Genomic DNA, 72,089 nt, shown 5'->3' with positions numbered 1-72,089 from the left:
TTATAATGTTCATATGATCCACACAGTCGTTCTGCCAGACTGTAATACACTACAGGAAGTGTAGGGGGCGATATGACTTCTATTGTGTCATTTAAAAAGTGCTTTATAATGTTCATATGATGCACACAGTCATTCTGACAGACTGTAATACACTACAGGAAGTGTAGGGGGCGATATGGCTTTTATTGTGTCATTTAAAAAGTGCTCTATAATGTTCATATGATCCACACAGCCGTTCTGACAGACTGTAATACACTACAGGAAGTGTAGGGGGCGATATGACTTCTATTGTGTCATTTAAAAAGTGCTCTATAATGTTCATATGATCCACACAGTCACTCTGACAGATTGCAATACACTACAGGAAGTGTAGGGGGCGATATGACTTCTATTGTCATTTAAAAAGTGCTTTATAATGTTCATATGATCCACACAGTCGTTCTGATAGACTGTAATAGACTACAGGAAGTGTAGTTGGGCGATATGACTTCTATTGTGTCATTTAAAAAGTTAATACAAATGACAGATTCATTGATTTGATTAGTTGCAGGCCTACTTCAGCTGTTGTTGTTGCTCAGGGCTGCTGTGTGCCACCCTTGCTTTCGCTCAGGTGCCAGGCTGGCATAGATTGGCTGAGTTACTGCACACAGAGGGAGCCGAGCTAATTAAGCCATGAGATCAAATCTGTCCATCACCTTAGAGCAGGGGGCGATAAATCAGAGAGAGAGAGAGTCTGAGAGCGAGAGAGAGATGTGTGGAGAGAGAGAGGAAGAGAAAGGCAGAGTAAGAGGGTGCTGCCCCACTGAGTGATGGTGCCTTTGGTTGGCCATGGGTGAAGGGCGATCCGAGAGAGAGAGAGAGAGAGAGAGAGAGAGAGAGAGAGAGAGAGAGTTAGTGAACTAACGAATGCAGATTGGCCAGAGTTTGTGCCGACATGGCATTTTTGCAGCCGTTGGTTAATCAGTGTGCAGGGTTGGAGCAGAGATAAATATTCAGACTGGAGACGGCCAGGTTCCGGCTGCTGGACACTCACACACACACCTATCATCGCTATCGGCCAGAAGGTCATGACGGCAAGAAGTGGGATCTCATCACCTCGTCTCATTAAAATGTTGACCCCACACTTTTTGAACGGTTTAAAAAAAACACAGGTCAACTTGAAAGTTATTTGCCAGCTTTTGAGAATGAACGTGCATTTGACCAGTGATATGGATTAACACAGATACGTCATGGACTTAAGCTTAATGTTGATCTGCTGTCCTGTCTGTACTATCTGTGCTCTGGTGCAGAGCATCTCCTTCAATGGCTGCAGTAGTCCTTCTGTTTCATCTATTGGATTGAATAGATAACCTCTTCTGATGCTTTTTGATGGTGAATGTTGGTGTTTGAGGGAGAATGATGGTGTTTGTTGAAGGATGATGTTGTTTGAGGGAGAATGGTGGTGCTTGATGGAGAATAATGGTGTTTGCTGAAGAACGATGGTGTTTGAGGGAGAATCATAATATATTTTGAAGGATGATGGTGTTTGAGGGAGAGTCATGGTGTTTGTTGAAGGATGATGGAGTTTGAGGGAGAATTATGATGTTTGCTGAAGAACGATGATGTCTGAGGGAGAAACATGTTTGTTGAAGAATGATGGTGTTTGAGGGAGAATCATGGTGTTTATTCAGGAATGATGGTGTTTGAGGAAGAATCATTGTGTTTGTTGAGGAATGATGGTGTTTGAGAGAGAATCATTGTGTTTGGGGAATCATGGTGTTTGGGGAATCATGGTGTTTGAGGGAGAATCATGGTGTTTATTGAGGAATGATGGTGTTTGAGGGAGAATCATGGTGTTTTTTAAATGAAGGTGTTGAAGGGAGAATCATAATGTTTGTTGAAGGATGATATTTTTTGAGGGAGAATCATGGTAATTAATGGAGAATCATGGTGTTTTCTGAAAAACGATGGTGTTTGAGGGAGAATCATTATGTTTGTTGAGGAATATTGGTGTTTGAAGGAGAATCATGTTTGTTGAAGGATGATTTTTTTGAGGGAGAATGATAGTGATCAGAACGCCAAGGCCCACGCCTTCGGACACTTCGATCCACAACGCACCGAACCCCTACTACTGCCCCTCCCATTGGTGGTGGGTCGATGGGAGGGGGGACTCCTTCGGGCTGGGCCCGGCCGGGCACCAGACGCTCGCTGGCGAGCCCCTCCCCCAGGCCTGGCTCCAGGGTGAGGCCCCGGTAACCCTGTTCCGGGCAGGGTACACAAGTCCTGCTTTTGACTATATCGCCCTGCTGGCCTGGGAGCGCCTCGGATTCCCCCTTGGAGAGCTGGTGGAAGTGGCTGGGGAAAGGGAGGTCTGGGCTTCATTGCTTAGGATGCTGCCCCCGCGACCCGAACCCCGGAGAAGCGGAAGATAATGGATGGATGGATGGATGGATGGATGGAATGATAGTGATTAATGGAGAATCATGGTGTTTGCTGAAAAACGATGGCGTTTGAGGGAGAATCATTATGGTTGTTGAGGAATGATGGTGTTTGAGGGAGAATCATGGTGTTTATTGAGGAATGATGGTGTTTGAGGGAGAATCATGGTGTTTGAGGGAGAATCATGGTGTTTGTTGGGGAATGATGGTGTTTGAGGGAGAATCATGGTGTTTATTGAGGAATGATGGTGTTTCAGGGAGAAATATGGTGTTTATTGAGGAATGATGGTGTTTGAGGGAGAATCATGGTGTTTATTGAGGTGTTTGAGGGAGAATCATGGTGTTTGGGGAATGATGGTGTTTGAGGGAGAATCATGGTGTTTATTGAGGATTGATGGTGTTTGAGGGAGAATCATGGTGTTTTTTAAATGATGGTGTTGAAGGGAGAATCATAATGTTTGTTGAAGGATGATATTTTTTGAGGGAGAATCATGGTAATTAATGGAGAATCGTGGTGTTTTCTGAAAAACGATGGTGTTTGAGGGAGAATCATTATGGTTGTTGAGGAATGATGGTGTTTGAGGGAGAATCATGGTGTTTGTTGGAGGATGATGGTCTTTCAATGGGAATCATGGTGTTTATTGAGGAATATTGGTGTTTGAAGGAGAATCATGATGTTTGTTGAAGGATGATATTTTTTGAGGGAGAATGATAATGATTAATGGAGAATCATGGTGTTTGCTGAAAAACGATGGTGTTTGAGGGAGAATCATTATGTTGTTGAGGAATGAAGGTGTTTGAGGGGGGAATCATGGTGTTTATTGAGGAATGATGGTGTTTGAGGGAAAATTATGGTGTTTATTGAGGAAGGATGGTGTTTGAGGGAGAATCATGGTGTTTATTGAGGAATGATGGTGTTTGAGGGAGAATCATGGTGTTTGAGGGAGAATCATGGTGTTTGTTGGGGAATGATGGTGTTTGAGGGAGAATCATGGTGTTTATTGAGGAATGATGGTGTTTGAGGGAGAATTATGGTGTTTATTGAGGAATGATAGTGTTTGAGGGAGAATCATGGTGTTTATTGAGGAATGATGGTGTTTGAGGGAGAATCATGGTGTTTGGGGAATGATGGTGTTTGAGGGAGAATCATGGTGTTTATTGAGGATTGATGGTGTTTGAGGGAGAATCATGGTGTTTTTTAAATGATGGTGTTGAAGGGAGAATCATGCTGTTTGTTGAAGGATGATATTTTTTGAGGGAGAATCATGGTAATTAATGGAGAATCATGGTGTTTATTGAGGAATGATGGTGTTTGACGGAGAATTATGGTGTTTATTGAGGAATGATGGTGTTTGAGGGAGAATCATGGTGTTTGTTGAAGGATGATGGTGATGGAGGGAGAAACATGATTTTTTTGAGGAATGATGGTGTTTGAGGGACAATCATGGTGTTTGTTGAAGGATGATGGTGATGGAGGGAGAAACATGATTTTTTTGAGGAATGATGGTGTTTGAGGGAGAATCATGTTTTTTTTTGAAGGATGATGGTGTTTGAGGGAGAATGATGGTGTTTATTGAGGAATAATGGTGTTTGACGGAGAATCCTGGTGTTTGTTGAAGGATGATGGAGTTTGAAGAAGAATCGTGGTGGTTTTTCAGGAATGATGGTGTTTGAGGGAAAATCATGGCTTTTGTTGAAGAATGATGTTGTTTGAGGGAGAACCATGGTGCTTATTGAGTAATGATGTTGTTTGAGGGAGTATCATGGTGCTTATTGAGTAATGATGGTGTTTGAGGGAGAATCATGGTGTTTATTGAGGAATGATGGTGTTTGACGGAGAATCATGGTGTTTATTGAGGAATGATGGTGTTTGAGGGAGAATCATGGTGTTTTTTGAGGAATGATTATATTTGAGGGAGAGTCATTGTGTTTGTTGAAGGATGATGGTGTTTGAGGGAGAATCATGGTGTTTGTTGAAGGATTGTGGTGTTTGAGGGAGAATCATGGTGCTTGTTGAAGGATAATGGTGTTTGACGGAGGATTATGGTGTTTATTGACGAAAGATGGTGTTTGAGGGAGAATCATATTGTTTTTTGGGTAATGATTGTATTTGAGGGAGAATCATGGTGCTTGTTGAAGGATGATGGTGTTTGATGTAGAATCATTGCGTTTGTTGAAGGATTATGGTGTTTGAGGGAGAATCATGGTGTTTGTTGAAGGATGATGGTGTTTAAGGGAGAGTATTGGTGTTTGAGGAAAGATGGTGTTTGAGGGAGAATCATATTGTTTGTTGAAGCATGATGGTGTTTGAGGGAGAATCATGGTGCTTATTGAGAAAAGATTGTATTTGAGGGAGAATCATGGTGTTTATTGAGCAATGATGGTGTTTGAGGGAGAATCATAACGTCTTTTGAAGAATGATGGTGTTTGAGGGAGAATCATGTTGTTTATTGAGGAATGATGTTGTTTGAGGGATAATCATAATGTTTGTTAAAGAGTGATGGACTTTGAAGAAGAATCATGTTGATTCTTCAGGAATGTGTTTGAGGGAGAATGATGGTATCATTATGAATCATAATGTTTTTTGAAGGATGATGGTGTATGAGGGAGAATGATGGTGTTTTTTGAGGAATGATGGTGCTTGAGGGAGAAGGCTATTTTTGATGGTGAATTATCGTGTTTGGTACTGAAAATTGTGTTTGATTGTGCTTAATGCAAAACATTGTTTTTGATGGAGAATGATAGTGTTTGATGCTGAATGATGATGTTTGGTGGAGAATGTTGATTTCTGGTCAGTGTACACTGGACTTTGCTCTTACCTATTTGAACCGACCCTCGAGTAAGCTAGGTATGTCTTGTATCTTCTGATGCAAGATAACATGGAATGATCTTCTGTTATAGCATATGATAGCAGGGTGGGTGAACAGTGTGCACCATAACTGATAAATAAAAACTACAACTCAGGATCAAGGACACCTTGTACAGTTGAGTCTTACAGAGTCCAAGACTTTATAGCGCAGCAGTGATGTTAACATTACTGTAACACTGGGCTGAGAAGTGTTTCTTTTATTACACTTCATAATGTGACACTCTGTAAGATTTTGAGGAATGGCTGTTATGTGCAGTAAACCCGTAGCGAGCCCCAGACTCTCCTAGCTTGTTTGGATGCTGAAGTTCAGGAAAGTTTAAGTCCCTTTTTTGTAGAGAATAGCGGCTGAGTTAAATTTAGCACTGAGCTGAAGTACAAGGACAAGTGCTGTAGGGTGACCTTAAGTAGGTGCTGGTTTAGCAAGAGCTTCATCCTTTACAGAAGTGCAGTGCATCATGCTTTTTAAAAATGCGTGTGTGCAAACTTTCATACAGACTTTCAGGTTAAAGGTGCAGCAGGAAAGAAATGGGTCTTGCATATCGAATACTTCTATCACAATTTGGGTGTTTGCTTGATCCATTTTGTTGCGAGAGAAGGGCGAGATCAGCGGCGTCTCATAAACATCTGCAACTTGAGAAGCTGTGATAACAAATGTAAATGTGGCATAATTATTCTAGTTACATCATCATGACTCTCATTCTATTTGGACATTTTACTTTAAAATGATCACTTTTGGACAAAATATTAGGGTAGTAATTGGTAATTGTATCAACTTTTTTAACAATCTGTAAAATAAGCAAATTTATTTGTGGTGTATCTACATAATATGTAAACATGTCCAGGAATATCCTGCCAAGATATACTTTTTGTAATGTGGCTATCTCTTAGTTCCAGCTGTAAGGAGGTCTGTATTGAGGGACAACTTTCACCCCACCACTGTAAAGGTGGTAAATGCCTCCTTTTTGCGAAAAGGAATAGAACGGATTAGACAGTGTCACTTTCAAGGCCACTGTGTATTACAGTAATATGGCTTAACATGGCTTGAACTGATTTTACACCCTTAATACAAGATTAACACCTAAAAATCCCTTTATGCCTGTTCTTACATTGTTCATTCAGGCCTGGATGACCCAAAATGACCAGGAAAGGAAGGTGGTTCTAAGAATTCCCCGTGCCATTGACTGTATACCTCAACTCAAGTGGTATTGATCAGTGTAGTGTTGATTCCATCTGTGGTGATGTGAGAACATTTGTTTGTTTCCTTTCGAATACTGTAGAACAGAGTGTGGTTGGTTGGGAGAAAAGCATCCAAGCAGCTGTTGGCCTATTGATTTTAGTTATTGTTTGTTTTCCATGTATCTTGAAGGATTCAAGCTATGCAGTACATGGCCATCAAACATAGAATCTTTTTTTTTTCTATAAAGGCTTGAAAGGAGACTTTTATTAGACATAAAGCAATAATCAGTTAACTCAAAGAATAAGCACACTTTGTTTTACCTTAGTAAAGACAGTAATGAATGATATTTCTATTTCCAACGAGATATGATCTTGAAGAATGGTGATCACACAAATAAATAGGATAGATAGTTGTCAGTAACGTTTGTTAAAGAGAAGACAGATGTCAGAATGGTCTGAATTAAAGCAAGATAAAGAAAACTATTGGCACTCTCTATGCTTCACCTACAAATGTTGCAACTGTGGCAAAAGTACCATTAAAATTCCATTAGGAATTTACATTTAAAGTGAATTATTCATTTCAGGTTATATTAGTTTGTATGTGCAAAAGTTCTGATAAAGATTTGATGAAAAAAAAACTGGGTTTTAGCTCAGTAACCACATTTCTTAGTGCATGTAAACTCTTACTCTGATTTCTTTTAGATTTCTCAGTCTGTGCATGTGCGAAAACAGACGGCGGGACCAGAAATAAGCACGCAAAAAAAAGTGAGGCACAGCAAAATTTTAACTAAGTTGTTATAAAACTCAGAGCTTTTTATTATTACTATTATTAATACTTTTAACAGTTGCAATCCTAAAATCATGGGGTGCGCACCCCCTGCAGAAATTAGTGTGTTTAGGAAAGACGCTGCTACTGCGTTCTGTAAAAGCTCCCCAACCATTTTCCTGTCAACTTTCACTGGTTCTTCTGAATGATGAGGTTGTTTAGCAGAAAAAAATGTAAATACTGCCACAAATATACTTGCAAACTAATGCTCTTCTACTCTGTAATGATGTATGTCTACTATTAAACTTCAACGCAGTTATAAACCAACAACATTTCCTGAAACTGCAGCCTAAAACTGAAAGAGCCTCTAAACCCCTACATTTACTTGCTGGTTTGTGTGGTATATTTTGGTCTCTTCAGTTCAGTTCAGTGAGCGGCTGCAATATTTTGGCTCCTTAACAGCCTCGTTATTCAGAGGATCTGGCAACGGACGTAAAATGCATATCTGCAGCTGATTACAGAAGAGGGATGTGGGAATGGTCTGAATTAGGGCTGGATTAAGAAAGACCAATTGTCCTCTCCAAACATATCAGCTTTGGAACATTTTTGTTCACCACGAGACAACAGCAGCAATTCTGTGGCATTAATTTTGTCATGACACCAAATACTAAACAACGACGCAGCTTCAGAGAAGAACGCATTAGTGGGTGGAGCATGGATAGATCAGTTCAATCTACCCTTAAACCAGGACAAGAAACAGCTGCAGTCTCATTAGATACCACACAAGCTAAAGTATATCACTATATACTGGATCTGTTCTTATATTCTTGCCTGGCTGAGCAGACCTGGAGGGATACTAGGGCAGTTTGTTTAAGCTGTTGAGCTCAAGGCTGTCAATTTATAACCCTTCCCAGAACATATACCCACGTATATCCCCTCACACATACAAACAGACCGCGTAGCCCTCATCATACAGCGTAATTCCATTTGACAGGCGAATCGTGCGCTGAGTCTCCGCTCACAGTTTTAATTTTAGGGGCTTAGTAGAGCGACTTAAACGGAGATGAAGGGAAGCCCATGCTGTTTCCCCTGTGGACCGCTGCAGCAGTAGAGCTAGCAGAGACAGTGATAATAGATAATGCCCGTTAGACTGGTGTGTGATCAGTATTGCGGATTCTGTGATGTCTGCAAAAGGATAAGATTTTAGAATAGAATTCACAACCATTTGTCAGTGGTTGCACACTGTGGAATTACACCTCTGCATTTAACCCATCTGTGTAGTGAAACACCCACATACATGCACGCTAGTGAGCACACTTGCCCGGAGCAGTGGGCAGCCCTATCCACGGCACCCGGGGAGCAATTGGGGGTTAGGTGCCTTGCTCAAGGGCACTTCAGTCATGGTCTGTCAGCCAAGGGGGTCGAGCCAACAACCTTCCAGTCACAGGGCTGGTTCCCAAACCTCCAGCCCACGACTGCCCCCAAGGGGTGTTTGTCCAGGATCAGCTTTACATGGCTAATTGTGAGCATTTCAAAGTAGCAGTTTAAAATGCATTTATACATTAAAATACATTTAGATACATTGATCTGGTGGTGATGTTTCAGCTGTGTCAGTTTTAGCATGTTAGAATTGATTCTAATGTAATCCGTTATAATGCTATTCACTAAAACACATGCAAATTTCTTACCAATTAAAAATGAATCACCAATTAAAAAAGCAATAGATCAAAACACCTTTAATAATCTCTGCATTGTATTTCCACTCACTGGCCACTATATTAGAAACACCTGCCTTGTGCATCCACTAACCGGACATTTTATTAGAAACGACTACCTTGTGCATCGACTTAATGGAGACTTTATCAAAAACACCTACCTTGTACTTGCACTTATTGGCCACTTGATTAGAAACACCCTTATTTGCCCACTCACTGGACACTTAATTAGAAACACCTACCATGTACTTCCACTCACTGGTCACTTTTCTGAAAACATCTGCCTTGTACTTCCACTCACTGGCCACTTTATTAGAAACACCTACCTTGTACTTCCACTCACTGGTCACTTTTCTGAAAACATCTGCCTTGTACTTCCACTCACTGGCCACTTTATTAGAAACACCTACCTTGTACTTCCGCTCACTGGCCACTTTATTAGAAACACCTACCTTGTACTTCCACTAACTGGCCACTTTATTAGAAACACCTACCTTGTACTTCCGCTCACTGGCCACTTTATTAGAAACACCTACCTTGTACTTCCGCTCACTGGCCACTTTATTAGAAACACCTACCTTGTACTTCCACTCTCTGGCCACTTTATTAGAAACACCTACCTTGTGCTTCCACTAACTGGACACTTAATTAGAAACACCTACATTGTACTTCCACTCACTGGTCACTTTACTGAAAACACCTGCCTTGTACTTCCACTCACTGGCCACTTTATTAGAAACACCTACCTTGTACTTGCATTTATTGGCCACTTTATTACACACCCTTGTATTAAACACCCTTGTGTGCACATTCACTGGCCACTTTACTGAAAACACCTGCCTGATATTTCCATTCACTGGCCACTTTATTAGAAACACCTGCCTTGTGTGTCCACTCACTGGTCATTTTACTGGAAATTCCTACCTTGTGCATCCACTCACTGCCTACTTTATTGGAAGCTGCTATCATATAGGTCCACTGTATAGGTGTACAGTCACTGTAGCCCATCTGACCATTTTATGAGTGGTCAGTTTGTAACTACTATATGATTTGGATGGTGGGTAGCAGTGACACTGACATGGTAAGACGAGCATTACTTTGGGCATCTGTAAGCACTACCTTGTAATAAATGCTCAGTGGATCCAAACACTGTATTTTGTCATGCTCAGGGGTCATTTTGGGGTCAGGAGCTGCTGTCACATTATGGTTATCGTTAGCAAGGGAACGTTTAGCGTGAGCCGCTAAAATCCTGATTACCGTCGTTCAGCGCTACAGAGAGAGAGAAAGATAAAAGACAGAAAAAACCCCACAACCGATCAAATCCTGACATCAAGGGAGATGCTCGCTGCAGCGCGTGGCGGCTAATGGGATTAGATGGGTGCTGGCTGCGCAGAATGAGAAAGACAGAGAGATGAAAAAGAGAGAGGAATACAGAGAGAATGGAAAATGGCACAAGGAGCTTCTGTTGCCCTCCATCTATTGTGTCGAAACAGATGATAACGGCTAATCAACGCTGGCGTGTGTCAGCGAACCGTCATTAAAAATGTATTTACTGCGCGAGCAAGTGAGCCACCTGATGCGTTTATAGAGCAGAAACATTTGCTGCAGTTACGGCGCTCCGATCATTGTTATTGATCACTGAAACATTGCCTACAGTGCCTACATGAGTATTTTATCACACAAAACATCACATAAACAGAAGAAAATTGACAAAGCGTTCACAAAAAGCAAAGTTACGATGATACAAGTGAAGAAAATGTCAGTTATAGCACAAGTGATTACTTAATAAAAGACGTCTTGCCACAATTGGCAATAAAACTAGGTTGGAAATGAAGACAGCTGTAGCAGAGAGATAAAGACCATAGAGAACCATTAAAGAGAGAGTTTTATACAGTGCTGATTGAAACTGGTCTCAAATCAGCAGCACCCAGTCGGTAAGTGATCACCATTACTTACTACCATTAGCATTTAGTGGTGATAACAATGTCAAGCTGTAATTCTATACGAATTATTTTTGACTCGTAGTTCACTGGAATACGTGGAGAAATTGTGTGGTGGTTCATATTATAAACTTTTACTCCATATCATATTTATGTCTATAAGGAGAATAGGCAATATTTTATTGTGATTTATATTGAGAAAAAATAGTATTACAAATGTATTTAGAAAGAACCGTCCTTCAAACAAGTGCACTGCAGACTCGAAACCTTTTAATGTGGAATCTAAATCAAATTTCAATGAAATTTATTACATATTAATATACATGGTTTGATGTGTAATCTACTTTGAGTAATATACTTTGGAATATAAATAATAATGGCTACATTTTATTGTATTTTGGTCTTATCATATTTGTATGGCTGGATGTTCCAAACATAATCATGATTCATATTTGCATGACCATTTTTCCAACGTGTTGTTATCTCTTACAATGACACAGGCTGTTTTTGTTGCTCGGCCTTTAAATGTGCATTTTGCTCTGAAGCTAGATTGTCATATGGTGTAATATTCCGTAGTGCAGCACTCTGTTTCTCAGACTTATAGTTTTGAGAGAATTCACACTTTTGCATTCTGTTCCATCTGTGCACTTATGGAGAGACTAGTAAATACAACCACAATATCTGTTTTTATAGCAATAACGTTAGGTATCTGGCTTCCTTCTGCATTAGCCAACTGGCAGGAAACAAAAAACCCCAAAACTATAGCAGGTTTCTCCTGCCTTCAAGATGCATCATCAGAAGGGATCTGTGCCTTTAAGACTGATATGTCATTGCTGTCACACAAAAACATTGTATCCTTATTTTTGTCATATTTTTCACTTTTTATCCTTTTCATTGGGTTAAAATTTCATGATGAATGATGAATTGAAATGCTTCAAAATGTTACCAGTTTGTTTTCATACCAACAATATGTAAATGAGCACTGTTCTGATAACTTCAGCATGAATGGGCGTAGCTAAACTGCTGTAGGCTGAACAGGTGGATAGATTTAAATGAGTTGGTACTTGTGACATCACAGAAGCAGTTCAAAACAGCAGCAGAGTTTCCATATGTAGACTGTATGGACTGGGAGGGGAATAGTATGTTTTGAAACCGTGTTTATATATAACTCCTTTATTTTAAAAAAGCCAGGAAGGTTTTTCTGTGATGTGGGACCTTTAAAATGGCAAATCTCTCTAGATGCTGTTGTGGGACCACAGTAGGAGATGAGCAGGCATATTAAGTGATGGCTATATGCTTCGTTTTGTTCCATTTTATTCAGCCCCTTTAAGGCTGAAATATGTAAATGAGCTCACTGGCCACTTTATTAGAAACACCCACCTTGTAGTTCCATGTGGGCCCACCACCCGCAAGGTCCAGCATGGGGGAGCGGTGCAGTGCCATATTGGCAGTGGGAGATGGCGGGGAGGCCCTAGTTGGCCTAGGCCCCTGCAGCAGAAACTAGCTCTTGGTACATGGAACGTAACCTCACTGGGGGGGAAGGAGCCGGAACTTGTGCAGGAGGTTGAGAGGTACCAACTAGATATAGTTGGGCTCACCTCCACCCACAGTGTCGGCTCTGGAACCAAATTCCTGGATAGGGATTGGTCTCTCTCCTACTCAGGGGTTGCACAGGGTGAGAGGCGCCGGGCGGGTGTGGGGATACTCACAAGTCCCCGGCTGGTGAGCAGGCAGTTGGAGTTTGTCCCGGTGGACGAGAGGGTCGCCTCAATGCGAATTAAAATTGCAGAGAGGAAAACTTTGACTGTTGTCTGTGCGTATGCACCAAACAACAGGTCAGAGTATTCGGCCTTCCTGGAGCGAGTGGGCGGGGTTCTGGAAAGGGTCCCGCCTACAGACTCCATAGTCCTACTGGGAGACTTCAATGCTCACGTTGGCAATGACTGGGAGACCTGGAGAGGCGTGATTGGGAAGAACGGCCTGCCCGATCTAAACCCGAATGGTGAGTTGTTATTGGACTTCTGTGCCAGGCATGGATTGTCCATAACGAACACCAAGTTCGAACACAAGGATGTTCATAAGTGTACATGGTACCAGAGCTCCTTGGGTCAAAGGTCAATGATCGACTTTGTTGTCGTTTCATCTGACTTGGGACCATATGTTCTGGACACTAGGGTGAAGAGAGGTGCTGAGCTGTCAACTGATCACCATCTGGTGGTGAGTTGGATCAGATGGCAGGGAAGACTGATGGTCAGACCCGGTAGGCCCAAGCGAATAGTGAGGGTGTGCTGGGAACGACTTTCAGAGGCCCCTGTTCGGAATGATTTCAACTCCCACCTCCGGGAGAGCTTTTCTCACGTCCCGGAGGAGGTAGGGGACATGGAGTCTGAATGGACCCTGTTCAAAACCTCCATTGTGGAAGCTGCCAGGCGTAGCTGTGGCAAAAAGCTTGTGGGTGCCTGTCGGGGCGGTAACCCAAGAACCTCCTGGTGGACACCGGTGGTGAGGCAGGCCGTCAAGCTGAAGAAAGAGGCCTTTAGGGACTGGTTGGCCCGAAGGACTCCCGATTCAGCAGATAGGTACCGACAGGCAAAAAAGGTGGCAGCTGCAACTGTGGCAGAAGCAAAATCCAGGGCATGGGAGGAGTTTGGTGAGGCCTTGGAAAAAGACTTTCGTTCAGCCTCAAAGAGGTTCTGGACAACTGTCCGGCGACTCAGGAGGGGTCAGGGTGGCTGCGCCCAAGCTGTATTCGGCAAGGGTGGAGAAACTCTGACTTCAAATGAGGATATTGTCGGTCGGTGGAAGGAGCACTTTGAGGAACTTCTTAATCCGGGAGACGTGCCTCCCTCACGGGAGTCAGGGCCAGAGGCTTCTCGGGTGTCAAGTTCCATTTCCCTGGTGGAGATCACTGAGGTAGTTGGTAAGCTCCTCGGTGGTAAGGCACCGGGGGTGGATGAGATTCATCCAGAAATGCTTAAGGCTCTGGATATTGTGGGGCTGTCATGGCTAACACGCCTTTGCAATATTGCATGGACCTCGGGAACAGTACCCTTGGACTGGCAGACTGGGGTGGTGGTCCCTATTTTTAAAAAGGGGGACCAGAGGGTGTGTGCCAATTATCGGGGTATCACACTGCTCAGCCTCCCTGGGAAAGTCTATGCAAAGGTGCTGGAAAGGAGACTCCAACCGATAGTTGAACCTCAGATTGAGGAGGAACAATGTGGATTCCGTCCTGGCCGTGGAACAATGGATCAGCTTTTCACCCTCTCACAGATTGTTGAGGGGGCATGGGAGTTTGCCAACCCAGTCTAAATGTGTTTTGTGGACTTGGAGAAGGCTTATGACCGTGTTCCTCGAGATATCTTGTGGGAGGTCCTCTGGGAGTATGGGGTGCCGGGTCTACTACTCCGGGCTATCCAATCTCTGTACTCCCGGAGTGAGAGCTGTGTCCGTATACTCGGCATTAAGTCAGACTCTTTCAGGGTTAGCGTTGGACTTTGCCAGGGTTGTGCTCTGTCTCCACTCTTGTTCGTGATATTCATGGACAGAGTGTCCGGGCGTAGCCGGGGTCAGGAGGGCATTATGTGTGGAGGCCGGAGGGTGGCGTCTCTGCTATTTGCAGATGATGTTGTTCTTTTGGCGGAATCACATGGATGCCTCCAACGCTCGCTGGAGCGGTTTGCAGCTGAGTGTGAAGCGGTTGGTATGCGGATCAGCACCTCCAAGTCTGAGTCCATGGTCTTGGCCCGGAAAAGGATGGCATGCCCACTCCAGGTAAGGGGAAAGGACCTGCCTCAGGTGGAGGAGTTTAAGTATCTTGGGGTCTTGTTCACGAGTGACGGGAAGAGGGATCGTGAGATCGGCCGTAGGCTGGGACAGGCGGCAGCAGTAATGCGGTCACTGTACCAGACTGTATTGGTGAAGAGGGAGTTGAGCCAAAAGGCGAAGCTCTCTGGTTACCAGTCGATCTACTTCCCAACCCTCACCTATGGTCATGAGCTGTGGGTAATGACCGAAAGAACGAGATCACGAATACAAGCGGCGGAAATGAGCTTTCTTCGTCGGGTGGCGGGCTACACACTCTGCGATAGAGTGAGAAACTCGGTCATCCGGAAGGAGCTCAGAGTAGAGCCGCTACTCCTCCGCATTGAGAGGAGGCAGTTGAGGTGGTTCGGGCATCTGATCCGGATGCCCCCTGGACGCCACCCGGTGGGGGTGTTCCAGGCACGGCCTACCGGGACAAGACCCCGGGGCCACCCTAGGACCCGCTGGAGGGATTATGTCTCCAAGTTGGCCTGGGAGCGGCTTGGGGTCCCCGGGAATGAGCTGGAGGAAGTTGCGGGGGACAGGGTCATCTGGGATTCTCTGCTCTCCCAACTGCTACCGCGACCCTGTTTGGACTAAGCGGGCAACGACGATAATGATGATGATGACCTTGTAGTTCCACTCACTGGCCACTTTATTAGAAACATCTCCCTTGTAGTTCCACTCAAAAAAAAATGTGACATCACAAAAACAGTGAATTTGTTATGAGTTGCTGGTCAGCTGATGAGGTCAGCTTCCATATGGATGTTTCCAAACTTTGGTAATGTTTACATACTAGATGAAATGCTTTTCTTTGTAATAAAAGAGAGAAAAAGGATTTTTTTTCTTTATTATGGGCCTTCGAATAGCAGGACAGTCTGTAATAGCCAACCCTACTGGGGTGAAACTATCTTAGAGAGAGAGAGAGAAAGAAAGAAAGGAAGAAAGAGAGAGAATGACGAAGGATGGGAGCTGTTTGAGTCTTATTACATTCCTGCCCTCTTTAAAAGGTGGCTGAACTTATCGGCAGGTTTGTGCGGAAAGGAGAGAGACTGAAAGAGAGAGACGGGGAGAGAGAAAGAGAGAGAAGGAGGGAGGGAAGTGAAGGACGCCGTATTTAATAACCTGCCGCATGATATGATCTGAAGAGGCGCTATTTTCCATCTCCTGTATGAAAATGGCTGCTACTTCATAACCTCTCCTCATTTCAGCCGAGCCGCTCGGAGAGATCCTCCACTCTGTCGCCCGCTGAACGAGCTGCGAGGAGGATGAGAGGATATTGCAGCCTCTCATGGGTCATTTTCACTCCCTCTTTCTTTTTCGCTGATGGAGGGGGGCGGGGCTTTCTCTCTCTTCTCCATAACCTGCCGTAATTGGACGCAGCTGTGGGTCAGCCTCAATTAAAACCCTGATTGGCTAACGGGCGGCTGCTGATTGAGTAGGATGGAGAGGGACAGGGGACAGTGGTTGTCATGGGGATTTTTGTTGTTGTATGTTTCCCTGAGTAAAACAGCTTTTTTAAATCTCTTAAACAGCAGGCTTATTACTCAGTTACTGAGTAGTGAAAGGTTATGGATAGCAAAAAGAATATGCTTACTCGCCTCAACCCATGTGGAGATGTTCAGTAATCTCTAATACACTTGCCTGTGGTTTCTGACACTGAATAACACACTGTTACCTACAAACTTGGAGTAAAGTCTGGACAGATGGTTTAGCTGTGCAGTTTGCATTGTGTTAATTGGTTGGATAGAAGCTTCCATTATCTGTTCTTTTTTTTTTTAGAAAAAAGTTTTGAAGCTCCCGCTCAAAACTACAGAAGCAAACTGAAGACATCAAATATGTTCTGGCTGAACAATTACATTTAGGGTAAGTGTGTGTATGTCTGGGTTGGGGGGTGTATTTCTACTCAGTATCTACTATGAAATATCTACTATGAATTATTCGGTAACTGCTATTAGTTATTCACTATCTATTATTCAGTACTTACTATGAATTGTTCAGTATCTACTATGGATTATATGGTGTATATTATGGAATATTCAGTAACTTCTGTGAATTATCCAGTAACTACTATAAATTACTTAAGACCTACTATTAATTATTCAGTATCTACTGTGAACTATCCAGTAAGTTCTATAACCTTTTATTAAATACTATAAATTATTCAGTGACTTCTATGAAGTGTTTAGTACATTCTATATTATCCAATTATCCAATATCCACTGAATTATTCAGAAACTGTTACAAATAATTGAATATCTACTATGAATTGTTCAGACACTGCCATATATTATTTAGTAACTATTGTACATTATTCAGTAACTACTCTGAAATAATCAGTGTCTACTAAACATTTTTCAATATCTACTATGCATTTTTATATAACTACCAAGAATTATTCAGGATCTACTTTGAATTATTCAGTAACTGCTATAAGTTATTCAGTAATTATTATGAGTTATGCAGTAACTACTGTGAAATAATCCGTATCTGCTATTTTTCAACACCTACTATGAATTGTTCAATAACTACTGTGAATTATTCACTGACTTCTTTATATTATTTAGTACTTACAATAGATTCATTAGATGCAGCACATTATTCAGTATAATTCATTCTAATGTGGTTATTAAGTAACTACTCTAAGTTGGTCAGTAACCTCTATAGATATACAGTAACTACTATATATGTAAATCAGTAACTGCTCTTATAAGCCAGTAACTACGTTTTTCAGTACCTGTATTTTCACAAAGGAAGCACTGAGGGGAGTTGGTGGGTATTAGAACATTAGAGACTAATTTTAAAGACCCATATTAAGCCTATGCTTAGCCTAAATTAAATTTTAATGTGGAAACCCACTGACATAGCAATTCAGTTAGCTTCAACACGATCCAAATAAACCAGCCAAAACTAGTGTGTGTAATTTGGAAGCCCTGCACGTCTTCAATCGCATCCACTTTGGTTTGTTTTGTTCAGTGCAAATCAGTTCAGTTCCGATCAAATCGATTCTGGTCAGTGGAGTTGGACTTAATTTAAGGATCTCTCACTGAATCTTCTACTGAATTTCCATTACGTTTAGCATTTCTGTGACCAGTCTGCCACACCAGCCTCAAATTCACTCCTCAGTCTTAGGGAGGCAATATTATTTCTACTTCAGCATTTATTCCATCCCAGTGAAGCTTTTAATACTCTGTTTTCACTGGGCTGCAAATACATTTTGAGGCATGTTTTACTTCCTTGACTCATCGCTGTCACGATGTCACGTTTTATTTCTTTATATGATGAAATACATACACTTCCATCTAGTCCTGATTTTCATTCTGATGTTCTTTTTTCTTAGTTCTGTGTGATGATATGAATATCTAGCCGCTTCTTTCACATTTTTTCTGCTTCTTTTTTTCTTCCACTGCTCAATCTAAACGTCACACTGACACGTTTCTGACAGCCGACAGCTGACAGCCATGCAAAAAAGAGAGTTTAATGATGTGTGTGGCTTCTGTGTCATTTTCAGTCTGAAAGGCACCTATTAATAAATCCAGGGAGTGACAGACCACTAAAATTTTACCCTTTAACAGAGCCAGCAGATGCTGAGCTGTAAACAAGGCTGCTGAAGACCTGGTAAAGTTGCAGATGCTGTTTTTTCATCCAGGGTCATTTCCTAAAGCAGAATTTCCCGTAAAGCTGGATCATTTAAACCTGAAAATTGTCTAGCAGAAATGTCTGACAATCCTGCTTTATGAAATACCTCTGTGAAAAAAAAAAACGTGTGGAGCTTGAACCATAGGAGAACAATTCTAAAGTTTTAAAGGTTGTCTGAACTTTACAGCAGACCTGGAAAACTGCTGTACAGAAGATTTTTTGTACTTTTTTTCTTGAAAGGAATTTCCAGTTTTCCAAAAAGTCTGTATAAGCCAGTGGTTGAGAGTTGTCCGATATGAAAAGGTGGATGTTAGAGACGGTGGTGATAGGAACCAGAAGTCATGACATCTACAACACATTTTTTTACTGTGCAAATCCACCAGTGAACTTACACACATCTCCTGTGTTTTATATGTAATATTAATCATGGTAAAATAGTGGTAGATCTGAAAAACCCATTTAAACTGTGCCTTACAAACACTCTGCGTGTACGTCAGCACCATAAATGGAGTTTTAAAAATTGTTTTAGGCCAAAAATGATAATAAATCAGTTTATCAGATTTCAGGCAGTGATTTCATAATCATTTCAGGTAATTGCTTTCTGCGAGGGAGCTTTTAGAGGTGAATGTCTGGTTCCTATCACCACCACTGATAAACAATCCTGAATGGTGTTGTTTATTTAACAAAGACTGTTGAATATTATCAAATTCAAATTATAATAAAATATCTTGTCTTCTGCTTTCAGACACAAATGTGGTACGCATTGAATGTCTTCCACAAGTTTCTCCATTTCAATGAGCTGTGAGTAAGAAATAATTGAAGAAAATCTAAGAAGAAGTGTTTCAAGACATGTAGGCCATGAGGGACCCCAGGAGGGCTTAAAGTTCAGTCAGAGCAAGAAGTGTTGTGATTACTCCATGTTCTCAAGATGTTTCAGTATTTCTTTGACATACTCCTTGCTCATCTACATCTTTTTCCATCTCATTTTTCTTGATGTGACCTAAATATTCAGGTCTTTGCAAGGCCTCTGGCGTATGTTCGTGTTTTATGAGGATATTGGAGTTTGCCTGGCTTGTGAAATGTCTGTTTCCTGGGGAACAGAGTACAGTGAGTACAGTCTGTTTCAATTTAAGGGGACTGCTGAAACTAGGGGTGGGCAGTATGGTGATATTGTAGCATTATTGTAATAAATTATGTCAGTGTGCTTTTCTGAGCATATCATAGATATCATCAGTATTTAAAAAATGCTGATTAACTGCATGCGTCATTACAAGGAGAGCCTAATTAATCCTGTTTAATCCGGTTTAATGTAGTGCAGGATGTGGAGGTTTATTATAGCATTTATTGTGTGTTGCACTACAGGTTTCTTTGACTGTTACCACTTATCAAATCTCAGGAAAATAATATTGTGATAAATGTTGTGTATTGTGGAAATGTCTTGAAATATTATGGTATTATATTTTTGCCATATTGCCCATCCCTAACAAAGTTGGCTGTAATGGCGGTACCAGCTGCTCGCAGATGTAGCTTGAGTTAAAAGCCAGAAACCACAGTCCTAGAAAAGAAACACATAGTCAAAAATCAGAGATCCAAGATAACAAGATAACAGACATGAATAAACGCTCAGTATGCGAAACAAGGTGATGGTCCTTCGCAAAGTGTAGGTGCAAACAGTCTGGTTAAATACACAGAGAGTAGGTGATTTAGAAGTTTGGGGAAGCTGAGCATTGATGGGTGGATCTGGATGAGTCCTGAGTCATGTGATGGAGCAAGAGGTTCTGGGAATTGTAGTCTGAGGCGGCAGAGTTGGCCGTAGTTTCAGCCAGGCTGGAGGGACTTGTGACATTGGCCTGGTCTGTAGAATAAATCATGGTTTCTGGGGTCTGTAGAAACAGACATGGTCTTTTGGGATGTCTAAAATAAGCCATGGTATATTTTTGGTCTGTTATGCTCTCTGGATTAGGTTGGGGTTTCTGAGGTCTGAAAGAAGTCATGGTTTCTGGAGTCTACAGGTTAGGTTTTTAGGGTCTATAGAATAAGTCATGGTTTTTGGGGTGTTTGGAGTCTCTTGTAATATAAAAGTGTGTGGGTGCAATGGGGTTATTATGAGGGGATCTAAGTTTCTGAGGCTTGTAGAGACTGGCCTGGCTTATAGGATCCCCAGAGTAAGTCTTGGTTTCTGATGTCTGTGGAGACTGGCCTGTCTTGTGTGGTCTCAAGAACTACTCATGATTTCTGCAATCTTTGGAGACTGACCAGGCTAATGGGGTCTCCAGAATAAGTCATGGTTTCTGGGATCTATAGAGACTGGCATGGCTCATGGGGTCTCGAGAATAAGTCATGGTTTCTGGGATCTATAGAGACTGGCATGGCTCATGGGGTCTCCAGAATAAGTCATGGTTTCTGGGATCTATAGAGACTGGCTTGGCTTATGGGGTCTCCAGAATAAGTTATGGTTTCTGGGATCTGTAGAGACTGGCCTGGCTTATGGGGTTTCCAGAATAAGTCATGAATCCTGGGATCTGTAGAGACTGGCGTGGCTTATGGGGTCTCCAGAATAAGTTGTGAATTCTGGGATCTGTAGAGACTGGACTGGCTTATGGGGTCTCCAGAATTAGTCATGGTTTCTGGGATCGAAAAAGACTGGCCTGGCTTATGGGGTCTGCAGAATTAGTCATGGTTTCTGGGATCTGTAAACACTGGCCTGGCTTATGGGGTCTCCAGAATAAGTTATGATTTCAGGGGTCTGTGCAGACTGGCCTGTCTTATGGGGTCTCTGGAATATGTTAAAGTTTCTGGGGTCTGTAGAGAGAAGCTTGTTTTTAAAATTCTGCTAAAGGCACAGATGTATCTTCAGGGAAGAGGCTATTTTAGCCTATGGCATCTGTTGCATCCTAGACTGCTGTCATCAATATTTGATATTTGTGGACTTGGCCACATTAACTGTGCAGAAAGTTATAACATTCGAACAGTTGCTGAAACAAAGAACAGATGACTCAGCCAAGGCCTAGAACGACTGTCTGCTCAGATTCCTTCCATTCGGGCACCCATTGAGTCTTTTAAGGCGCATGTCAGCCCTTAGAACCTTCCGTGACGTCGTGTGAAACTTTGAGCTCTCGCAAGGTCTGGCACACAAACTCACACACCACAAACACCAGCTGTCCAAGGTTTTTTTTCCACTTAGGTGGAATATTAATACATCTCTGTGTAAAACTGTCTCTTGCACAGTTTGAAGTATTTTGCTTTTTCTTGCTCTGGCATGTCTGATCCAGCTTTTAAAGGTTTGAGCATGAAAGTCCCTCCAGGACTAAAGATGGGAGTTGTAGTCTAAATAAACATAAATCTTAACATATATAAAGACTTTTTTTTTAATGGGCGGATGTATGTGTGAGGCACAGCACAAAATGTGCTTAGATGTGGTCACAATATGTGCTCACAATGGGCCACACATATTAAGCCTTGTGTCGGTTTAATACACAAATTGGAGGCATTTTCTCAATGCGTTATGTACAAAACTGGTGGACGAGCCTTAACATGCACTTTGTGGGCTGTGTACATGGAATAAAGTTGTGTTTGCATATGCATTTGAGGGAGGACCACACAAAAAGTGGGCACACGGCTGATTACGTATTCCATCTGATTTACAAACGTTTTTTGTGGCGGCCAGGTTTGTACCTATTTTCCTCTGTGTATATATGTGCTTTAAAGTCTCTAAAGACGTGCTGTTAAGTGATGATTTTATTGAGTCGACTCTGACTCTCAACCTCTGCCACTGGAATTGATGACATTTGCCTCTATTTTAACCCCTTAATCCCTTAATCTCTAGGGTCCACCAGCAGGCCCACCAGCAGTTTGATTACACACTTGTAAAACCTAAGAATAACCCTATCGGTTTGCACTGAAGTCCCTGTATCTATTGAATAATAAGCCTTAGTATGTAGTAAGCCTGGTATTTTAAGGGGTTAACTGAGACAGAGCCAGTGGCAGTGGGATACAGTGGAGACTAAGCCATCCTAAAGGTAGTTTACCCAATTTTTGGAGAAGCTAGATATTATAGTGTAGTGATGAAAATTTGTAATTATACCAAGTGATATCAGATAGCTTGACCAATGATTGCAGCTGGCTAATGTTTCAGCATATCTTACCATCAGCTTATGTTGCCTAATGAGAGGTAAGGGGAAATGGATTGATGTACAGAGAAAACCCGTACTGTAATCGTAATTCTTTAAAAAGAAACCATTTTCAGTATTGTTTATCAATTCTTTGAAGCTTGTATTTCAAAGCAGTTGGATGTTATCTTGTTATTCTGTTCATGAGGCTGAAGTTGGCTTCGTATTCTGCAACTTTTTATTCAACTTTGCACTTTACACAACACAGCGTTTGCCTTTATGGTTTGCCGGCACCAGAATGTAACTCCACATATCAAAAAATGAGAGTTTGAGCAGCATTGGTGTTGTCGAATGCCTTGCTAGTCACGCTACTCAGTATAAAACAAATACAGTACGTCAATTCAGTGTCATCAACTTCAATATATGGTATCTTGTGTTTATAAACACTCAAGCATTGTTTTATTAGTTTGTTTTATTAGTCCTTATGTAGGCAGCCTTTAAATACAGTGTTATCAAAATTTTCCAGCATAGTACATACGCTAGTGAGTTAATGTGTCTTCAAACTCAGGCTTCAAAGCCTGTCATTGCTCTCCAGTTCGGTTTTGTCAAGCATGGAATGAGCAGGGAGGCTCGATATAAGCGCAAGCAGGCTTTAATAACCAAAACAAGCTAGCAAAATACAAAGTAACTAACTACAGGGCTTAAACAAACAAAGACGAAGAGCAAATAAAACACAAGGCAGGGCAAGAACAACTATATCAGACAGAGTGACGAGTAGACCAAACACTGACTGAAACAAAGGGCTAGATAATGCCTACAATGAATAGGGAACACCTGGGAGAGGGAGGAGACAGAGACTCCAGACAGGTGAGGATGCTAATAGGGAATCTAAACAAATTAGGGAACCTAAACAAAAACACAAGTACGTGTTAGAAAGCACATGACTACAACACAGGGCAAGAAACAAACACAGGAACAAGGGAAGCCGTGACAGGTTTTACCCTCTCTCTTTTAACCCTCTCTCTTTTCCAGTTGGACACGACGAGCTGAGCGATTCCGCTGAAGTGACATCTCAGACGAGTCTGTTTGGTTGAAGCATTAGTGCATGTAGCAACACAGCATTTATTCCAGGCAGTAGTTTCTGCCATTGTTTATATCACACCTGGAAGACACGGAGTTGGCAAAGGCGAAGAATCGACCCCAAGCATTTTGACTCACACACAAGAGTCAATATCGACTCCCAGACAGTTGGAGTCAGAGATTCTTTGGGAACCAACTTCCCATCACTAGAAACTTTATTTAACAACTACAGCAGGTATATTGGCTAGTTGGAGGCATAAACCTTCACCATCAGAATAACACTATTTAAACTCTGAGGATCAGAGAGAAATGTGGGAGAGGTTGTGGCGCAGCTTATGCTGTGGCTTCAATATGTGCCTGCAGTTGGTTTTATCGTTTAACTGTTTTCTCAGCCAGAGTAACATATTGCACTGTAGAATGTTTTGTGTAAAGAACTTCATTTAGTAGCCCTGCTATCTCTCCACCACTGAACTTGAATTTTGTCTGGAGCTTGTTGACATTGCCATCATTCTAATGTACCTTTCAACCCCTGTGCCTCACAAACGAGCTTTTTTTTGCAATTGCAAAAATAGTGGTAATAATAAAACATTCTGAATTTTATAATAATTCAAGCATATTGAAGACCACTGCACCTTGTTTTAGAGTTTGTAATTCATATTTTATGTTTATTTTTTCAAATCCTGTAGTAGCCTGTAGGCACATAGCTAAAGCACAAGCAGATTGAGGTGCAAAGGGTGAAAGTCTAAGCAGAGTTATAGGCCAGGTTTGCACCCCAAAGCAGAATAATATTGTAAAAAAAAATCTAAAGTAATAATAATGTTTTATCAACCATTATATCGCCTGCTCTGTATATGTTCCGTTGTTGGGGTCTTACCTTGTGGGTGTGTGATATAATTAGTTACTGCACCACACATCAACAATCTGATTGGTTACTGCTCTATTAATTTACATGAAGCTCATCCAGCATGAGGGCTAATGTGCATCAGCAGTTTGATGTGCCAGTTTTATGTGTATATTCTTGTCTCTTGCATCATTGTAGCACTAGTAGCACACATTCTGATGTGAATTAGTATAAAACTTCAAATGAAAAAAGCCAAAGATTTTGCATGATGTCATCACTCTCATCACATAAACACTACTTCAAATTTCAGCACCTCCAACTTAAAAAAAAAAAAAAACCCTTCCTACGAACCTGACGTTTTCATCATTTCCTGACCTCAATACAGACAAAGAAAGAAGTTCAGACCCAGAGCAGATAAATGAATGTAAATGTAATTCATTGAGTAACTCGTTATAGTGTTAAATAAGAGAAAAATACCATCCTCTACAGAGAAAACACACACAGTTTATTTGCTGAATATAACATATTGGAAGAAAATAAATAATTAGTTATGGCACATTTTACATTGCACACTTTATCTTTTATAACATGCTAAAGTCTGCAAATAAATATGGTAACACTTTATTTGAAGTGGTTCTTTGAAGATGATTAGTAAACTCTTAATAGATTATCAGGAACATGTCAACAACATATCAGTGAAGTAGCAGCAGTGAAGCATCTGAAGGCCTCAACTCTAAACCTAATCCTAATCCTCACCCTGGCCCTAATCCTAACACTAACCTTAACCCAAAACCTAATCCTAACACTAACCTTAACCCAAAACCTAATCCTAATCCTCACCATGGCCCTAATCCTAACACTAACCTTAAAGCAAAACCTAATCCTAATCCTCACCTGGCCCTAATTCTAACACTAACCTCAACCCAAAACCTAATCCTAATCCTCACCCTGGCCCTAATCCTAATCCTCACCCTGGCTCTAATCCTAACACTAACCGTAACCCAAAACCTAATCATAATCATCACCCTGGTCCTAATCCTAACACTAACCTTAACCCAAATCCTAATCCCAATCCTCACCCTGGCCCTAATCCTAACACTAACCTTAAACCAAAACCTAATCCTAATCCTCACCCTGGCCCTAATCCTAATCCTAGAGTGAGAATAATTTCTCACTCATAACTCACTGGAGTGGAGAAGTCCTATTGGAAGCACGTGCAGTGTGACTGAAATTAGTGTTCACTTTGTTAATTCTGGGTCTACATTACAGCAGTTTTAGGCTGATTTTAACCCCAGTGAAGTGATTTTCCAGGTCAGGAGCTTGATCAGAAGTGATTGACATTGTGCTGATTATCTGGTAATGAGAAGAGAAGCGAGTTAAACTTTAGCGGTCTAAACTCCGAAGGGATCAGAGGTCCCTTATATTCAAACGCTTCATTTTTACAATCTCCAAAAAGGTTGGGATGCTGTGCAGAATGTAAATAAAGATAGAATGCAGTAATATTCAAATAATGTAGAACATATTTTTAAGGGAAAATAGTACAAAGACAACATATCAAATGATGAAACTGAGAAATGTTATTGTTTTTTGAAAAATATATGCCCATTTCGAATTTGATGCCAGAAAAAAGTTGTGACGGGGGCCTGTTTTCCACTGTGTTTCATCACCTCTCCTTTTAACGCTCTGTAAGTGTTTGGGAACTGAGGAGAAACTGCTGTAGTTTTGAAAGTTAAATGTTTTCCCATTCTTGTTTGATATAGGATTTCAGCTGCTCAACAGTCGGGGTCTCCTTTGTCATATTTTTCATTTCATAATGCTCCATATGTTATCAGTGGTGGCAGGTCTGGACTACAGGCAGGTCATTTTAGCACCCAGACTCTTAACATGGAGCAATGCTGCTGTAATACGTGCAGAATGTGTTTTGACATTGTCTTGCTGAAATAAGCAAGGCCTTCCCTGAAAAAGACGTCTGGATGGCAGCAAATCTTGCCAAAACTTGTATATATCATTTAGCATTAATGGCACCTTCACAGATGTGCACATCATCCATGCCATGTGCACTAATGCCCCATCATACCATATACTATACTAGCTTTTGAACTGTGCTCTGATAAGAAGCTGAGTGGTCTTTAGACCGAAGAACACAGTGTCCATAATTTCCAAAAATAATTAAAAATTTTGATTCATTAGATCACAGGACACTTTTCTACTGCTCCTCATTCCCACTCATTTTAAACAAGCTTGGGCCCAGAGAAGGTGGCAGCATTTCTGCATCCTGTTTATGTTTTCTTCTTTGCGTTTATTGTTTTAACTTGCATTTATGGATGAAGTGGTGAACTGTGTTCACAGACAGTGGTTTTCAGAAGTGTTTCTGAGCCCATGCAGTGATTTCCGCTACAGAATCATGTCTGTTTTCAAAGCAGTGCAGCCTGAGGGCCCAGAGATCATGGGCAGCAAATACTGCTTTTTGGCCTTGACCCTTACATACAGAGATTTCTCCAGATTCTCTGAATATATTAATTTTATTTTTTACCATAGATGATAAAAAGCAAAGGATCTTTACTATTTTATGTTGAGAAACGTTATTCTTGAATCTTTGATTCTGCAGTCTTTCACAGAGTGGTGAACCCCTCCTCATCTTTATTTCTGAAAGACTTCTCTGAGATGTTCTTTTACACACAATCATGTCACTGACCTGTTGCCAGGAACATGTTGGCATCAAATTCGAAATAGGCAAATATTTTTCAATAATCAAATTTCTGTTTCACATTTGATATGTTGTCTTTTTATATTAGAATTCTGTTTTTATTTACATTTTGCACAACGTCTTTTTTGGACGTGGGGATTTACAACTCAAAACGTTCACAGGTGCTGTAGTGTGAGATGGTCATTGATTTCATCCAACAAGTGAAGCAGGCAAAGGCCAATGAGAGAGGCTTTACACTAGATGTTGGAACACTGCTGTGAGAATTTGATTGCACTCAGCCTCAAGGTCATTAGTGAGGTCAGAAATTGACGTTGAAGGTCAGTTTGGGTTCACTCCAACTCACCCCAAAGGTACTGGATGGAGCTCCATCACTCCAGAGAATATGGCTCCGCTGCTCCACAGCCCAGCGCTATAGGGGCCTTTATATACCTTGGCACTGGGTGTGATGACCTTAGGCTTATGTGCAGCAGCTCTAGAGCATCCCATTTTATTGGTCAGTGCTTTTCTATGGAAATTAAACATGCTGTGAGTGAGTAAACAGTGTGTGATAAATAGGTGCTAAATTATTAGAATTATTTGCAAAATTTTGTCAAAATTTTAGTGTTGAGTTGAGATGCGCAGCTCTGCTTCTGTTCCTGTCTTTTTTGTTCGTAGTGCTGGCAGATCCTTCACTCTTTGGGCAGCCAAGACTTTTTTGGTCTTTCTTGGACTTTGTGGCCAGGCCCCTCCTACATCTCTCTCTCTCTCTCTCTCTCTCTCTCTCTCTCTCTCTCTCTCTCTCTCATAGTCTTTTTCCCTCTCTCCCTTTCTTTCTTTCTTTCTTTCTTTCTTTCTTGTTTGTCTTATTGTCTCTCTCACTCTCTTTTGAACTTTCCATATATGTCAATCACCAAATTCACAAACTCTAAGTTTCAATGTCATTTCAAAGACTGCAGTGGAGCTCTTTATTATTCCTCGGGTAAACTCTGCACACCTGCACTCGCACTCGGACCCTCAGGGTGGAGTTTGACCTTGAGGGGCTCTGAGTGTCCGGCTGCAGAGGCCGGAACACATCAGCGGAGGAAGGAGGAGAGGGCAGAGCCGTCAGAGCTGCGAGCGTGATGGAGCCATCAGTGCTGTGATTAGCCTGATGGAGACTCATGATCTCGAGCAAGAAGAGGCTAATGCTAACAATCTGGACCTTCCATCTGTCTCGACTGCAGCCAGTCAGTCTCTCTCTCTCCCTGCCTTTTTCTCTCTCTCCCTCTCTCTCCTTCCATCCAATTTCACCCTTTTCTCTTTCCTATCTTCTTTCTTCTTATATATATGTCTATAGTTCCTTTCGCTCTGTCTCTCTGTTTCATATCTTTTTCTCTCTCTCTCTCTCCCTCTCTCTCTCCTTTTCTCACTCTCTCTCTCTATTCTCTCTCTCTATCTCGCTGTCCCTCTCTCCTTCCTTTCTCTCTTTCTGTTTTTCTGCTCATTCTCTCCTTTATTGCCCTCCTTATTCTTCTCTCTCTCTCTCTCTCTCTCTCATCTCTCTCCTTTTCTCTCTCTCTCTCTATTCTCTCTCTCTCTCTCTCATCTCTCTCCTTTTCTCTCTCTCTCTCTATTCTCTCTCTCTATCTCTCTGTCCCTCTCTCCTTCCTTTCTCTCTTTCTCAGTTTTTCTCCTCATTCTCTCCCTTATTGCCCTATTGCCCTCCTTATTCTTCTCTCTCTCTCTCTCTCTCTCTCTCTCTCTCTCTCGCGCTCTCTCTCTCTCTCTCTCTCTCTCTCTCTCTCTCTCCCTCTAAGCAGTTTCAAGGAGATATGTTCATTTCTGTTGTCCATGTTTGTCCATGCTTCTGTGTACAAAACAGCAGATCTGTAGGGGTTAAATAATCAGACATCCTCCACATCCTGCCTTTCTCTTGTCGTTTTTTTTTATTCCTGAGCTCCATGTATAATTGTTGTGTTTTATGCTTTAAAAATCGTCCCTGTTTTCCTGTCTCCAGGCTGTTTTAGTTACTGTGTCTTTAAGGCTGGAGTCAGACAAACTTTCTCTTGACAGTGACACAAAACAATTGAAAATCAAAGTTGCATGAAACACATACAGTTACACCACTAGACAACCATTCGAGCAGCTCAGTTTTTTTTCTGTATCGTTCTTGCTATAAAATTATCTATATTGCACAATTGACATATTTGCAGCATTTCTATCATCTTGATATTTTTATTCTAGTTCTTATTGCTGCTCTATACCCCTCTGTTATCTACCTATCCATGGTGGAGCTTTTTGTCTGAAAGTATGTCATTCAGCGTGATCATGTGATGTGTTACTGCCTTTTTTGTAAAATGAAGTGCAGTTTAACTTCATGTAGTTTCATTTAATTTCAACTAAAGTTGCATGAAAGTTTCATCATGCAAAGCTAGGATTGGTTGCGCCTCATTTAAAAAGCAACCCTCATAAAAGCACTCATGACTTCAGTGTGATTGGGTGGGGCTTAACTGTTGTAGGCCGAACAGATGAACGTGTGTAAATATTTGCTATTAGTGACATCATGAAAATCAGTAAATTCAAAACAGGCTGTTTTTACTACTTAGTTTCCATATACAGACTGAAGGAACTTTTACTGAGAAAAAAAGAGGACTGGAACTATGTGGCTAGTGTAGATAAGAAGTAATTCAAGTAGTGGCTCCAGCCAGGCATGTCAATGGCGGCGTCATTTTGATCGGTCAACATTGCTGCTGGACTGCATTTAGTACCATTACAGAGCAACAGTTTACAAAAAACTGTCCAAAACAATACTATTTCAAGAGCATTGCACTCACTTATATAACGGAGGGAACACAGCGATCCACGCGTATGTTTGTGTGATGTTTATGTGTAGATATGGCCATGTGGTTGGTGATACACAAAGACCCTGTTGATGTAATTGTTTCTATATTAAGCTTGTTTCATTTAACAGCCTATTCAGGGGGTCTTAACTTTATGTAGTAGTTATTTATTTACAGTGAAGGTTAATGCTTTGTAGCTAGGTAAGTTATAATTTTCCTTGATCCATGTAGATATTGATAATAGATCAATGTTAGCAGCTTCTTACACACATTCCATCTTAAATGGTGCATCAGCCAGCTTTTTGTTTGAGTTTTCCCATTCCACCTTAAATGGTGCATCAACCAGCTTCTTGTTCGAGTTTTCCAGTTCCACCTTAAATGATGCATCAGCCAGCTTCTTGTTTGAGTTTTCCCATTCCACCTTAAATGGTGCATCAGCCAGCTTCTTGTTTGAGTTTTCCCGTTCCACCTTAAATGGTGCATCAGCCAGCTTCTTGTTCGAGTTTTCCTGTTCCACCTTAAATGGTGCATCAGCCGGCTTCTTGTTTGAGTTTTCCCGTTCCACCTTAAATGGTGCATGAGCCAGCTTCTTGTTCGAGTTTTCCCGTTCCACCTTAAATGGTGCATGAGCCAGCTTCTTGTTCGAGTTTTCGCGTTCCACCTTAAATGGTGCATCAGCCGGCTTCTTGTTTGAGTTTTCCCGTTCCACCTTAAATGGTGCAGCTTCCTGTGTGGAAGCGTATACCAGCAATTAGCTTTGTGCTAACTGCATGAGTACATCATCATGAACGGGCCTCAAGCTGTGTAGATTTGTCCATTAGTCTCTGACAGTCTTAATTGTAAGGTTTCTGACACTGAGTGACAGCGCTGTGTATGAACATGGGCTGAAGTACAGAAGCTCAGCTAAACACTGTAAAGAGGCCTGAAATTTGACCACATATTTCAACAGCTTACTGCTGTTTCTAATGACAATACAGGTGCTTAGGTGGTGCTCAGCAGCTACGGTGAAATGAAGCTCAAAAAGGAGGATGAAATGGAAGGACAGAGAGAGAGAGGGGGGCTTTCTGGCACTCTCTGCCATGGAGGAGAGAACACTCATCTTTTTTAGAAGATTGGGTGAAAATGTAAAGAGTAATGTTGAGTGATGCAGTGAAATGGCACATAAAACACAGAAGGAGAGAGAAAGAAAGACAGAGCTCTATCCATCCACATTATCTCTGCTCTGTTAAGAATCTGGCACGAAGGTGTCAGAATACAGTGTTAAAGAATCCTCAACATGCAGGAATGTAGAGCGAGAGAGGAGGCAGTGATGGTGAGGACAGAGCGAGCTATAGATTAAGGAGGGAGAGGGGGTGAAATAACAAGAGAGAAGTAAGAAAGAGAAAGGAGAGAGAATGAGAGATGGAGAGACAGAGAGGAGAGATGGGGAGAGTGATCAAGAGAGAGAGAGGGAACAAAAGGAGATATGAAAAGATAAAGATAAAAAGAGAGACATAAAGGTTGAAAAAGGAGAGGGGGAGAAAGGGGCTAAAGAAAGACATAGAAGTAATGGAGAGAGAGATTGGAAAAGGGGGAAGAGAGAAGAACGAGAAAGAGAAAGAAAGAGAGGAGACTAATAGAGAGGGTAGAGAGGGATAGTTTGAAAGAGGAAGAGGGAAATGAGAAAGAGGAGAAGAAAAAAATGGGAGAGACAGAAAGGAAAAAAGAAACAAAGAGTAGAAGGAGAGAGAGAACAGTGAGAGAATGAAGTGGGAGAGAAATATCGAGCGAGAGAGAGAGAGAGAAAGTGAGAGAAAGAGGGGACATAGTGAGACAGACGAGAGAAAGAAAGAGAGAAATAGGTAAAAAAGAGAGGGATGAGTGAGGAAAAGAGAGAGAAAGAAAGAGAGAAAAAGAAAACAGAGAGAAAGAAAGAGAGAAAAAGAAAACAGAGAGAAAGAGAGGGAGACAAGGTGAGAAAGGCAAAGAAAGATAAAATAAAGAGAGAGGGATGACAGAAATGAAGAGGGAAAGAGTGCGAGAAGGAGAGAAACAGATAGAAAGATGAGTCTGATGTTGAATGTAAACACTGTTAAAGTTCTAAAAGACTCAGTTCCCTCTCCAGTCCAGACAGTCCATATCCTGAAGCTAAGCTGCAGAAAGAGCCCATTTGGAATAAACTGGAATAAAATTTTTGTGATGTCATGATAACTCATTTGCATATCTCCCCACATTTAGCTTACACCACTCTAGCCCTGCCCACTCTGGCTGAAGTCATCAGGAATGTTTTGGCCTGACCTGCTTGTTAAATCAGGGCAGCCAGTCACCACAGAGCTCATTTACATATACCAGTCTTTAATTCTAGGGGATAAAGAGAGGCTGGAAATGATCATGCATAAATACATTCACTGTGTTTGGATGCTCTATGTGGGCATCACATGGAAAAATAAAATGCAAGGCAAGTGGGCTGTGGGCTGTTGTCAGTCCTAAAGGAAACGTGGAAAAGTGCGAAGTCCAGTTATTTAGACCTCAGAACCGAGCCTGCATGCCCACGCGTGTGTCCTCCTATCATGTGCTGATAAATGAGCGCGGCTCCACATGGCTGCTCAGACAGGCAGCTGGTGCTTGGTGTCCGGTAATGTCTGTCATCAGCCCTGGCAACCAGCACAGGAGACACTGCCATGGCGATATCGCCGCCACCATCTCCTGCTGCCACAGTGAGATGGTCTCCCATCCTGCACAGCTGCTGGCTGTGGATGCTGATGAGAGGCTTGGGTATCCCCCCTCCTCTTACAAAGCTCGAGATAATGCAGCACAGCATAAGGATAAAAAGAAAAAAAACTTTCAATGTATAAATACATACATACCATCAACCATTACATTAAAACCTCTTCACTCTACACACGATATAGTAGTTCAGTTAGGTAGATCATTCTCAGCACTGCAGTAACACTAATGTGGTGGCGGTGTGGTAGTGTGTGTTGCGCTAGTCTGAGTGGATCAGACACAGCAGTGCTGCTGGAGTTTTTGAACACTTCAGTGTCCCTGCTGGACTGAGAATAGTCCACCGACCAAAAATATCCAGCCAACAGCATCCTGTGGGCAGCAACCTGTGGCCATTGATGAAGGACTAAAAGGATGACCAACACAAACTGTGCAGCAGTAGATGAGCTGTTGTCTCTGACTTTACATCAACAAGGTGGACCAACGAGGTAGGAGTGTTTAATAGAGTGGCCAGTGGGTGGGCACAGTGTTTAGTTCAAGTCCAGCAACACTGTTGTGTCTGATCCACTCATACCAGCATAACACACCACAACCACCTCAGAGTTAATGCAGTGCTGAGAATGATCCACCACCCAAATAGTGCCTGCTCTGTGGTGGTCCACAAAAAGTGGGCTTCACTGTGATGCATCAGCTCTTCTTTTAAAAACACTCTGTAAGTGTTTAACTTGGTGTACATATCATTCTCCTCTGTGCTAGACAAGCCGCTGATGTTTCCATGGCAGTGGGTTTATAGACTGGTTTTGAGCATGTGATCGTCATGTTAAAGTGATGGACACATTAGTAAGTTGTTCCTAGTTAAGACATGATGTATTTGCGGGGACCAAATTTAGTAAGAGGATGGTTTGAAACTAACTAGTGTTAAGCAAAGACTTTACACCCAAACTTAGGTGTGAACTTGTGAACACAAAACCGCTCCGACCCAGTCCTGGACTGCAGATTTTGCACCCAGACTCTGTCTTTGGAGCCATGCTGTTGTAATACGTTCAGAATGTGGTTTGGCATTGTCTTGCTGAAATAAGCAAGAATTCTCTGAATCTTTTAATGACCCCATGGCAGTCACATAGTTAGTAGCTAGAAACCTGTTAATTGTCACCCAGAACAAAACAGGAGTTTCCAAAACTGCAGGTTAAAGCATTAAAGCACTACAACGGTTTTGACTCAGACTTGATTCCTACAAAGTCTCCGTATTGACTCAGACTCGAATACTATGGTCTTGACTCAGACTTGACTACTACAAAGTATCCGTATTGACTCAGACTTGAATACTACAAAGTCTCTGTGTTAACTCAGACTCAACTACTACGGTCTTGAACCCCAAACTTGAATACTACAATGTCTCTGTGTCAACTCAGTCAACTACTACGGTCTTGACTCAGACTCGACTAATACAAAGTCTCTGTATTGACTCAGACTCGAATTCTGTGGTCTTGACTTAGATTTGACTACTACAATATCTCCATGTTGACTCAGACCATGGTCTTAACTTGGACTTGGCTATAGCAAAGCCCTGATGTTAACTTGGACTCAGTGTCCAGGTCTTGTTCTTGGCTCTAGTGGTCCTTCCTACAGCACTAGTGGTCTCTGACTTTTGCACAGTACTGTATGTGGTATGCTTGTCCTGTCTATGTGTCCTACCCGTATCTGAGTGGCCCCAGAAGGGCATTCCTAACTTAGGAAACTGTGGCATTTGCTAAAAGTGACAAATTCCAGTGCATTCAAATGGCAATGACATGTGCTCATACATTTTAGTTCTTGTCTGAGTGTATCAAAGGCTCAGTCAGACAAAAGAGGAATGATGTAATTCATCCTAAAAATGATGATGATGATTGGTGATCACTGTAATTAGAAAATATGAGGAAATGAACAGATCTGTGTCCAGGTAGGATAATATAAGGAATGGGCAGAAGACGAGCTCATGCTGGGTCATTACACACAAGGAGGAGATGAATTCTCACATGTCGCTTAGATTTGCCCCAAGGAACCTCTTGTTCCTTAAACTGACCTGGGGTTTTGGAAAGCGAGTTTGGGACAACAGCCCATATTTGTCACATGAAAATGAAAGGTGATTTGACCACCTTTAATGACGTGAACTACTCTGAGTGAAAACAGGGAAAGATTTAGGTGCAAATGATGAATCTGCCTCAGTGCGTGAAATCAAGCTCAGACTACAAGCATCTCGTTTTCATATCATTTACATGAAGCATTCATTTGTCTGGATTAATATATGCTTATATATGATTTTTTCCATCCTTATCATTATTATAAATTATATTGCTAACAGTCCCAGTTAGTTAACCCCTTAAATGACCGGGGCCCACAGGCAGGCCTGCAGATTTATTACACATTTCTGTAACCTTAGAATAGCTCAACCTATTTACATTGAAGTCCCTGTAGTTACTGAATAGAAAGCCTTAGTATGTATTAAGCCTGAGATTTAGATATTTGCTTACTCAACTTTTTTCAGGCCGTCAAACTATTATGCTCAAATTTACACACATTCCCACCAGATGTGATTTTGAATGTACAGATGTGGCAAAGATAAAATTGATAACAAAACTTTTTGTGTGCACTCATTTTTGAATGACTAGTGTCTTGAAAAGTTACTATGTAGTTATCATTAAATTGAACTAAACTAAATATTCTGTATCATCATGTACTTGTGACTGGATGTCCAAAAATCCAGTTGCCTTTTTTCATAGTGCTGCTCAGATATGTCCTCTTTTTCTCACTAAGTTCACTCTCTTCCCACACCTGATTGACTTCTTTTTATGTCTTGTGTCCTTGTACATCCATGTCTATTGACACTGTACACCCTACTATAAAGCAAGGTAGAGTTATTGTTGTTAATATTAATATTACTAATGGAGCCTGAGCCTTGTTAGTCCTGCTCAGTATACAGCTGAACAGTGACCAGCAGTGTGTCCCTACATGACCTGGACTTCATCGGTCGTAAAAATGCATAATTGGTTAAGCTATTTAACTGGTGTTAACTCATTCAAAATGATAGAGTGGAGAAGAGAAACTAGAAAGGGTTTAGTATTTCCTGCCTGAGCTGAAATCTGATGTTCTATCATTTGCTAAATTTTAGTTCAACCCTATAAAAAACTGTAGAGCTGATCATTTTAGATCTTTTTTAGAATCCTATAATTCTTGAAGTTTGTAAAGCTCAGAATTTTAGAAGACTGCAGAACCTCTATGAATTCTATGGGAGGCAAATCCAGCCAAAAAATTAATTTAAATGAAAACAATAAAATGTAAATGCAAACCTCTTTTTGCCATTTCTTTTGCTAAACATCTGTGCAGATATCCTGCCAGAATTGAAAATGAAATGAAACAGCTATTTGTTATTCCTTTTCAGTCATTATTCTTGCATTTCATGGCCAAATCTAAAATGATGAAAAAGCTAATAGAGAAAAGAAAATCCAAGCTTCTCTTTGACTTTTCTTCATGAAATGTAGAACACGCATCAAAACTAAAATCAAAAAGCAGTATTTACATTCTTATTTCTTTTTCAGGGCAATCGGCTGCATATCTGACCAAAGTAAAATTAAAATGCAACATGGATAAATCAACAGCAAAGTGAAAGCTTGTGATTCCATTTTCGTCATGTCAGAATGAAAAGGCAAATGCAAACATACATCAGATCCACCTGTGGGTGATTTACTTTTAATTTCCCACTTTGCTTTTTCATTTTCAAGTTGACCAACATGCAAATATATGTTTATTAGCAATAGGTGGGGCTACAGAGTACATTTAAGGACATTCTCAGACCTCAGTGTCAGAAGGGCATCATTCCTAAAGCTAAACAACTTCACGCCTCGAGAAAAACCACCGTCATGTCTCAGATCTGGTGAAATTTAACATCAGGCCAAATGCCGTCAGACCAAACGGCCTCAGAAAAAACTTTAAAAATGCTATACTGGCATTTATATCAAGATACACAATTTTCAAAGTTAAACGAACCAGTATATGCTTGACCAGGCTTGCATTTGGTCTGATACCTTTTCTCTGAGGCCATTTGCTTTGCAAAGTCACATTACAGGAGCAAATGTTAACTTAAGAATTTTATCTTATATCTTAAAACAATTCTCAAATTAAGATATTCTAAACTACAGTAATCGATAGTTCATAATCAACTGCTGTCTTTTCAAGTGACTAGCAATACAACACTTGCAATAATATGGCCTAAGAATTGAAAAAGTGGAATTCAGAGGTCTAGAATTTTCTAGAACATTCTTTTTACTCTGTACTATTTTTAAAAAAAGGTGACACAAAGCATTTTTTTGAGCAATGTCATGAATGAACCATGTATAAAATCCATATTTTTGAGATTTTGTGAAAGAAATTCTTACATATTTATCTACATAAAGGCTGTATGTTGTATCCATGTTGTAGTTAGTATAGTTTCAGACCGTCATACACATGTAAACATACATTCATATCCTGCTGGTGTAGGTTTGTGCTAGTTACCACCCTTTCAGTTCTCTTAAAGACACATGATGTAAATGTTCTCATACTTATCCTCCTAGAACCTTTTCATCAAGGGTGCCCAATCCTGATTCTGGAGTATTCACACCCAACACACCTGGCTCTCTTATTTAGATGCTTGTAAAGGCCTTCACCGCCTGGATCAGGTGTGTTGGAGCTGAAGACCGCAGGGTGGTTGATCTCCAGCGCCAGGACTGAGCTTCATTGCTTTAGGTACAGGTTCTATAAACCTGAAAAAACTCACACTCACATATAATTCGCAAAAATGGTTCTCCAAAGAGCAATCAATCGAAAGGTACTTTGGGGAATCAAATGTGACTCTTCTTTGGAGTTGCACAAAGAACCTTATTTGGAATTGCCAAAAAACGACATATTTCAACTGCTGTTTGTTGAAATGTTTAGTTGCGTTTGGTTGCTGAATCCTTTTTATTTGTTTAGATAAATCGGATCCTAATGACAATGGTTTTATAATTGCTTATTAGCTACAGGATATTTATGAAAGAGAAATGCTAACACAGAGAAAGTCTTTCATTAGAAAGCATGAAGGGTGGTGATGGTTGATGACAGTTCTAGTTGTGACCAGATAAGGAGTCGTGCTTTTCAAAGTCATGGCCATGAGACGATGAAAACACTTCATAATGTTTGTACTGATACGAGTGATGAACTGTTGGCTGGAGGGCGCTGAGTTGAGTGTTTTATAAAAGACATTGTGTACTTTCTGTGTATATGTGTGTGTGTGTGTGTGTGTGTAGGCCTGTCTCCTCAGGATTGAATGCCCTGGGATCCGTCGATGCTCTGTGAAATGTGAAATGAATGTCTGTATCTTGAGGCGGACGAGGACTAACGACTCTAATCGCCGAGTTTGCTCCACCATTTATTTATACATCAGATTTATGTTGCCCCACCTTTCTCTCCAAATAAATAAATAAAAAATGCCAGCCAATAAACACTTACCCGGGCACACCACCGAGTCTTTCAATCACTGCGATGGGAAGAGATGATAAATTAATAATCTGCTGTTGCACAGGAATGTAGGATTATGTGTTTACGATGCCTGTTTGCTGAACGTTGATTGTGCCCGAGGGAAACAGCTGCATTTTTCAAGCCTTATACTGACAGATACGACAGCAGTAAAAGCAAGCCTGCGCGCATATCTCAATTTCTCTTGTTTATTTTACCTGGAAGGTGATTATAATACGGTGAAATGGTAAAATAAAGTCTGTTTTTTTGGCCTGCTTGCTGCTGGAACCAAACAAATAGTTTCTTGCTACATCAGTGTATAATAATAACGACATATAAAATAATTGATGTGATGTGCCACAGGGTCCGACTGCTTTTTTGCCCACCATGATCTCTACACATGTTAGTAAACAGTTTTTGTCATATTGCAAAGGTAGCAGTATCAAATTTACCCTGTATATTCATATTTATGAAGAGTCTGGTTAGTATAGCTTCTGTTTTTTCACACATGTAATTTGTAACGGCAAACATGCATGCATCTGTGAGAGTCTTCTGGTGTGGCTTCATGCCAGTTTCCTTCCTTTCAGTGATGCACACAGAAGCTACTATTTGGTTGGCAGTCACATTTAGAATTTACTATTTTGTTAGGTGGGTCATTCATTGGTTTGTTATTTGGTTTGTTGGAGAGCTCATTTATTAGTTGTTTGGTTAGCTGGTTGGTTTGTTGGTTGTTTGTTTGCTTGGTTAGTTAGATGGTTAGATAGTTGGTGAGTTAGTTAGTTTGTAAGCAGATCCATTATTTACTTCACCATGTGCACCACCACCATTAAACCTGTGGTACAAGAAAGAAGTTATTTAATATACAATATAAAATACTTTAATATAATTTATAATGCACAGTGCAAGATATATATGAATTGTTTGTGAAAATTCTTCATTAGTGCAATTCTAGTGGATTAGTGGAACTAATAAATGAGATTTATTGAACAAAAGGGTGCTGATTGTATATTTGCTCAGTACATTAAATTCTGAAATGTTTAACATTTTAGACAACTTCTTTCCCTCCTTTTCTTGCCTTGAATGACAGTATGTTTTGTAAGTGTTTTGAGCGAGTTGTTTTTATATTTCTCAGGTATACTTCTTGTTTATGGCTTCTTTTTGTTGTTTCTTTTACCCCACAATTTCCCTCTCCACACACAAGCACACAGTGATAGAGTACTTGTCCGTGTTTGCTTCAGTTGTCGCATACAAATTGCTGGCCAGCGGGGAGCTAAGGGCTTCAATGCAGCTTTTAAGAAAAGAAAAAAACCCACCCTCAATTCTGGACTTCATTTTGTCTGCTGGATGGACGAAAAGAAAAGAGAAGGCTTTTAAAAATTTGAGCTGACAACACAAAAAGATGCAGCTTTTCAGGAGTCGTTTTCCATGGACGGAAATGGGGCTGTAAATTGCTACTTTCTCTCTTTATCTTCCCCTCTCTCTCTCTCTCTCTCTCTCTTTCCCTCCCTCCATCTCCATCCCTCATTCTCTCTTGTTCCCATGATGCGATGCATGACAGGCCACCGAAATGTGAGCTTTTGTTTAGGGGACGTATACATGTAGCAAGTGCCACCGGAGCACTTTCTCAACTGACACAAACCCATATTGGGCTATTTCTTTTTTATTTTTTCCGGCTGCAAGGAAACACAAATTGAGCCATGTGACTCAGTCCATTTTCCCATGGCGTGCTCGCTTTATGATGCACCACTTTACAGAACTGGTGAAACACAGGAAAACAGAAGTCATATTTGAATGACTTCAGTGGAACGTCCAAATTACTAACCTCAGTGATTGTTTTAAGACTTCAGTTTGTTCATTGCCTGCTTGTGGTTGCTTCTCGTGATTGTTTCATGGTTTGTTTGTCGGCATTGCTTCAAACAGCTTACACATGCTGAATAAAGTTTCCTAACCCAAAGAAAACGTAGCTTTACTGCATAGCGGAGGTCATCTTGGCCCACTCTTTAGCCGATTGCCTTTATTACTGTCTAACTTTGAACCAATGCAACATTTTGATTATGCTGTTCTCACAGTGTTCACAGTGTTTTTTGTCATAAGAAAGAATCCTCAAAGAACTGAAACTCCACTCATTCCACCTATATGGTGTATAATGGTTATGGTTCCAGCTTTTATTATATCACAGTCAGTACACATCTGTAGCTAAATGTTTTGGACACATTTTGATGGTAATTATGTCACCATCAAATAAATATGCTAGCAACCACCTGGGATAGTGTAACAATGGCATAGCAACACCTTAGCAAACACCTGAGATACCATAGCAGCTGCCACGTAAATTCCTATACAAACCCATGTAAGTTATTAGCTGGCTTTGTCAAGCCAACTTGAAGTTTGTTCACAAACTTTCCTTTTCTAGTTTGTCATTATTTATTAACAATTAACATGAGAACCAACTGGTACCTATGAGTTAATGCTATTGACTATCTGTTAATTAATCTATTTATTCTTCTTGATTTATTTCAAGTAATTAGTCACTGTTTTGGGTCCCTCAAAGTAAAGGTGATAACTTACTCTACAAATTATGCTACAATTTACATTGCAAAAGAAAGGAAACCTGCTTGTTACTGATATCTTGATTGCTTTTTGTCTTTGTGCACCCTGAAATAAAGTGGATGGTATACATTGTCAATTAACGCTCATTCTAATTTATTTTATATAATAAACAAGCAGCAATCAACAATTTTTAACTGAAAGCTAATACAATTATACCAAGAATATGCAGAACAACAAGAGAAACTGTCTTCATAAGGTTCCCAGCCACATTGAGCTGAAACAGCTTGAGGAAAAGATTAAGCCCATGCTGTAATAGGTTCTATCAGGTTCTAACCCTGTACTGGAGGGATTCTTCCCTCTATTCTTCCAAAAGATATTGTCTCAGTTTGTGTTTTGATGATGGTGGTGGAGACACATCTAACACATTACTCCAAAACATAGATGTTCGACTAGGTTGAGATCTAGTGACTGTGAAGGCCCAGCATATAATTTATATTATTTTCATACTCAAGCCATTCAGTGACCCCTTATGCTCCGTAGATTGATTGAGGCCATCAGAATAACTTTGTACTGATAGTATTGATTGAAGGGGACAATGGACCCAAACCATACCAGCAAAATGCCCACTATAGCATACCTGCACATGCACTCTCCCACTTGTGTTGTTTTGCCATTTTTTTCCAAATTAAGGTGTCTGGTAGTCATTTTTCTCAACTCATTCATTCACATTTTAAAAAGAAATAGTGACCTCAAAATTCTGGAACGTAATCATTGCACAGCTTTTGGACATTAAAGTTCATGTAAAAAAAAATCCCATTCACATTCTTCAGTGCAGAGTTGGATAAAGGAAAAAAGAAAAAAAAAAGGATTTTTTAAATTTTGTTTCCTTACTAGGGAATCTTGGCTCCCACTTATGGATGGCTGTGGAATAATTGGAGGTCAAACTCTAATATAAATAATATCTGTCACGATTGGCCCCTCCCAGTCCTGTCCATGTGTGCGTGTTGTGTTTTGGTCTAGTCCACGTGCTTTCTTGTTTTGAGTCTCAGTCCAGCCCCCTTGTTGTCTGACTCCGCCCCTGATTGTTGCCACCTGTGTTTCAACCTGTGTCTTTTTATCCCTAGTTATCCCAGTGTTTGCTCCTTGTTTTCGTTGGTCTTTGTTTGATTGTGCTGTATGTTTGTTGGATGTTTTATATGCTAGTGTTTTGTTATTCCGGCCTCTGTTGTGTATTTCAGTCTGTGTTTGTTTCAATATGTCCGTCCCACCTTATCTCCATGTTGGCTATTTGAATCTGGACCATTTCGACCATGACCCTGGATTTGCCCAGAATAAATCTTGCTTATCTCAGCGCATGCGTCCACCTCGTCGCTCCCCGGTGTCACAATATCTAAATGTTGGTGTAAATGCTTAAAAAGCTGTTCATTATTGCATCGAGAGCTCTCTCTGTCTTGGGACTTAGTAGGATTGCCGAGCAGGTTTATTGCTTCATTCTCTGGTTTCTGAGGGAGAGCACTGTTCTAGGAGACCCTTCCTAACAACTTGAAAGCCTCCAAAGCTACTCAGATTTCTCTATGAAAACAATGTGTTTTAAAATGTATTTAAAATGAACATACCATTATACAAGCTTACATTTGTTGGCCTGTGTAGCATTTTGTTACCTCAACAAAGAATTTGAAAATCATTGGGTTAGTCCAACAAAATTAGTCTCAGTGCCAGGAACACATAAAAATCCATGTTTCACAAGTTAATTTTAATTTAGTTTAAAATGACTTTTGGCTGACCTAAAAAATCCTAATTGATAAAATATTAAACATACATAAAATAGTAAATTAACCTAACAACTCTTTATATTGTTATGTAAACTTATGGTAATCATGCTCAATAAACATACAAACATACAATGTCAATATCAACAGTTTTCAGTGAGTCAATATGTATCACAAATCTACAAATTAATAACAAATGTAACAGCATTTATTTTTCCAAAAACATGAATTGAATACCTCACTTGTATGTCACCGTTGTGTTCCTTTAAGTGATTCGTTAACCTGTTTTAACTCTTAAAGAATAAACTCATAAAAACAATATACACTACATTTCCAAAAGTATTCGGTTGTCTGCCTTCACACGCATATGAACTTGAGTGAACATTCTTAATCCATAGGGTTTAATATGATGTCGACCCACCCTTTGCAGCTATAACAACTTTAACTCTTCTGGGAAGGCTTTCCACAAGGTTTAAGAGTGTGTTTATGGGAACTTTTGACCATTCTTACACAAGCGCATTTGTGAGGTCAGACACTGATGGGACACTTGGACGAGAAGGCCTGGCTTGCAGTCTCTACTCTAATTCATCCCAAAGGTGTGTTGGATTGAGGTCAGGACTCTGACCACAGCAGTTCTTCCACAGCAAACTCGCTTATCCATGTTTTTATTGACTTTGTGCAATGGTGCACAGTCATGCTGGAACAGGAAGGGGCCGTTTCTGTTTCCACAAAGTTGGGAGCATGAAATTGTCCAAAATCTCTTGGACTGCTGAAGCATTAAGAGTTCCTTTCACTGGAAAAAGCAACCCCACACCATAATCCTCCCTTCACCAAACTTTACACTTGGCACAATGCAGTCAGACAAGTACTGTTCTCCTGGCAACCGCCAAACCCAGACTCGTCCATCGGACTGCCAGATGGAGAAGCATTATTCATCACTACAGAGAACACATCTCCACTGCTCTAGAGTCCAGTGGCAGTGCTTTACACCACTGCATTCAATGCTTTGCATTGTGCTTGGTGATATAAGGCTTGGATGCAGTTGCTCAGCCATGGAAACACATTCCATGAAGCTCTCTACACACTGTTATTGAGCTAATCTGAAGGCCACATGAAGTTTGGAGGTCTGTAGCAATTGACTCTGTTGGTGACCTCAGCATCCGCTGACCCCACTCTGTCATTTTACATGGCCGACCACTTCATGGCTGAGTTGCTGTTGTTTCCAATTGCTTCCACTTTGTTATGATACCACTGACAGTTGACTGTGGATATTTAGTAGTGAGGAAATTTCATGACTGGACTTGTTGCACGGGTGGCATCCTATCACGGTACCACACTGGAATTCACTGAGCTTCCGAGAGCGACCCATTCTTTCACAAATGTTTGTAGAAGCAGTCTGCAGGCCTGGGTGCTTGGTTTTATATACCTTTAAAGTGTAAAGATCCTGTAGGGATCAAATGTTTCCAGTTATACACCAATTAGATGTAAATTTAATCATTTGTGAATTTAGTCAAGTGTTTATTGTACATTATTATTTTCACAAACACCTCCGGTTATGAACTATTACATTATAATGAATAAAGCCTAATTTATTTCAAAGTGTCTAATTTAGGCTTCACTGAACACATAACACACTTGACAAGCCCCAATACATATTCCTTCAAATGAACTGTTTCTAAACTTATCTGATGTTCAACAAACTTAAGTTAATCAATATTTCTTTGCAAAGCTGAGACAACAACAAACAGCAACCATGCCCTCCTCCACCATCCATATACTGGACAACTTAGTGTTTTCCCTGCTGTTGCACAACTAATTCCTCTCATCAAGTGTTCGGTAATGAGCTAATAATTACCATAATCTGTGTTGAAGTATAGAAAACACTAAACAAGTTATTATTAGTGGTATTCACAGAGCAGGTGTTACTCTAGGACTGGATTAGAGAATCAGTGACCTAATGTATTAACAGAAGTCTATGAAATGCAGGATTTGACTTGTTTTGTTTTCTACTGAGACGTCCTTTTTTAGTAACTGTTGTTCAGTTCTCTGGCCTATGGATCTCTGCACGGTTTGTTAAGCAGTCGTTTTTCACATAGTAGATTCTCCTCCAGCTCCTAATTGCTAAATTGCTCAGCTTATGGTCATAAATATGTAGAAACATTTTGAGGCAGATACAATAAATCCTCAAAACGGCTGCCTTCATCTTCTCCAATGAACACTCATTCATTCTCTCTCGCTCTCGCTCTCTCTCTCTCTCTCTCTCTCTCTCACTCTGTTATTAGGTGAGCGTATTAAGTTAGATATTTTTCTCCATGTACTTTATGTACAACTAGAGAAACATGATGTGTTGCTGTTTATGTGGACATGCAGTAGTAAACCATGACTACATGTTACAGTTTAAGCTGTAAATAAACTTCAAAAAACAACAAAAAATAAAAAAGAATTACTCAGCTGCTAATGCTATTATCTACTACTATCCCTATTGTATTTCTAATAGTGAATGTTAACAGTAAACTAACTCTGGTACACTCTGGGACATTTATTGGTCATTCTGGACTAAACATATATATTTGAATCTCGTAAAAGATGTTAGCATGTATTTTACCTTGCAGCAGTTTTACACTGACTCTTTCAGTATAGATTCCTGACACAATAAACCACAAACAGCACATTTTTACACTAACAAACAGTAACATTTAACCCACATTAAAGTCCTTTTTAAGGGAGTGCGCACCTACCATGAGCCTGTGCATGGCAACTCACATGGCCATGCCTCCCGAGCCTCTTGGAGGCAGTTCCAGCTATGTAGTTCCCCCCCTTTCAAAAAGACAACCAGCCCGGCCACCCACCAGCTCAAGCCAAGTCCCTGAGCATGCGCAGTCTCAGCCGCACACAAACGAGCACCTCCAGTCCTTACCTGGGGCTGCATCTTGCTTCTTCGGTTCCTTCTGCGCATGGCAGAACTCCACACACTGCACCGCTGACCTAACCTGGATGATGGTCACCTTCCAGTCATTTGATGTGGCCCTCTGGGCGTGCATGAGCATGCCTGGTTGCAGTGGCGATATCAGTGAGCGTGACCAGACATCTACCGTCCACACTGCACTCGTCCCACAGCCTGTAGCTGCCATTGATTCTCCCAGTCGACATCTGTTTACCTGTCAGCACCACCTGCGTAGAAAGTCCTCACTTTCTACAATGCCAGCTCACCAACCTCTCCACTACTTGCTGCAATGCTTCCAAGCTGAAGCCTTTGACAGTTTTTGCTTTTGCCAGCCTCCCTCTCACCTGCACTGCTATCGTGCCTTGCTGTGGCTCCTCTGGCCTCAAGCTGTCTAGTGCCACATAGACACAAAATATTTACCAGAGACATTCAAACTTTTGCATACAACTATATATATATATATATATATATATATATATATATACACCACAAATATGAACAATATATAGTCTACACCCCCCAAGCTATTTACTCTGCTGTCCTCTCTCATCAACAAGGCATTTCCACCCAAAAGAGTCTAGAGACTGTTCTGAGCGGAAGAACCCAGGAGATCAACAGTTACAGAAATACTCAAACCAGCCCATCTGGCACCAACAGTCATGCCACAGTCAACATCATTGAGATCACATTTTTCCCCATTCTGATGGTTTATATGAACTTTATCTGAAGCTGCTGGCCCATATCTCCATGAGTGTATGCACTGCATTGCTGTCACTCATTTAGCTAATTAGATAACTGCATGAATATGTAGGTGTATAAGTGTTCCTAATACAGTGCTTGAAGAGTGTATATATGTGTATATAAAAACGTTCATGTTAGTGAATAAATACAGAGTATGTTGGCTAAGCACTAGTTTATATATTAAAATGTCGTTTGCGTGACAAAGCAGCACAATTGAAGTTGCTGCCTGCCTACTCTCAACTTGAAATGTTCATCAGAGACCAATTGAAGGCTGTTCGGGCAACACTGAGTGATTTTATCAGCGCTGGTGTATACGCAGAGTCACAGCCTGGGTCATATTCTCAGACTCATTTTCTCTCTCTCTCTCTCTCTCTCTCTCTCTCGCTCTCTCTCTCTCTCTCTCTGAAAGCTTTCCTGTATCTCAGCCTCTCTCACTCGTTCCTCAACATACAAATATCCACTCTCTATCTCCCCTCTGTACTGCATTTGTTGTGGATAATAACAGCCTTTCAGCCTCAGCTGCTGGTAGACGCTTGCACTGATGGAGGGACCCCCACACATTTCCCGATCATAGCTGTATCTGTCTGTAACTTGCTCTTTTCACAGACGGTTGGTCATTATTGCAGTGATTTGATTAAACCTGCTCACTTTGTGTTTGCATGGACACTTACTCGCACATATAGGAGAGTGCACTTCACATAAATGTCTTTCAGTGGACATTGCCTTAGGAAGTACCACCGTACAAATGGAGGAAGCACCTGCCTTGTATGTCCACACGCTGGCCATTTTATTAGAAACACCTGCCTTGTACATCCTCTCAACTTTATTAGAAACATGCTGTACTTCTACTCAGGTGTGACAAAGTCTTTAGGAAAAATGGGACGAGACCTTATTTTTTAACTCGGACTCAATGAGGCTTAGTTAAGCTCAAAGAAACTAATAATGCCTGTCTAATTTCCACAATGATTATTCACAATCTGTCTTTTATTTGAATTATGGCACTAATATTGGCCACCATGCAGATGAAAGAGAAAGACATATTGATGGAAAGTGTGGGCACTTCAGCAGAAGCTGTGCTCTGTAATAGATCGCTCTTTTCCTCTTCATTAGTTCATCATCAGTTTGGATCCTTCCCTCGCTCTGTCTCTCCTGCTGAATAAAGACTAAGCAAGTGTCTTCCCTCCATCTTTCCATTCTTCAAGGAAAAGCACTGCAGCAGCACAAAGAGAGAGAGAGAGAGAATGAATGAGGTAGAAAGACCGTTATGCAACAGATTCAGAATACTTATGCCAATACAAACTCTCTCTCTCTCTCTCTCTCTCTCTCTCTCTCTCTCTCTCTCTCTCTCTCTCTCTCTGCTTCCTCTCCTTTCACTCTTTCTCTTTTTCATTCTTTATGACAGTATATAAACATATAGTAAGACAGAGTAACACACAGTAACATGGGGCGGCCATGATTCCACTAAAAGAAGTGCTCTTTATTAAATACCAGGACAGAAAGGCACATACACACCACTGAGTTCACAGGGGAGGTCACCACTAACCATTCACTTCACCTTCATGATGACCACCAACTCATACATCTTTAACTAACAAACAACAACATAACCCTCTGGCGTGGCTATCAGCATGGCTTAATGAGCGTCTGGAAACCAGCGCCAGCCAATAGCGGGTCGCTAAATAGCCGCCCCTTATGAGGGTACACCATCCCTCGTGTCCTGCCAACTCAAACCAATTCCTGAGGTGTGTGCATAGTCCTGGCCTGCACAAAAGCTTCCCACGATGCACTGCATCAAGTCCCGCGCAGCTAGCGGTGACAGCAGCAACAATAGCGCTATAGCGAGCCCACAGCTCACAGCCCACAGCTGCTGCTGACCTTCCTGGCATCTGTTTACCTGCTGACCCGGGCTCCCCACCTTAAAAAAGGACTACATCCCATTTCCATCCTGTTTATAATTCATTTCATCCATTTGTGAGATTTGCGCACTGTGGTAGCCCCTCACGTGAAACCAACAAGTTTGTTTGGGTCGGTACACAAAATTACCAACAGGGGTGCCAGGTTGTTTGTTCTGCCACCAAGTTTTATTTCCAACCTGTATATAATGCTGCTCCCTTTCTTACCTAACAATACTGCCTCTCTAATCCAGCCAATCAAGGGGTGCTTCTCAATACCAAAAATGTGGAGAATGGACTTGGGTTCTTGGGAAGAATGGGCCTCATTCACCAACCATTCTTAAGAAGAAATTTTATCTTAAAACCTACTTGTGCAGTTTTTAGAAAGATTCTGACATGTGACCAACGTTTTCTTATTTGAGATTTGTTCTAAGGTAAGAACAGAATCAAGAGCACAAAGGTGTGAACAATTTTGTGGTTTAAGAACACGTCGTGAATCTGGCATAGACTTTTTCCTAGGACCTTTCTCAAGAAGACATTTTAGAAAAAACTTCAGAAGATATTGGTGAATGAGGCCCAATGTTCTTAACAGTTACTTTGATAGAATGAAAGTACAAGAACACAAGGACTGAGAATGCATTTTACAGGAGTTTGATATGTGCTGTGTACTTGCTGTTGTGATGCTCAGCTGATTTCCGCAGAGTGAAGGTAGCTGATAAATCTAGGATATTAAACTAAATAAATTCTTTGGCTATGATAATGATGGCATTGGTCATTTTTTTAAAAACGTTTACGAAACAACAGCAGGTTACATTGTCATTAAAAGCCTGGATTTCAGCTGCTACAGGTGCCACAGCTGAAGTAAGGTACTGTTAAGTATAGCATTTTCTTAAAAAAGAGAACTCATTAACACACAGCTATGGGTCAGTATCCTCTGCCAGGTGCAATGATACTGCAGTGAATGATGGGGCTTTCAGTTGGCATCTCATTGGCAAGTCAGAAAGCCATGCATCCTCGGTATTTGGGGCGGATCAAGAAAAAGCCAGGTGCTTTCATCATTTTTGGCACATATGTTCTTGAGTGTTGTAATGCAACTTGGGCTGTGGAAGATGGTGTTGAGCAAGAACACGAGAATGCAAGAACACACAAGAATGCATAGAAACAACCTAGAGTTTCTGAAGAACAACTGGCACTAGACTCTGCAGGAGGTAGTTCTCCAGGACCAGGGTCAGTGACCACTGCTGTAGAGGATGTGTTAACTTATTTTCGCTCAGAAAATCAAACTTTTGCACACAACTGTACATTGTTATGGTAAAAGGGAATTCTATTACTGTAATGTGTGCACTGCTCAAAGCTCAAGCACAAAACTGCAAATTTCAGATGCCAAACATGTCTTGGCTGATTGACTACATTTAGTGTAAGAGGGCGGAAAAGCTAGCGAATGAAATTTTTTGGTGAAAATATTCCTTTTCCTTTAAGGATCAAAGCCTAAGTTTCCCATGAAGTTTGTCTGTGTCAGGGGGCCTTTGTATGAAGAGAATTTCCATTAATTAGCATTAAAAGCAGCAAAGCAGTGATCTGAGTCTTGTTTCTCTGCGGTGGCGGCAGCTCGGCCTTGAAGACGAAAGCGAGGGAGGAAGGATTCTCAGGTAGAACGCAGGAGTTTTCTTCTTCATTTCGGCTGTGAAAAAGGCAGGACGGACTCCAGATCTGCTGGGATCGTGCCCTGGGCAGCCGTCAGAGCTCATTACAAAGTATAATCAAAACGACGGCGCACAGGATTAATTCGAAAACAAGCAAGCGTGCACCGTGCTCCCATACATAATAATACGCCATCTCCGTGAAATATGAAATGTATGATCACCACCAATCTGGAATAACAGCTCACTTCATTTAGATTCAGTGGAAAATTTAATTCATTACTTTCCTCTAAACTGTCTGCTTCTTTTTCTTTTTTTCCCACTCTGCCATCTAATTGTTGATACTGCCCGAAGGCTCTTTGCATTGTTGAATTTCTAATTTAGGAAAATGAATTAAGTTATTTTTGCTTGTTTTCCCCCCACACCCCCCCCTTTTTTTTTCATTAGTAACCCAGTCAGGTGTGTTGCCACCGTTATTTCCTCAGACAGTTGAGGATCCATAATGCATTGCAACAGGAAGTGAGAGGCGCTGAGCCTTGTGATTAAGCGACTCGTTGCCTGCGGGGCAAAACCGCGACCTGCTGATGAAATTAATCCCCCAAATCTATGTACAGGAATGATGAGGAGTATAATTGCTTTCTGGGATTCTGTTAGTTTATTTTGTTTCATTTCCAAAGATACACAGATGAATGCTATTTTCATAATTAACGCATAAAAAAGGGCTCATTTCTCCAATTCACTATAGTTACAGAGTGTTAACCGTAAGTGATGAAACGTCCAGTGTCAATAGTGAGCAAAGCAAATGAGCTCAAAAGCAGGCAGCACTGTTACATGAACTATTTCTGTCTCATAGCTCATTGAAATAAGCAGAGAAATTGTGTTGGACGTACAGACTGGAAACTTTCAATCTATTCCACGTTTGTGTTTGTGGATTTGAATTTGATGGAAAGTTATTGTTGCGTATAGGACAAATCAGCATCACGGCACAGCAGCAAAGAACATATTTCTGGGTTTTATAAAGAAGCACTCACTTTATAAAGGTGCACATTCAAAAATAAGAACAGACCCAAACATCAAACTGACCTTACAGTGCTGCTTGTAGTGTCCAGATGCTCAAGAACCATTTATAATAACTGATTCATAATTTACTGGTCTTTTTGGTCATTTTATGTCACTTTAATGTGTCTAATTTGGCTAATTAGCTACTTTGCTTACTGATTAGCTGACCTTGCAGTGATTTGCACTTTTTTAGAACTGACGTGTAACCCTGTCCTGTAGACTGTTGCTGGGGTCGGAGAGTCAGAGCACATTACATTGTAGTGCATGCGGGGGATTGTAGTTCAGCACATTGTGAAACAGGCTTAAATTAATAGGAAATTAAAATACTTTTGCGGGCAGCATAGGGTTGTTTCACAGGCCTGGTCTTGTCTGCAGGTCTTGTGTTTAACACTGTTCTTCAGTGTGTCCAGTTATTGACCATTTCATATCGATCACCATTACAAGCTGTTAGAGTTTTCGTAAAGCTTTTTAGTCTCCTGGAAAGTGGTTTTAGGTCCTGATTCCAAAACTTTAAGTATGATTCATCACTTTTCTGAATGACAGCAGTTGTACTTGAGGGCAATTTGAGAAAACACCATTTGAAGCTCATAGCTGCTGTTTCATGACAGAGCACTTTTATTTGAGTGCTTTTTTGACCTCTACTTGAAAGACTAGAAACTAGAGATTAAAATCCACTGGCTTCTGTTCCCAGATGCAAAGGGAATGTAACCATCACACAATGTGTGTCAATTTGTAATGTATTCTCATATATATTTGATGTAAATAGAAATTGACAATTTACACATCATGTAGATTTTATCTATATATGTGCCACATAAGTTGCACATATGTTTTTCATATGAGCAAATATATGTACTTACACTATATGGCCAAAAGTATTCACTCACCCATCCAAATCATTGAATTCAGGTGTTCCAATCACCTCCATGGCCACAGGTGTATAAAATCAAGCACCTAGGCCTGCAGACTGCTTCTACAAACATTAGTGAAAGAATGGGTCGCTCTCAGGAGCTCACTGAATTCCAGCATGGTACCGTGATTGGAGCCGCCTGTGCAACAAGTCCAGTTGTGAAATTTCCTCACTACTAAATATTCCACAGTCAACTGTCAGTGGTATCAAAGTGGAAGTGATTGGGAACGACAGCAAGTTAGCCACCAAGTGGTAGGCTACCTAAAATGACAGAGTGGGGTCAGCGGATGCTGAGGCGCATAGTGCGCAGAGGTTGCAAACTTTCTGCAGAGTCAATCGCTACAGACCTCCAAACTTCATGTGGCCTTCAAATTAGCTCAAGAACAGCGTAGAGAGTTTCATGGAATGGGTTTCCATGGCTGAGCAGCTGCATCCAAGCCTTATATCACCAAGCGCAATGCAAAGCGTCGAATGCAGTGGTGTAAAGCGCCGCCACTGGACTCTAGAGCAGTGGAGACGTGTTCTCTGGAGTGATGAATCACGCTTCTCCATCTGGCAACCTGATGGATGAGTCTGGGTTTGGCGGTTGTCAGGAGAACGGTACTTGTCTGACTGCAGTGTGCCAAGTGTGGTGAAGGGGGGATTATGGTGGGGGTAGTTTTTCAGGAGGTGGGCTCGGCCCCTTAGTTCCAGTGAAAGGAACTCTTAATGCTTCAGCAGATTTTGGACAATTTCATGCTCTTTAAGGGAACAGTTTAACAGGATCCTGTTCCAGCATGACTGCGCACCAGTACACAAAGTAAGGTCCATAAAGACATGGATAAACGCGTTTGGTGTGGAAGAACTTGACTGGCCTGCACAGAGTCCTGACCTCAACCAGATAGAACACATTTGGGATGAATTAGAATGGAGACTGTGAGCCAGGCCTTCTCGCCCAACATCAGTGTCTGACCTCACGAATGTGCTTCTGGAAGAATGGTAAAAAAAACCTTGTGGAAAGCCTTCCCAGAAGAGTTGAAGCTGTTATAGCTGAAAAGGGTAGGCCGACATCATATTAAACCCTATAGATTAAGAATGGGATCTCACTCAATTTCATGCATGTGTGAAAGCAGATGAGTGAGTATCTTTGGAAATGTAGTGTATATTTTCTTCCGTGTGGGTTGGTTGGACATTGCTTGATGACTAATCTTTATATCCTGTGGACTAGTTGACTTCTTACTGTTTTCCTTTAGCATATTTCTTATCCAGTTCTGGTACATGGCATCTACAGTTTCATAAGGATGCCTTCTTACCAGATGCAATTACTGTGGAACTGAACATGGTGGGATATTTTTGTTTGCAATGTGTGCCAGAGCTTGTCTTTCAGCAGAAAGTCTCAAATGCCATCATCGTCCCAATGGAACCTTTTTAGAAACCCAGGAATTTTTAAATGGGATTTTTAAATGAACTTTTAAGCACATTTTCATCTCAGGAGCTTTCTCAGGAACATTTAAGCATATTTCCATCTCAGAAAGCATCTCAGCAACTTTTTCAGGAGTGCAGGAACTTTTAGGTGGGTTTTCATCACACAAACTTTTTTATGGATTTGAAAGCTTTTTTTTCTCACACTAGAAACCTTTTCAAAAACCCAGGAACTTTTTGATCAAGTGCACCTCTTCAGGAACTTAAGCAGGTTTCCATCATAATAAAGTTTTAACTAACTGTATTTCAACTGCAGGAACTTTAGGATGTGTTTGTAACAGATTTTAAAATGACCTGATAGTTTGTCCTTTAAAAAACAAAAGCACATGTAGTATCAAGTGATTCATATTAAGAAATGAGCTTGAGCTGATCCTTTCTGTCAGATTTGTTCAACTGTCTCAGTAAAAAGAGATACCTAGTTGATCCTGCCTCATTTTATATGGCTGTGATCGGCTAGGAAATAGTGACCAGATGAAAACTGATCCCTGTCTTTAGATGTAGGAGACACTGTATCACTAGAAATGTGGTTTGGTTTCTCTCTTCACTCTTTAATGTGGCACAAACTGGCACAAACTGCAGAATTACAGCATCCATGCACAAGCTCACCCTGTCCCTCCAATGTCAAAAGAGTCCGCGAAGATTATGATTGAGCCGAGGTGATATTTAACGCTTGTGGAGGCTTTTAGACGAGAGGAAGATTATATATATTTTTATTATAATTAGATAAAAGCAAGGAAGGTCATAGGAAACCTCATTATTAGTGCAATTAAAAGCAGCAGAGCCGGATTTGCATGGGCTAAGCATGTCATTAACCTCTCTGAGGCTTTAGAATAATCACATCTACTGGGCGGCAGCCAGGAATAGCCGGTAAACACCAGGGAGGTGGAATGAGGGAAGTTAAAAACATTTTTTAAAAGAACTTTCTTTGCCGGGTTTTAGCCAGCCGCCCGTCACGGTATCAAGTGTGGTTTAGACAAATGAAGCGTAGGATGATTAAGAGGCAGAAGATCCCAAAAAACAAATAACTCTTTAAAGATGGAAGTAAGCAAAGCATCTTGTTCACACTTAAGATTTACCTTTAGGCCTAACAGTTGTCACCTGTCATAAGCATGCTCTGATTTTATATTCATTACTTCTTGCAGCTCATTGAAACAAGTGGAGAAATTGTACTGAAAGTGCATATTCTAATCTTTCAGTCCAGACCACGTGTGTAAAAGAAGAGATATTTTTGTTAGGATTTCAATTTGATGAGTTCAGTATTTGTGAAAACAAGCAGAAAAGAGTCACAAGTTCAGACTCAAACCTGTCGATATGGAATGGGAATCAAATACAGTGGTGGACAGTAACTAAGTAAATGTAATTTGTTACTGTACTTAAGTAGTTTTTTTTGTGTATCTTTACTGAAGTGTTGCCATTTTGGGCAACTTTTTACTTTTACTCTACTACATTTCAAAGTCAAATATCTTACTTTATCTTACAATATCTTTCTTTTCACTCTACCACATTATGCAAAATCTGTTGTTCCTTTTGGCTTGTAGACTGGGGTCTATACCACTATACCAATAAGGGTCCTTGGGCAAGACTCCTAACACTACCTTCGCCTACCTGTGTTAAAAAATGACCAAATTGTAAGTTTCTCTGGATAAGAGCATCTGTGAAAATGCTGTAAATGTAAATGTAAGAACACCAATCAGGGCACAGCATATAATTGGTTTTGAGCTTGTTTTGACCTGTTGTACATATCGACCCAGTGCAGCACACGGTTCAACGTCAGTGCAGCAGTGTAAAATTTTGGGAGAGTCTATTCAACATAAATGATGAACTAACCTAACTTTGTGTAAATAGACCACAATATAGAAATATGTCCACACATGCAGTCGTGACTGATGCGGCTTTTTTCTGAATTTATACAAACACATTCATTTTATAGTAAATTAGTTTGTGCTAGTTTATGTTTATGAACAGAGAACTACAGATGCAGTATAATAAAGTAAACCTGAGTTTAAAGCAAGTTTTTATCAAACTTGTAACTAAGTTGCATTAAGTTAATTAATCTTTTAGTACTTTCACTTTCGATACTTAAGTACATTTGGAGGCAAGTACTTTTGTACTTTTACTCAAGTGGAGGTCTAAAGGGAGGAACTTCTACTTTTACTGGAGTAATATTTTACCTTGGGTGTCTTTACTTTAACTCAAGTAAATGATGTGTACTTCGTCCACCACTGATCAAGTTTATAGTTCTTCAGCAATTCTTTAGTGAACAAAATGGTTATATTATCAAAATGTGACACCTTAATGGGAAATGCTTTCTCAAATATTCTACAATTAATCTAATTTCATAGTTGAGATGTAAGCAGTGGTTCATTGCAGATACTCAGATGTCTTTACAATGGTGGTGAAAGGAACCAGGAGTCACAATGTCTAAAACATAATTAAAGACATATAATCTACTATCCAAAACCACCAGTGAACCTACACGTGTCTTCTAAGTTTTATATGTAATGTTGATGATGGTAAAATAGTGGAAAATCTGAAATAACAAGTTTTCTGTGTCGACTATTTTACCCTACAACACCCCGTATGCACCCCTACGTTAAAAATGTGTTTACGATCAAAACATTCTCAAAATTGTCATAAAACAGTGTCTCAGACATCAAGCAGTGTATTTATGACCATTTCTGTGAGGGAACTTTTAGAGGCGGATGTCTAGTTCCTGTCACATCCACTGTCAACAGTTCTGACTCAATAAGTCATTGACCTTCTCTATTGGTACTATATAGAGCCCAGTTTGCCAAGAGTGTAGATTTCTAAGGGTGTTAACTTTGATAAAATACAGTGCGTTCTAGCTGTTAACCAGGTAGATATGAAGTACAAGCTCCAAAATACTGTGGAATGATTTTGATGTAACATTAGACTTCAATAGTCACCCAAATCTTTTCTGTAAATTCAAAACCCCAAAACTTCTCTCAGCTGGCTTTAAAACACTCCCAGGTCATCATTAAAGTCACACAGACCTGATTCCCTTTCAGATGCACGCATATCGCACAGGCATGTGAACTAGATTATAGTCCCAGTTTCACTTGCTTGTGTTTATTTGATATAGTACATTATTAGCTATTTTATACATTTCAAGGTGAATTAGTTAACAATTATACCTCAAATAGTTCTTTAGAGCTTATGTAGACTCAGTGTATTGGGTTTTTAATGGGCATCAGTGACATGGAAAAAAACAAAATGAATTAATATGAATAATCTGAAATGTCATACAATAAAATAATAAAACAAAAAACAGTAAACAATATAAATGAACTAAAATGAATAAAGTCATAGTTTGAATACCACTCTGTAAAATAGTATTTTATTGATAATCTTTAAAAAAAATTCATTTTTCTGCTATTTTTATTATAAAATTTTTTTTAGTTAATATCTTAGAAAAAAACAGTAAAATATTTAAACTTATGCAGTGGCCACATTTTCTGTTTATTTGAATCCAGTATATTATATTCAGTAAATAAATAACTGTACGTTGTAGATGTGTTTTCTGTAAAGCAGGGTTTTTCAGCTACAGGGCCAGGGACTATATGTGGTCCATGAAGCACCCTCTGGCGGTCTGTGGCGGTCTGTAATGAGCAGGTGATGGCCCTGGTATTAAAGGCAAACAGTATTAATAGAAGCAGTTTTATCTGTTTTTTTTTTTCGCCACTTGCCTCTAGGAACAAATTACACTACCCAGAAGTTTCAATTGCCACTAATCTGTCTCACACGAAGTATAAAACAAGCTTGTGATGCCTAATATGTTGATATTTTTGTTTCATGTGCACATATTGTGGCACTCATGCTACATTGAAAAAATGAAAATTTTGAGCAAAAATGAGTTCTTAGCTGCAGGGCCATGGACCATATGTGGTCGGTTATGCCTAATTTGTTGATATTTTTGTTTCATAAATTACATTTTTAAGTAAAACCGGGTTTTGTTAACTTATTGTCCCTTAGAAAATCAGGAAAAAATATAGAATGACTGTGGTGCCCAAACATTTGCATACAACTGTACAAACAGAAGTAAATTGACAATTTAAACTACCATAAAGATGCAAGTTAGGTCAAAAAAAGCAAAGTTGCAGGGACACAATGAAAGAAATCCAGCTATAAAAGAAAGCCCTGGCTGAAAAACGAAGTAAACAAAGTGAAGGTTCTTTTGTTTTTGAGGTGTTGATGTCTGTCTGCACTGTTTGTCTTCGCCATTCTCTCCTGACCGGTTGAACCTTACACTTTGTTTCACCTTCTTATACCACTGGCCAGATGACGATTGACCCAGGCAACTGTTCAGCACAGAGACAAAACAGAAAGAGAGGGAGAGAGACAGACAGAAAGCATAGAGGTTAACCACACTCGCTCACAGATTGGCCGACCACCTTTAGCTATTTAAAACACCACGCTCTCCAGCTAGACACCAAACGTCGCCAACGGCAACCGGCTCAAATTTCCATTCATCGCCAGCATGTGTGAAGTATTATGGTGATTCATATCTATAATCTATTCCCTAAAACGTTTTTTCCCCTCTCCTTGGCCATGAGGCCCAAAGATAAATGGCTTTAATTTGCGCATTGGCAGGTCACATATAGACCACAGCACATAGCGAACGCCTTGTAATAAGTAGCGGTTCTGACCAGGAGCTGTTAGACATCGAAATGCAAACAGATTCTGCTTTATGTTTAGGGACGGAGTGAGAATGCTGTGGTTTCAGCCTACAGGGGGGTTCAAGATGTAGAGTCATTTTGATTTGAAGAGCTTCATTGTACATGCTCCGATGGCTTTGCAGTGGTGGTGATAGGAACCAGGGGTCACAATGTCTACAGCACAAACATAGCCATTTTATTTACTGTCCCAAACCATCAGTGAACCTACATGTGTCTTGGGAGTTTTATATGTAATATAACAGTGGAAAATCTGAAAGAAAGTTTTCTTTGGGGCCTATTTTGACTCACCCTGCATGTACCCGTCTGCCATAAATACATTTAAAAAAAATTTGTTATGTCAAAACTTTTGATAAAACAGAGTCTCAGACATCTGGCAGGGAATTCATAACCATTTCATGTAATGTCTTATTGTGAGAGAGCTTTTAGAGGTAGATGTCTGGTTCCTGTCACCACCACTGTGAACACTGTGTGTTTCTCTATAGCAGAGCATTTCACACCAAACCACTCTGAATGACACTTTTTACGTCTTGAGCTTTTAATTATATAGACATTTTGAACATTTTGAAAGAAGTTACCATTTCAGAGTTTCCTTCAGCAGCAACATTTTTAAAATAATCGCATGTTTATTTAATAACCACACAGTGTAAACGGCAATATTATAAACTGACCATAAAAAGGGAGTTTTAGATGTTTAATTCTAATGATTAAATTATTATTGGAATCATATGTTTACTTTTTTATAACTTTATTCTTGATGTTTTACAGTTTTCATCACCATTTAGTACCATAGAGAGCTCTGGTCATCATTCTGGACATGTGTAACACTTCTTTACTCATTACAGTGTCCTATACTTATTTAAAACTTGGGAAGTTGTACAAATTAGAGCAGATCAGAATCAGTTTAGCCCCTTAAATGGCCAGGGCCCACTGGCAGGCCCAGTTTCACTATACACTTCTATAACCCAAGAGTAGCTCAGCTAGCCTTGGTATCTAATAAGCCTGGGATTTTAAGGGTTAACTCTGAGAGAGAGAGAGAGAGAGAGAGAGAGAGAGAGAGAGAGAGAGATGGTGAGGTTTCTTTTTGGTCACAAATGTTTTTTTTTTGCTGCAGTCGTTACAAACCTCTCCCAACTCATTCACCCAACAAACCAGCACTGGGCCAGCAGGCTGCCCCACTGCATTGTGGGATTGGCAAACTGGATTGGAAGAGAGAGAGAGAGAAGTAAGACATCTGTACTGTGGAAGACAGTCAGAGCAAAGCATTCTGCTGGAGGAAATGTAAAAAAAAAAAGGAAGAAAAATAACAAAAATAAGAGGAAGACAATAGTGAAGCCAAAACAATGAATGAATGGATTGATTATGACTGAGAAAGACTGAGAAAGAGAGAGAGAGAGAGAGAAAGAAGGGCTGAAACAGAATAGAAAGAAATAAGAAAAGAAGAAAAAGAGACAAACGAAGGAGAGAGAGGAAGAGAGAAGGAAAGAGATAGGAGAGGGGCTGAACGAAAGAAAGAAGGGTAGAGGGAGAAAAAGAGGAAAACAATAGGGAGAGAAAGAAATAAACGGAAAGAAGAAGACAAAGGAAATAGAGAAAGAAGAGAGCGATACAAGAAGGAAAGAAGGAGGGAAACTAGATGGAAAGAGAGAGGCAAGAAAGAAAGACAACGAGGAAAGAAAGAGAGAAACAAGAAAGAATAAGGGAGAGCTAGAAAGAAACAGAAGAAGGAATGAGGGAGAAAGAGAAACGAGGAAACAGATAGAAGGTGAGAGGGGAGCAAAGGAAACGGATAGAAAGTAAGAGAGAAATGAAGGAAAGAGAGGGAGGAGAGAGAAAAACCAAGACGGAAAGACACAGAAAGAGAGAGAGCAATGCTGACCACAGTGTCCTCGTATGACAGGAAAAACCGAGACAAAACAGAAAGTATGATGTTATGTTGAGGAGGGATTTCTGAAATTGAATAAACGTGTGAAAATGACTACACTTCATTAGTGACCCCGACTCTGAAGCCACAGAGGCTTTGAACAACACATCCAGTGAATCACTGGTGGTTGGTGATGGCATGTTTTCTGACGACAGTGTAAGCTTATTTTCTCTGAGAGGTTTTAAATTCGTATTTGATGTATGTTTATTTGTTTGAAAACAGCACTCACAATGGGCATTACAGTGCGTCTTTACATAAGTAGATATGTACTTAAGCTAATATCTAGCCAGGCAAACTCACTCACGATGTGTGTTTTTTTTCCCATTTTGTTTTTTGTGGCCTATAAACCACAGCAAGCTATGCTTCAGAACTCAAACTCATCCAACCCCAGTCATTTCTCTTTTTTGAAATACAATAAATCTGTATAATTGTCATTACTTTGATGGGTTTTGCTGTGGTTGCTTCCTAGAACCCAAATATATGATCTCTAATAAACAGAAATCATCTATATTTTATGTGGAGTGATGAAGCTACATTAATCACCTTTAGGATGAGTTGAAGTCATGAAGCTTTGGATGAATAGGAGTGACCATCTTTGGGATGAGTTATAGCGCTGATGCTCCAATGAACACTTTTGGAATGTACTAAAGTGATGAAGCTCAGTTGAACACCTTTGGAATGAATTGGAGGGATGAAGCTCATTGAACACCTTTGGGGTGAGTTGGAGTCATGAACCTCCATTGAACACCTTTGGGATGAGATGGGGTTGTAACTCTATTGAACAGTTTTGTAATGAACTGGAATGATGAACTTTTGAGAACTTGCAATGATGAAATTCTGTTTAATGCCTTTGGGGTGAGTTGGAGTGCTGAAGCTCTTTAAATCACCTTTGGGTTAAGCTGGAATAGTGACGCTGCATTTAACACGTTCACGATGAGTTGAAGAGAACGCACCATTGAACACCTTGGAGAGAGGAAGCTCCACTAATTACCTTTGGTATTGGAGTCATGAAACTTGGGATGAATAGGAATCATGTAGCTCAGCTGAACACCTTAGGGACGAGTTGGAGTGATGACACTTCACTGAACATCTCTGAGATGAGTGTTGGAACACCACTGGACACCTTTGAGATGAACTAAAGTAATGAATCTCAATTGAATAGCCTTGTTATGAATCATGAGGCTCTTCTAAACACCTTTGGGATGAACTGGAGTGATGAAAGTTACTGAGTTCTATGGTAAAAGCTTGATCTATTAGGTCCACATTGTGGTTGTTAGAGAAACAATGAGTTATGCGCTGAGGAGCCACCCTATGTTGTTGTGACTTGTAAGAAAAAAATTGTGCAGTGCCTCCTAAAAAGGATTTGTAACCTCGTTGAAAACCTCGTTGAAAACCTTGTATCTCAAAAATGTTAACTTTACAAGAGAAGGAAAAAACATATTTTACTTTTAATGTAAGTGAATGGAAGTTGACTTTTTTCTAGGTCATTTTGGTGTCCAAATCTTTTAAATGAAAAAATCTGAAGAAATTGAATAAGAGTGATTTAAAATGTAAATTCCAGCTCAGTTTGGCTGTAGATTGTGATGTTCCTCTTGTTAGTGAGTGAAGCAGATATTCAGGTCTGAGTTGCCTTTGAAATATTTTCAACTAAAATAAAAATAAAAAAAAAAGACAAAAATCTTATTACATGTAAAAACAGTCAAGAAAAACAAATTGAGTGATTTCAAAGTGGAGTGAACTGATATTGTGTTTCTTTAATTAGATTTCCTAATAATTCTGTGATTCTGGATGTTTTTAGGAATTCTTTTAGAAATGTCCAGTATAATGTTTTAGGAGAATCCAGCAGCTGCATTTTACATCATTTATCTGTATGAGAGCATATGAGTGAGAGAGACAGAGACAGAGAAAGACAGAGAGAGAGGAGGGGAGGTAGGGTAGAGCATGAGCGACAGGCGGAGAGTGTTTGACACAGATAAATTCGCCTCATTCTGAACGACTCCAGGGCTGCAGGGCTGGAATGAAAGGGCCATTTCCTCTGTGGAGGGTTGCCAGATCATGACTCAATGCCAGACTCATTCAGCAGCAGGAACACACTCGCATTGCATATTCTCTTTGTGTGAAACCTGGCAACATCCAGCCCTTTGATTTTTCTGTCACTTCACCAGACGGAGCAGATAAAAGAGCAAGGTGAAAGCACGCATGCAGTTATGAGTCATAGAGGAAATCAGATTAAATCAGTGTGATTCTTCAGTGTTGTATGCCTGCATATATTAGAGGTGTAACAATGTGCATATTTACAGGTTTTTGACTCTGAGCACCGCATTCCATACCAATCGATTCCATTTTCGATCTCTGATCTGCTAAAATGTCTTGTTATACTATTTGTTATAGTTTTACAGTTCATAATATGTATATATATATATATATATATATATATATATATATATATATATATATATATATATAAATTGGAATAAAAGCTCCTGTAGGTGTTGTGTAGGTATCCCAATACGTTTGTCCATATGACATCCCTGTTCTGACATACCATTCTAAATCCATAGGTATTAATATGGAGTTGGTCCCCCTTTGCAGCTATAACAGCTTCCACTCTGCTGGGAAGCTTTCTGTAAGATGTTGGAGTGTGTCTGTGGGAATTTTTGTTCATTTATCCAGAAGATCAGACGCTGACGTTGGACGAGAGGGCCTGGCTCACAATCTCTGTTCTAGTTTATTTGAAAGTTCTTCCACACCAAACTCACCCTGTCATGCCTTTAAGGACCTTGCTTTATGCACTGCTGTGCAGTCATGCCGGATTAGAAGGGTCTTCCCCAAAATGTTCCCCTGAAGTTGGAAGCATAGAATTGTCCAAATATCTTGATTTGCTGAAGAATTAAGATTTCCCTTCACTGGAACTAAGGGGTCTAGTTCTTGGGTTTGTTTTCTAGTAAATTTTTTATGTAAACTTCATGCATTTTCTCTCTCTCTCTCTCTCTCTCTCTCTCTCTCTCTCTCTCTCTCTATCTATCTATCTATCTATCTATCTATCTATCTATCTATCTATCTATCTATCTATCTATCTATCTATCTATCTTGAATAAAGCTGTAGTCAGAACAGCTCCAGAGACTGAAGAGTGGGTCAACATGTCCCTGAATGAAACTGGGGAAATTCAACACTACATTTCTTCCATGGACTCATGGTCTCTCCCAGGTACAATCAGTGATTCCACAAAACTCTTCTGACTTTGAGTTAGCCTTGGCTATCAGATTACCAGTTGGGGCTAATCAATTTTGATCTGTGGGTTTTTGTTAAGTTCAGTCTTTGATTTCACACCTGTGCAGACCTCCATTGCAGGGATTCCGAGTCTTTTGCATCTTGTGGGCCATCACAACTGACCACAAGAGCTTCTGTGGTGCACAAGAAGATTTAACTGAGCCAATGCAAATGTAATGCGATAATGCTGCATAATGATGTAGTAAAATTTTGCTTGGCTGTAAAATCATCCAGGAGAAAATATCAGAAAAAAATCCAGCTTGCATTCATCTATCTATGAGGATAGAATTCTGATATGATTTTTTAAACGTTTTACATTGACTTGCACTGAGAATATAAACATAACTTGCAAGCCAAGTTAGCTATTTGAGTCCTGCAATTTTGCCAGTCAGTGAGCTCAATCTGAATGTTTATTTTTGCAAGTACCTATCATAAAAAAATGTGTTCATATGGAAAATTATGTTTGGTTAAAAGTTTATTTGCTGTAATTAATTTTTGCAATAATAAAAAAGGACTACCAGTCACCCCCTAGCAGTACCAGTGAGGGTTAAGACACTGCTCTAGTGTGTGGATGTGTATTAAGAATCTCTTTATATCTTTGGGGGATGATTCAGTAAATCAAAAAATCTTAAATTTCCTGCAATATTTCCTGACGTCTAGATCCTCACATTAAGTAAAAAAAGATTAAAAGAACCTCAGAACCTTCCCACAATGAACAGGACTCATCCCTGGATCTTTAAATACCCAGCCACTCAAAAAGAAAATAGCTGGAGAATTTATTTTGACCAAAAAAATGAGTGCATACTTTATTAAGTATTATCACAGTCTATAATATTATAATCAGTTTGCACTGCAAAATCAATGTAACTCAATGCGTCTTTTTACCCATCAAATGTTTATAAATTTGGCTTGTTTTTTGGGTGCTGCTGTAAAAAAGTTTCAGTAGTAGAGTTTTTCTCCTTTATCACTCCCAAACCTTCAGAGCCACTGGCTCTTTACTGCGTTTGAGTTGCCAGATTGGAGGCACAGCCATGCTCGCCCATTTTGAGTTGCCAGATTGGGACCCACAGCTGTGTTTTGGGGCCGCAGTGGAGAAAAAGTTGTGAATGGATTGTCCCTGACTGGCTGGATGAGGAACGTTCGTTAGCTGAGGTTCTTCTCGGTTCTGCCCTGTCACGCAGCTGGCAGGCTTCAAGAAAAGAATGAAGGCTGCAGCTCCATGCATTTGAATTGGACACCACCGCAGATAGTTCAGGCTGAAATGCTGCATACTTTTTTAAAGCAATATCCAGTTCGGAGGACTATAAAACTTTAAAATGCTATGTTTTCTCTTACATATCTCACTGAAACATGTTAGGTTTCTTTAGTTTGAGCACACAGTATGAGAAGAATAACAACTAAGAACAGAAGAAAAAGGTCGTCAGTGTAGAAACCCTGCAGCAGCTCATATGCATGAGACAAGTTAACGTGAGGAATATATTGTAATAGCTCTGGTCCTAAATTCTGATTGGCTGAGCTGTGCGTGGAGCGAAAGTACTTGCTGTGCATACCTATGATCACCTCACAGCAACAGAATTCTTTATTACTGCACCATTATGTTGCTTATGTGGACCATAAGGACCCCCATAATGTTGGTCTATCATATACAAAGTTTACCAAGCTGAGACCAAGACTTTTAGTAGTCAAGTCTGAGCCAATTCCTGAGATTTTGTAGTAGTCGAGTCTGAGCTATTACCATGATTTTGTAGTAGTCGAGTTTGAGTCAAAGGAGAGACTTTGTAGCAGTTGAGTCTGAACCAACTCCTGAGATTTTGTAGTAGTCAAATCTGAGCTATTACCATGATTTTGTAGTAGTCGAGTTTGAGTCAAAGGAGAGACTTTGTAGCAGTTGAGTCTGAACCAACTCCTGAGATTTTGTAGTAGTCAAATCTGAGCTATTACCATGATTTTGTAGTAGTCGAGTTTGAGTCAAAGCACATACATTGTAACAGTTCAGTCTGAGCCAACTCCCAAGATTTTGTAGTAGTCAAGACTGAGCCATTACCAAGATTTTGTAGTAGTCGAGTCTGAGTCAAATCAGAGACTTTGTAGACTTTTGTAGTAGTAGACTCTGAGTAAAGACTAAGTTTTTGTAGTAGGAGAGTCCAAGTGAATGTACAGACTACTACAAAGCCATGTCAAGACAGAGACCACTAATTTATGTTCTCAAGACCAAGACCAGACCCAAGTTCTACAACACTACCAGCAAGCCAGCAGGCTTTATTGAAGGGCGGAGCTTAGTGTAACACAGCTGCCATGTTGAGTGCTACAAGTTAGCTCATTCATTTTTCACCAAGTGAACTGTGTGCTCCTTTGATTGTGTCTCCAGCTCAACTCACTCTTGCTTGAGTTACACTACAAATCCCACGATGCAAAGGGCTGAGGCATATGGCATCTCTAAAGGCCCAAAGCTATACATCAATTCAATGATCAGCAATTCTGCTTCACTTTCTCCGCCATCCATCTTTCTTCTCCCCTCTCTCTTTCTCTCACTCACTCACTCTTTCTGTGTGTGTGTGTGTGTGTTTGGGTGGGTAGTAAGCGTTTGACCTCTGTGGGGTTAAGTAATGGTGTTGGGTTCAGGGCAAATGAAGAGAGATAAATTCCACATGGCAGCCTGCGCTCCCTCAGGAGTGATTGGAGTTGGGTCTCTGCAGGCCACTGGCCACTTAAATGTGATGGAGACATTACAGGGTCGAGCAGTAGTGGCTAAGGGGGCCAAGCACTGGACACACGCTGAAGATAAAAACCAGCTCTACCGCTGATCCTACTGGCCATTCTTTCTCCTGGCAAACAGGCAAATAAAAGACTTTTCCTAGAGGTGGATACGGAGAAATCAAAGTCAGGTTCACAGTAGAAGAAATGCTAAGAACTACAGGAGCTGTTGATATTTGCCTCCTAGTATGCAGAAGTGGAAGAGGAAGCCTAGCTGTTCATTCACTACAGCTGGCCAGTTAACAGAATTAGCTATTTTCAGCTTTCCAATGTAAGTGTATATTTTTTATTTATATTATTTGTCTGTTTTGATAATAAATAAAGGTTTTATTGACTTTCTTAATGAAAATTTCCTCTACAGAAACATTTGGAGCAAAATAAAAAAATAAATGAGCTCTGTTCTACCTTGTTCCCAATGTGTTAAGAAATTGAACACTAAAATTAGCAGAAGATATTTGTGTGTTCTCTGTTAAGGATGTATTAACTTAATTCCCCTTAGAAAATGAAAAAACATAATTTAGCTGGGGTGTTTGCATATGACTGTAATTTTCTTATATTACACCAGAATGAGCATTTTGATTTCTTACATGTGTAAAATACTATTAAAATGTTAAATGTTAAACTATTAAATGTTAAAAAATGTTACAATTTAGGTGTATTTTAAGGAACACATATTAGGGCTTTATTATAAGGCGTTGTTCTTTTGTTCATCAAAGGCCATATTAGACAGTATAAATGGTTCTCTATGCATTAAGCTTGTTATAATGAAAATACAGAAATAAAGCTGTGAAATAAGGATTTTATATGGTATTTTTATAATTAATAATGCAATGAGCTCCAATGAATTGTCTACTATCGCATGTAATGATCAGAGCTTAAAACGGGGCAGTCGTGGGCTGGAGGTTATGGAACAAGCCTTGCAACCAGAAGGTCGCTGGCTCGATCCCCTGAGCTAATAGTACATGACTGAGGTGCTCTTGAGCAAGGCACCTAACCCCTAACTGCTCCCTGGGTGCAGTGGATTGGGCTGCCCACCGCTCCGGGCAAGTGTGCTCACTGACCCCTAGTGTGTGTTTTCACTAGTGTGTATGTGGTGTTTCACTGCACGGATGGGTTAGATTGCGGAGGCGAAATTTCCCCATTATGGGACTAATAAGGGTCACTTAATCTTAATGTAAATAAACCATTTAAAAGTGGGTTTTCCTGTACAAGACCGTAATAAATTCCCAATGTGTGTTGGTTAAAATAAAGTGATACTGAATCTCAGTCATGCAATTCTTATTACATAAGACCTTTGCAGCAGTAAGAAATTGACTGACTGGAAAACATGATTGTTCAGCTAAAACTGAGGTCACAAGCACATGCTAACCATAGGGTTTCCTACCTTACTAGGTCTCTGTTAGCCACTTTAACACCAAACTGTCTCCGTAAAAAATGCCATTGCTCATGTATGAGTTCAGATTTGTTGTACTGTCCAGGCCAGCTACTTCTACAATAAGCCAGTAGTTGTAGAAGGACATAAACGGGCCTAATATGCATGGTTAGGGTCCAGCCTCCTCTAATCACCGGTGGAGCCGTTAAATTGCATCCTTTTTGCCCCCAGCACTACGGAGACGCTAATAAACCTGTATCAGCGCCATCCAGTCATTTAAAACCCCAGCTATGCTAAAACAAGCCCCTTGAGGTCCAGGCTTTTACGTCTATAAACATTTACAGGACTCAGCATGCTAGCAATTCACTTCCCAGCTCACAGCGACACATAAAAACCTCTGGAAGTGTGTAACGTTTTAAAGCTGTTGTAATTATTTTTCTTTCTCGCGCAGTGGGGTGAACAGTGGGACAATGCTCGAGTGTTTTGTGTAAAAGCTAATGAGACAGCTGTTAGTTTCCCATGGTCCTGGTAGAATTAGCGCTAAGCTAGTCATTTATTCCAGTTTGACCTTTATGCTCTGTTAGATTGCATCTTCTGTTTATTACCCCCCCGAGCGCAAATTTGTTCCTACACCTTCTGAAATGTCTCTTGGGTTGGGTTGGAACGGCTTGCTGGATGCTTTCAGGGTTCAGATGCTGTGCAGACGCTGAGTAAATTTGGTAGAGTGAGTGTGGATTTTTTCTCAGAAAACTGGCCATAGCCATGTTAGCCTAAGTCTATGATTTTCTTTGATTGTTAGAAACATACATGGCCATTATTCCTCATTGTGTTTGTATAAGAAGGAGCCTTTTTGGCAGCTCCTTAAAAACCGAGGCCCTTTTAACAAACTCTAGGTTATAGAAAACCCCTACATTGAATTGTGATTCTTACAATAATAATAATATTACAATTAAATGTAATAACATTCTCCTATTAAGTATTATTTCTATCTATCTATCTATCTATCTATCTATCTATCTATCTATCTATCTATCTATCTATCTATCTATCTATCTATCTATCTATCTATCTCTTTGCACAAACTTTATATTGCATGTAAATTTCATGATGAATGAAAAGAATTTCCCAAAATGTTGTGGAAAAAAGTCTGGTTCCTTTTACATTAAAAGTAAAGAAGGTTTTGCCTTCTCATGTAAAGTTACCTTTTTGTAGGTAACAGTGATATATTAATATTATTGTTCTTCTTCTTCTTCTTCTTCTTATTATTATTATTATTATTATTATAGGCACTTACATATGCACATATAGGAGATTTTTATGACTCCCGTTTGTGTGCTTGTGTGCTTACCGCCACTCTTTCTTGCTGTAAAGATGTGTTGGGATCGAGCAGTGCACCCAAAGAGCAGCTAAACTGCTGATCCATTACAGGTTTAAACTGGCAGCGGTTCATGGTTCGCTCCCTTTCTCAGGAAGCAGAGAAAGGTGTAGCAGTAGAGGTGAAGGCAGACAGAGACTGGGGGAGTGTGGGTGGAATCAGAGTGCAGAGCGTGAAAACTCCCCTTAAAGCTGTAGATTCATTATAAATTCTCCGGGCTGCCGCCACAGAGCATTTCCATTGAGGAAAAGGGAGTTTTTCGCTGCAAGGTCATTGGACAGCTTCACTGAACTGCAGCAGATCAGAGGCTAAGTATGTGGATTTTAGAGGTACATTTGCTATGCTGTGATGCTGTGCTTTCAGAACCAATGTAATATAGGCTATGCTGTACCTCTGGGTTGACAATAGTAGGGCTGGAATGGGTAGTTCCTTAGGTCCAATAGACGTCAATAACATCAATCACTGAAAAGGTAAGTGAGTAATGTGTATTGTTTACCTAGAAACAGAAGGGCTTTATGTTGTTCATGTAATATACACATTCATTCTGACAGACTGTAAAACACTACAGGAAGAGTAGGGGGCGATATGGCTTCTATTGAACCGTAGGTTACCTAATCGAATAGGTGTTATTCCATGGGCACAATTTAGAGCATCAAAACTTGTAAAACAGCAAAAATATAGCCCTGTATGTTTGATTTTGGTTTGGTTTGCTGTAAATGAATAACAATGCTAATGACATTAGCTAGCTAATTCAATATTTAGGATAATTGAAATTACCACACACATTAAGATGTTTTCTACTTGGGTTACGCATGAACCTTTTAGCATGAATCAAGTAGACGCTTCCATCTCTCATTTATACATTAATTTCTTATCCCATGGCAATCAGACATTAAAATTCTAGATATTCTAATATATGCTAACATTACTTTCATAGAAAACGTATCACATCAAAACAGTAGCTTAGCTCATTTTTCATTCCCATGTATCTCTGGTTTTCTGTATATAGGGATAACTAAACTGTCAGCAAATGAGAGCTTAAAAACAGCAAACAGGAGATGATTTTTATTTTTCTGATTAAAATCATGTTGTGCACTTTTGCTACTTTTGCTCCAACACTGAATTGGCTGGTACTGCATGGGGCTGTTTTTTTTTTTTTAGCGTAATCACAGTCAACACACACACACACACACACACACACACACACACACACACACACACACACACACACACACACACACACACACACAAACACACACATTCAGTAAAGTCATAAACTAAGAAATGCTCTTTCTTAGTTTAGTAATGTGCTCTTCCTCACCCTAAGATCCTATACATCTCCTCTTGTGTCTTCAGTTTATATATATCTGCTGTCTGACAAAAACCTTGTGTCTCCATTTTTGACACTTTTTTTTTTTTTTACAAAGTTTAATAATGCCTGTTGTTCTTTACGTTGTGTGTAAATTTCATGATGAATAGACTATATATTGTGTGTGTGTGTGTGTGTGTGTCCCAATCAAACTTTCATTGAAATATTTATATACTATATTAATTCATGAAGCTGGTCCTCCCACCATAACAGACCCTGACCTTCAAATGTCATGCACTAGCATTAAAAGATTTTTATATTAATGTTGTTCTGTTATTTGATACACAAGAACAACATATACAGTGCAGATTTAAACAATCAAAAGATACTTTTAGATGTCACATTCTATATTCCCCTCATTTTACTGACAACAGCAAGCTGTTCTATATATCATTCTGTTATATCCTGTATATTACTATATATAACTTAATGCCGTCATTTTAAATTCATCTAGAGCTCATCTATATCAATCATTCTGGATGCATCTAAAATTTCTCAAATAAACACTTATCTATGTATTCATTCTATTGCTTCCTATTAATTATGGTTTGCACCTGAGTAATAAATTTGCACTAATGTCTACATATATCTGCCACCGTACGGAGTATATATCATTGAAAGCAAGCCCTCATCCACTTGCACTCATCATTTCCCTTTGAGGGAATCCCCAGTGAAATCTTATGATCTGTTCCATTACTTTCTGAGCTCCAGTGAAGGGTGTTAGATGAGGGATTGAGCGAACACCAGTGTCGACTTCAGCAGCAGAACCTGCCCAGAAACTGCTGACTGACTCATTTCCCTTTTCAGACCCCAAGATAACAGTGGACGGAGTTGTTTATAAGCTACAGCCATAAACTACTTTAAAATGCTTAATGCTTAAAAACCAAAACTCTTAGTTTGCTGGGCTTTAAGGTATAAACTACTCCATCTGTTATAACAGAAACTACAGATGAAGCTGATACGACTTCATCTCTTTCCTCTGCTAGCTTCCTCCTTAGCATGCTAAGGGCTGCACAGCTAACAAGAACACAAAGAAAAGCCCTACACACGGTTCTACACCAAGTTTATAGCCAGACAAAGCAATTACTCACTACGTTAGGTACTTTATGCTCAAAGTTCTTGAAAAAACGTTTTACGTTGCAAAGCTTGCATGGCTAGCAGATTAGCTCACTGTGGCTAACCTAGTGAGAGCATTCTGCTTCCCTTCTATTGTGAGTAGCCAGCTGTGTAACATAGTTGCACCACACATCGAAGTGGTTAGTCGAAGTGGAGAGTGCAAGATAAAATAGAATTGAAACAGGATTTAGGTCAAGGGGAGGTTCCATGTTGGCTGATTACTCCAGCATCTGCTAACTTACTCACATTAGCAGCATTGGTGCTAGCCTCACACGCACCAGAATGCTTTTTTTCAACAATTGTTCTTGTGGAACTGCTCTTTCTTAGTTTAGTAATGTGCTCTTCCTCACCCTAAGATCCTATACATCTCCTATGGTGTCTTCAGTTTAAGAAATGAGTAACAATTCAGTCTTTCCACCAAATTCTTGCAAAATTGGGCATGTTTTCCGATTTTAAAAAATGCTACAGCATACAGTAAATTTTTCAGAGGTATTCCAAGCATATTTACAGTTTCTAGGCTATGAAGGACCAATAGAGTGAACTAATTTGCTACAGCGCCCCCCGAGGCAGACCAGTGCTGCGTCTCTAGTTATGTATTAAAGACAGATGCTTGCCAGTTGTGAAATAGGATAATGTCCCTTCCCTGAAAGTGGATTTGAGTGTCTATTTTTGTCCAGTGAACAGCATAACTTCATAACAAGGTCCCTATAAACAAACCTCCAGAATTTAGATTTTGAGGCATTCAGGGGGTCCAAGGGATTAATTAGGAGGTCTTATACTCCCCAAGACCCCTCTATTTTGCGCCTTTGTCAAGAGAATCTATATTCTAGTTTTACATTCTTAGGACAGCACCCCCTCCAGCCCTGGAAATGAATAGTGTGTCAACCCAACCCCACCCTCTCCTGCTTATCACACCTCACTCAGAGAAAGCTCAAAAGAGAACAGTGTATTGAATCCTCAGGAGCTGGACCGAGAGCCACTCATGATTTGATAGAGCAGAAATTCCCAACCAAGTCTTGAAGGACTCACAGCCACTCAACGCTCCAGCTCTACTTCAGCCAGTCAGTACCCCAGAGCCAGGTAAACAAAGCTGCAGAACGATGATTACCCAGAAAATGCTGATTTAGAGGAGTGCTGGGAGATGGAACAGGACAAAATGTGCTCCAACTGGTGGTC

Source organism: Pygocentrus nattereri, chromosome 22 (genome assembly GCF_015220715.1).
Source record: "Pygocentrus nattereri isolate fPygNat1 chromosome 22, fPygNat1.pri, whole genome shotgun sequence".
Classification (NCBI taxonomy): Eukaryota; Metazoa; Chordata; class Actinopteri; order Characiformes; family Serrasalmidae; genus Pygocentrus; species Pygocentrus nattereri.
This window is presented reverse-complemented; position numbering follows the sequence as displayed.